The sequence below is a fragment of the Benincasa hispida genome, unplaced genomic scaffold, assembly GCF_009727055.1.
Source record: "Benincasa hispida cultivar B227 unplaced genomic scaffold, ASM972705v1 Contig587, whole genome shotgun sequence".
Classification (NCBI taxonomy): domain Eukaryota; kingdom Viridiplantae; phylum Streptophyta; class Magnoliopsida; order Cucurbitales; family Cucurbitaceae; genus Benincasa; species Benincasa hispida.
Window position 1 is genome coordinate 273,961 of NW_024064949.1, and position 70,511 is coordinate 344,471.

At 37.3% G+C, this 70,511-nt stretch overlaps 2 protein-coding genes across 2 annotated transcripts; one reads left to right on the plus strand and one right to left on the minus strand.

Annotated features, from left to right (window-relative positions):
- Positions 1-16,215: 16,215 nt before the first annotated feature.
- LOC120069762 lies at positions 16,216-20,118 on the plus strand. Its single transcript, XM_039021557.1, has 3 exons — positions 16,216-16,439; positions 16,553-16,690; positions 19,797-20,118. Exons 1-3 carry the CDS (start codon positions 16,349-16,351, stop codon positions 19,811-19,813), a joined length of 246 nt encoding a protein of 81 aa, XP_038877485.1. The 5' UTR covers positions 16,216-16,348; the 3' UTR covers positions 19,814-20,118.
- A 12,926-nt stretch (positions 20,119-33,044) lies between these two features.
- On the minus strand, positions 33,045-59,449 carry LOC120069787. The gene is made up of 13 exons (XM_039021598.1): positions 59,236-59,449; positions 59,012-59,145; positions 53,426-53,569; positions 48,979-49,109; positions 45,855-46,085; positions 45,532-45,710; positions 36,470-36,570; positions 35,519-35,674; positions 34,796-34,851; positions 34,658-34,715; positions 33,767-33,887; positions 33,560-33,670; positions 33,045-33,484 (listed from the first exon to the last, which is right to left on the minus strand). The coding sequence occupies exons 1-13, from the start codon at positions 59,243-59,245 to the stop codon at positions 33,378-33,380; spliced, it is 1,539 nt and encodes a 512-aa protein (XP_038877526.1). The 5' UTR covers positions 59,246-59,449; the 3' UTR covers positions 33,045-33,377.
- Positions 59,450-70,511: the final 11,062 nt, after the last annotated feature.

Genomic DNA, 70,511 nt, shown 5'->3' on the forward strand with positions numbered 1-70,511 from the left:
GCTGGGCGTTGTGCAGTAGGCAGGGTGGGCGTGTTGTGCCACACAGGGGGCTGACGCGTTGGACGTGTGTTGCGCTGGATGTGCGTTGTGTTGGGCGTGATGCGTCGCACGGGGGGGCAGCTGCGCTGGGCTAGCGCGTGGGATGCGTCGAGCGAGGCGCGCAAACGGACGCAGCGCTGCAAGGCGTGCGCGCAGGGTGGGGCTGGCTATGTGTCTGGTTGACTCAATGCCTCACCAACGCAACCTTTTGCTTCTTTTGATCTCAATTAACTTGGCAGCCTAATAACTCAAACGTAACCCTCTAAATATGCTCTCAACACAAGATTTAAGTGATGGTATGAATAAATTACTTTGCCCAACCCCTCTATTTATAGCCATTCTAAACTCACCCCCTTGTGACAACTCACTCCCATTTGTCTCACTTTGAGGCTACCAACACTTAGTCTACCCAGCCTAGCCTTGAATCGTTCTCATCTCAGCTTGCCAGCCAAAATCTCCTTTTTTGCATGAAATCTCCTTCATCCACCTCCTACTTGGGTGATAACACTTCCATTGCATGAAATCTCCTTTGTCCACCTCCTGCTAGAACTTTGTGTGATCTTCTTTTGCCACCTAAATCACTTAAATACTTAACATATTTCTCTACTTAAATTGTTTAAGACTTATGCTCGTATACCATTGGCATCTTCCCTTGAAGTTTTCCATCAATTAGCCTTATTTTTTTTATCCTTAACGCATAACAACTCACCTTTCCTTCATCAAAGTCCCACTTAGCCATCGTATGAGTCGGCCATCACCAACGCATAGGGTGGCCGCTCACCCTCGACACATGGCTTGCTAAGTGTGCTTGCTCAGCCTACTAAGCATGGATCTTGAGAATGCTTCTCAATGACTCTTCTCAATGGGCGTGCTGCCTAGGCGCTTGCGCGCTTGGCCGCATAGGCACACTCGGTCGCATAGACACGCTCGGCCACGTGGGCATGCCTTGCCGCATGGGCGTGCACTTGGCATAGCGCATCGACGCATGGCTGCTCGGCAGACTCGACAGCGCTTGACGCATAGGATGGCTTGCCCGCTCGACGCATAGGCATACCTGTTCAATGCATGGGCTGCGAGCTTGACACATGGCCTATATGCTTGGCCTCGACGCATAGGCTGCGCGCCTAGCATGCTTACTCGACGCATGCTTCCTGCCCGTGTCCGCATGGCTCATGTATGCCCTTGCATTGGTTGTATGCAAACCCTTAACCATTTTTCAAGTCTTCTTGCTTCCATCCTCCATACACTCTTGTGTTCAACATGTTTAAGCCCTTCATAGATGTTTGAACTTTTGGTCACCTTTTTGGATAATTTTAATGTTTTTCTCCCTTTCCCCCACTATCCTTACTTAGGATTTTTCTTCTCTACATTTAACCTCCCACTTTAGATTTAGTGTTAGGGTCTTACACTATGCTGCAGAGATGTGCCCATTAAACCCACAGCCAATGTTTGCTATCCAAAACAACCCTTACAGCAACACTTACAATCCAGGTTGGCGGAATCACCCTAACGTCGATTAGGGAGGGAATCACAACCAGGGGGGCCAAAGTAATCATCAGAACAACAATTCAAGGAATCGAGGAAATCCACCATCTTTTCACCAAAATCAGAATCAGATTCATCAAAGGAAACCGTATAACCAACCATCCTCATCAAACATCTCTGTAAATTTGTCATCATTGGAGTCACTGCTAAAACAATACATTGAGAAAAATGACGCAGTCATGCAATCCCAGGCGTCTTCAATAAGGAACTTAGAGATTCGAGTCGGGCAATTGGCAGTCGAGCTTCGCAACAGAACACCGAGAACACTGCCAAGTAACTCAGAAGCCTCGGGATCTCACGGGAAAAAACAATGTCCTTGATGACATTGCGCAGGCAAGCTTGACCGCGCAGAGGTGTGGATTGCGGTAATCATGAGAAATTTTTCTTTCAATCAGCATCCCCAAAATCTATGTTTAATCGCTTTCTTTACAACTTTCTTTTATTGTTTTCTACATTGCGTTATTTACTACTTTTTTAAATTAGCCTTTACTGCTTTATGAATTTACTTTCAATTTAATTCAGTTGCGTTATTTCCATGCCTTGTCCAATTTATTTACTTTTTTGCATTAGTTGCGTTGTTCTTAAATTCTCTGTGAATGAGTAACCTAAAATAAAATGAACACCGCAAAGTTGTATCGACTTGCGTTGTTGATAAAACAAAAAATAATAATAATAATAATAATAATAAACTTTAATGAACATCTGGTATGCATTGCGATGACGGGTGCATCTTGCGCTGATAAGATACACTTTGTGTCCATCTTACACATTCATTGCGCTGAGGGGTGTGTTGCGCGCGTATGTATTCTATGCCCGTCCTTAACGAAAACACACTATGTCGAGGTAGTGTTACGCCAGTAGAAATACCGTGCGCTCGTCCTCCAGAAATGTGCTGAGTTGAGGGTTTTGTTGCGCTAATGCATGCGTTGTTGCCCGTCCTCTGCAATTATGCATTTGCGGTAACGGATGCATTGCATTAATCTTTAACCTTGCACCCGTCCAAATAAGACACAAAAGATAAATTCTTTTTTCAAAGAGAGTAGTCCAATCGTTTAGGCTTCCAAGGAAATGATGACTTAGCAGATGAAAGGATGCCCTTTTCTGCTAATTCATAAATGCGAAGAGCGCGACGGACAGGCTTTTTGAGTATCTCGAAGCCTGCCACGTAGAATTTGCATTGGGCCCATCAAGGCCCAACCTATAAATTCCCTCCTTCTTCATCTAAGAAGTCTATTTGAATCTTTTGTGAAAAAGAAAACCCTAAGTGAATCCTCTGCATACGCAACCTTTGAACTTTCTTCCTAAGTCCCAAAGAATTTTTCAAACTCTATCACTCACCAAAGCCATGGCCGAGAAATCCTCACATTCATCTTCCCTACCTTCATCACCTTCCCCAGCCCAAGTCACCGCAAAGGAGGCGACATTCCATGCAGCAAGTCGCCGCCTCGCCGCCCAGCTGAAGCCTATCCAAAGAATCGCCGGAAAACCTCAGCGAAAACCTATTATAGCCAAACCACTCCAAATCTGAAAGGGGCCAAGCACGGAGAGTGCCCCACTTCCAGCACTTTCATCGGAAAGTGAGAAGAAGCGAAGAGATGACAAAGAAGTGTTTGGGAGCATCCTGAGCAACATGAAGAAGAAAGGAGGGCTACCCGAAGCCGGAGTTGTTAATCAGCCCTTAGCTTCGAAGGAGGAGATGGCAGAAGCTTCGCGAAGAAGCGCCTTGGCCGTTTCAGATCCTAAGGAAACTGTTCACATAGAATCCTATGAGGGACCCAACAGGGTTGTTTTGGGGGAGGTGGAAGCAGAGAAGCAACCTAAAACGACTGAAGAGAAGAAGAAAAGAAAAAACAAGGAGAAGCGAGTAAGAGAAGATGAAGAGGCCCGGCCAAAGAAGGAAAAGAAGGACAAGAAGTCGACTGAGAAGAGGGAGCGCAGGTGAGAAGAGAAACACCTGAAAAAGGAAGAAAAGAGGAAGAGGCCTGAAAGCCCGGATGTCGATGGAGAATTCACCACCGCAAGGGTGGAAAAGAGGGTGTCAACGCAAGAAAAAGAATAAGGCAACCTCAAGAGGCATCAACGCATATCAGGACGATTGCGACTGAAGACCGAGAGGATCCAGACATTACCCCTCTAATGCGTCGTCGCAAGGAGAATGCGCCGCAAGGGTCAACAAACGACCCATAATTTTGGCAAAGTCTAGCAAAAGAGAAGGAAAGAAGAAAAAGAGAAGAAGAGGAAAAACAAGAAAAGATGTTACGAGCACAACAAATCATCGCAGAAGGCAATTTGAAAAGAAAACTCCACGATGAGAAGGTGCGCCTTAACAATGCAATTTTAGCAGAAGAAGAAAGAAAAAGGCTCGAGGATGAACAACGAATATTTCTGGCCTCGGAGAAATTTGAAAAAGAAATGAGAGAAGAAGAAGAGGAAGAAAAGAAGAAGAAGTAAGAGAAGGAGAAACAGCGCAAGGCAAATGTGCAACGCATTAGAGAGAAGAAAAGAAAAGAAATTACGGAGTGGGAAAGGGAAGAAGAAGAACAGCGCAAGGAACGGGAACGCAAACAAAGACAAAGGTCCCGCCTTGCGTTGGCACAAGATAAGGGCAAAGAAAAAGTTGAAAGCAGTGAGCCTGCATTGACCAAAGGGCACNGGGAATGAAAACAAAGACAAAGGTCCCGCCTTGCGTTGGCACAAGATAAGGGCAAAGAAAAAGTTGAAAGCAGTGAGCCTGCATTGACCAAAGGGCACCCATCAAAGAAGAAGGAAAATGATGACATGATGATGGAGATGGGGTTCTTTCCTGCGTCAACGCCACTACCGGATTTAATTACAAATGTTGTGCTGGAGCATGGGTAGGAGACATTCTACCAGTGCCTATCTATCATAATTCCAATGGTAGTGAGAGCTTTTTACAATGGACGGCTTCATGGCACCAAAGATGCGATGATCATGAAAGGGTGGACAGTGCCATTCAGCGCAAGGGACATCAATGAATTATATAAGATGAAAGATATCCTGGATGCGCCGGGTAACAAAATTATTGATGATCCCAAAGAAGATCAAATGAAGGATGTGCTAAGAACATTAACGCAACCGGGCACTCAGTGGTTGGTATCTTTGAAAGGCATTAAAACCCTTGTATCCAACAAATTGCTTCCGGAAGCGCGTCTTTGGGTTTACTTGGTGAAAAGGCGACTCATCCCTACATCTCATGACAAAACAATTTCAAAGGATCGAATAATGGTCGCATATTGCATAGCGTGTGGTATTCCGATTGAAGTGGGCCAATTGATCGCATAGCAAATTTGAGGTCTTGTGGGTGTGTGAGAAGCCAGTATTTCTTCCCTTGGATGGTTTCGAGCTTATGCCTCTCAGTGGGTGTAGGTATTGAAGAGGAGCCAATGCCAGAAGTCCATGGTCTCATCAACACAAAGATCTTGAGAATGCTTCTCAAGAAATCTCTTCATTGCCCCGAGCTTCCACTTAAACGGCCCCTTATCAATCCGAATGCGTCGCAGCAGCCAAAGCCAAAGAAGCAGCGCAAAGAGGACAAAAGCAAGGAAAAAGTCCAAGAGCAATCAACGCAAGACCAAATACCCTTGGACCCCTTACCTTTAGTTATTCACCCTCTAAGCCCACCTACAGAACCCTTTTCCTCACTCCCAGAACATTTTACAAATCTCCTCCTTGCTCCCGATTCACCCAACGCACTCCCAGCAGCATCTTCCTCCCCTCCATCTCCACCGCATTTTTCCCTTCCATCGCCACATGTTGACGACCCACACGGTTTGGGTGAAGGCACTTCTGCTCAACCTCAAACCGTTGATGGTGAAACATCGCAGCGCATCCCACCACCGCAAACCTAGCTGCTGACCTTGCAGAGATGCATTTTCTTCTCTCTCACACAATAAGAATTCTTCTGTCAAAGAATAACGGAGTTACAAGAGGTGCAAAGCAGTGTTGCGATGATGCGGTAGGTGCTGATCAACATTCAACGTAATATCTTCACGATCCACCTGAACCAGAGACAAATGGCGGAGTGCAACCATGAGTACTTTAACTTTTTGACAGCCTATTTACATGGTCCCATGGTGCCTCCGCATTTACAGCAACCTCTGCATTTTGAAGAAAGCTCCTCGAGTTCCTCCGCAAAATCCTCCTCCAGAGCCCCTACCGCAACTCTAAATTTGGGGTGTGCCACCTTCTCAATAAATCTGCAATTTTCGTTGCAGCCATTATTTTATTTCATTCATTATTTTTATGTATAGAAGCTATACCTTGATTTTTTGTACATGCTTAAATTTGTTTGTTGCGATAATTGTAATTCTTTGTTATACTTAGTTAATTTTAATACAACTGAGTAACTATTCTTTCCATATGCGTTAGCCTCTTTACTTATCATCCTTGTCAATTATTGCACTATTCCTTGTCTTTTATTTTGGGTTATTAATTGCACGACCATGATGAGTAGTATGCATACCCTTAGCAACATTTCTTACACTTTGCACTTTCTGACTAACACTTAGATAATTCATAGCAATAGCACTGCTTTACTTTTTCTATTTCAAGACTCTGCTCAAACCTTCTTTTCAAAATTTTGACTAAGTGTTTTGTCTTTTCTGTCCAAAACAAAGCAATGAGGACCTTGCGCATCTCTAAATTTGGGGATGGGGAAGGTCTGAGCAGATGTGATCAAGCGGATGCAGTTATCATCAGGAAAATGCGTTCATTATAAAAAAAATCATAAAAACTCCAATGTCAGTGCAAGGATCCCAACCTGATAAGAGTTAAGTCATGAAAGGAACCTGCTCTTAGTTGGATGTTCGCATGTCACCCATAGGAGCAAGTCAAAACGAAGGTAGGTTTCCAAGTTCGACGCAATATGAAAAGCAAAAAAAAAAATATAAGAATATAAGAGACAACTCCTCTGATCAGCAAAAATAAAACTTAGCTGAAAAATCAAAAGTTGAAGTTGAGATTGGAACACAACCGTAGTTGGATGCTCGCATGACACCCGTGGGAGCAAGCCAAAACGAAGGGTGTAACCATGATCAGCAGTCTTTAATAAAATGACGCAAACCAGACCACCGCATAAAGACGCACCTAGTTGTTTTTGTAAGAAGAGGTAAACATTCTTTTCAAAACAAGAAGAGAATTTTTGGGTAGAGATTTGTTGAATAAAAGAATAAAGTAGAGCATGTTGATGAAATATTAAATGATAGAAGGAAATTGCATTGTTAAGTAATGTTGTAGAGGTGGAGCATTCGGAGCAGCCAATCGACGCAAAGTTAGGATAGGAATTGAACGAAATTGCCTTAGTTGAAGACAAGCATATATATAAATTTGGGGGTGTGATAACTCGTAGAAATACAAGTTATTTATGCTGTTTTATTTAGATATTGCGGCAAAAAGAGAGGAAAGTTGCGTCGATAGTATAAGAATTGGCTGAGAAATACGAAAATTATGAAATGTCGTAAACGCATCCACTAACACCATTGTGATGTCGAAATAGAATGTTTCAGTCTCTGTTTTGTAGGAAATAGGCCACCGTATGCGTTAATGGCTCGAAGACAAAATGTACAACACATCTACATCACATGCGCCCATCGATCAAGAACGAAGAGATGATCAACGCAATGACGGCGCATGTGACAATCGATCATGAGCTTTAGCGATCAACGCATTTCAATCGAAGATTTGAATAGTAAACATTCGCAGACGATTCTGACAAGTGTACAGCTTTTTGTTGTGCAATTCTAACGGATTGATCGTGGAGCAAAAATGAATTTTTCATTACGCCATGGCAGGAATTACCATAATTATACAGTGGGGACCACAAATTCAAAGAGCCAAGATCTTGTCTATAAATGGCTTCCTCAAATTCGCTGAAAGATATATGGGGAGAAGGGCTGGTCTGAAGAGACTTTACAGAGTAAATCTGGGAGAACTACAAGACAAGGCTAAAAAGAGAGTCTCCGAGCAAGGAATTCTTCCGATTCTCGAAGCTGAAGCTCTGTGCAAAAGACCAATTCTATCGAGAAAGCAAGCCTGGGAGGGAAGCTTTCCTCTCCACCACATCCATACGCCGACAAGCACAAGTCTCCGATCAGGATCTGTGTTAAGACGTTGACACTCTTTCCGTATTTTTTTCTATTCTCTAATTCATCTTCTGTGTTCATCTTCTTTAATCCCTCATTCACAAACATGTATCAAACGCTTTATTTTAGAATTAAATGTTATCATCGTCATCATTATCATCTCTCTGTCTCTTTCCATATATTTATCATCCATTTTCTCCATGATGTGTTCTTAATTCTTGAGGTAAAAAGCGAGAATTAAGCGAGTGAGTTAATCTGTGTTAAGGAATCAATTAAGTTTAGCTAAAGCATACTCGACGGCATCTTCACCTGTGAGAGCAGAAGTGAAGATATTGTTTCGCCTATCGAGAGAAGGTTGGAAGAATGCGTTAACTAAAGCGAGAAGTATTTCTAGAGATGGAAACAACCTTGGTTCATTACGTTCATCTCTGTTTCACCATGGACGTATTAGAACATGGTCGATCACTGAAAGGTATACACCAAGGGAAAGCGGAACCTTAGTTGCGTCCTTAACGCGATTGACGAACTTGCGATGTTTTACTCTTTACTCTTTCTCTTTCTGCTTCATTCATAAGACTTGCCATTGCATTCATCGATTCTTTTGTACAACTTCACAGCCAGTCCTCGACCCCTATATCATGTATCATAGTAGTTTAGGAATTTACTTTATCAACGCATTTTTACTTTCAGCACAATTTATATTTTTGTACAGACCAAAATTCTCTATTCATTATTATAATCGGTCGCATATATCACATAAGTATCACATTTAACGACAACAATCCCCGTGTTCGACCTCAGATCATTCTGAGAAACTTGCATTGGAATTGTACTTGGTTTCAGCGCAAGGAAACTTGTGACACGCACTACTTCATCGCATACTACGAGCATATCACTATCAACGCATACACTTAGAACGTAGTATCGCATAAAATGTCTTTATCGCAAAGCACTTGAGCGCATATAGAGCATCATTCATTCATTCATCAGCGTAATAGATAGATAACATTCCATTTTTTTCTTCACAAGTTTATGGCGACATGAGCTTGTAGCATAATATCTATCATCACAGTGCATTATAATCAATAGATAAAGATAATCATTTAATCCGTTACAGTGCATCTTCGTCTGCTCTATAATCCAATAAGGAAATCTGCCGGCAAGATGAATTTATCAATTGAGATTGTGGCATTTTTCAACTCTCCTTCAGGGTGTATTCGAGATCTGTCCGCTAGCAGGAGAGTTTCCTTTGTGGGCGTGGGTATGCCAGCATTTAATTGTTTGAAGATTGATAGCAGCATTATGTTTATACTTGCCCCAAGATTACATAGTGCTTGGCCACTGTAGACCCCTCCAATGGAGCATGGTATTGTGAAGATTCCTAGATCGTACATTTTTAGTGGGATCATGGCATTTTGCTCTGTAGCCACTATTGCGATCTTGTCTTCATCATTTTGTTTCTCTTTCAATCCTTGCAGAGTTGCTGGTGGTTGGACTTCTTCTGTTTCAAGATCAAGAGGCTTCAAGGTGGACGTAACTTCAGGGTTCATTTTCTCGGGCTTCTTTGAAATGTAGATCAATGGGTCCTCGGTTGTTACCGCATTCAAGTTGGTCGTGAGGGGTTCCTCCCCTACTTCTGCAGTCATTTTTTCGTTTAGCACGAAAATTGTTAAGCATTGTTCCTTCCCGGTGCCCCCAGCATTGCGAGGAAGCTCAATTGAGCTCGGCAACGCTCCTTGTGGTCTATTCTTTAGCTCGCCTGCAATTTTTCCTAGTTGAATTTCGAGATTTCGAATGGATGTTGCTTGATTAAGAAGCATTGATTCGTTTTTCTCAATATACTGCTTCAACAAGCTCTCTAAGGATGACAATTGCGGTGTTTGTGAGCTGCTAGCTTGACTATGCGTTGGACCGTTGTTTTGCAGGAAAAATCCGGGTGGCCCTCCTTTTTGCGTCACAGGTTGGAAGTTTTGTTGTTGGTTTTTCCATGCAAAATTTGGGTGGTTTCTCCACCCGGGGTTATATGTGTCGGAATAGGGATTGTTCTTTATGAAGCACACTGACTGTGGGTTTTCTGGGCATTCCTCCATCGAATGAGCGTCTCCACAAATGACATAACTTGCGGTCATTTAAGCAATTGCATTGACCTTCCCTTGCTTCGTTCTCGTGTTATTAATTGTGATGCCTTGAATTAAACTCATCATCGCAGTCATCTAGTTTTGTAGGGCTGCGATGACCTCGTTGTTTGCGTCATTATCTTTAATTCTTAATCTTTGATTGCTTTCCCGCCAATCCTCGTGATTTTTGGAAATTCGATCAAGTATACTCTTTGCCTTCTCATATGTTTTGTCTAGCAGACCATCAGCGGCTGCCGCGTTGGCAGCAGTCTGCGAAGAGGGATTCAGTTCTTGATAGAAGATCTCCATCTGCAGGCAGTCTGGTAAGCCATTATGTGAACAGTCTCTTACCAGCCGCTTAAACCTCACCCAAGCATCGCTGAGCGATTCGTCATCTTCTTATTTAGAATTTGTTATTAATTTCCTTCTTCTGGCATTCTCGGTTGGTGGGAAATACTTCTTCATAAACTTTTCCACCACTTGTATCTCTCCCGGTTCGAGAGAATATGCCCATTTTCTTGCCTGATCACACAAAGAAAATGGAAACAGAGTTAGTCGAACTTCCTCGATAGAGATATTCGGGAACACAAAAGTGTTGCAGATTTCTATAAAGCTTCAGAAGTGGACGTGCGGGTCTTCATCACGTCTTCCTCCAAACTGTCTAGCAACCTGGATCATCTGCAACATTACCGGCTTCATTTCAAACCTTGATCCATCTAATGTTGGCCTCATGATTCCTGGAGAGAAATCATAGAGGTTGGGTGACGTGTAGTCCCGAATGGGTCTATTGCGGTCATTCGCCAGAAGGATGGGGTTGGCCATTACGATAAATGAGTTTGAGTACAAAATAACAATGGAAGATAAAGGTAGAGAGCCTGGTAGCAATTCCTTGCTGACCGAGGCTTTTACATTGTCAATCTCTATTCAATTCAAAAGATATTCCTGCTTTCACAAGAGTCAGCCCTCTCTCTGATTTTGAAGCTTCTGGTGCTCTCCCAAGCTTACCAAAATGATCTATCGGCACAACCTCCTTCCCTCCCATCCGTCTTAAAGTAAAAGAAAATCTAAGAACAAGGCTAAACTATGAACAGAATTTGTGAACTCGTAAGCAGCTGAACCCCTTTTCTGAAGGATGCCTTTGGTATTTATAGAATTTCTAGTGTGCGCGCGTGTTAAACGACAGCCGAGCATTCGATACTCAGCGATTGTCTACCTCATTGTCTACATGACTTGACCAATGCTTGGTCGTCTTCTTCCTCGAAGAACAATAACCCTTGCTCCGAACTTCTTCACGAACGACTCAAAACTTAAACTAACTTTGAAATTACAGACTCGATAGCAATTAATTATGCCCAAAAACGCAGGGGCCATTACAATTAACTGAAAATGTAAAAGAATTTAACAAACCGAAGTTTCATCCCAAAAAACTCCATTAATCCTCACATCCACAATTGAATTAAAAATTAAAACAAAGAGTAGACATGTTGCACCCATCGAGAATGTAAATGTAATTCTTTGCAACAATGAATTTGGAATATCAAAAACCTGGCTCTGATACCAATTAAAGGAACTCTTATACAAGAGTATCTATGAGCGGAAGTGGATCTTTCCAATTCATTGTGACAGAATTTTCGTATATACATTCAAACATACAGATGTGCATTGAAAACGCTAAATTACTGGCATGCTTAAAGGATAAAAATAAGAGACCGAGAGAACATACCAGTTGAAGACTTTTCTTCACTTAAAATCTCGCTCTCTCCATGAACGAACTCCTTTCGCTCTCGCTAGTCCAGCAACACCTCGATCGTCTACACGAACAGCTTCACAAGAACAACAGGCAACGGGGACGACACCACCACTCGGAGCCCTCAGTATTCTCAGAGTGAGAATCCAAAGGGTGGGCTTTGATGGAATTGGTAGAGGTGAGGAGGAAAGGCTATCGTGTAGTAAAAGATCAAGTAAGTGGGAAAACAGAAAGACTATCGCATAGTCGGGTGCTTGATCATTTAGTGCGCGGTACACGATCATGTAGTAAAAGCTAAGCGATCATCTATACGATTTTTTAGTTATGCTCAGGCGTTAAGCAATTGTTTAGTAAATGGTAAGCGGTCGTTTAGGAAAGCGCGGGCGCGGGTGTGCGATCATTTAGTGAACGGTAGGCTATCGTATAGGCTCTCAAACACTATGCGATCAAATGCTTATCACACCGTGAGAAATTATGCGTGTCTTTTGCAAAAATGAAAACAATTTTCATTTTATTCTTCAGTTACTAGAATTGAATTGAACTTCTCACTAATGCACGAATTCGAAGAAAATGCCGGCTAATTATCTCATAACCATCCAATTAATAAAATAATAAATATAATCCTATTATATTCATAACCTAAGTTTGATATCATATATCAACTATAGTGTTTTCTCCCCTACTTGATATAAATCATATTTATATCAAATTTCTTCCAAAATAATGTATCTCATACATTTAGTCAATCATATCATATATAATTAACCAGTTCAATTATATCATTGAACACCCCCTATATAATTGAACTTCCTCTTGTCAATTTGAACATTTCAAATTGACCCAAAAATTGATTCTCAACTTTTATCCAAACTACCAAGGGGACCTTATGGACCTATGACTCAAAACTCCAACGGTACGTGAATAGCTGACTAAACTCTTTAGCCACGAGATCCACCATCTGTTAACTGCCAGACATTCCACTAAAGACCGACAGTTGAACTCTTCTTACCACAGATATATTTCTGTGTCCATCGGATATAACCAATCATGAGTACGATAACCCTTCATAGATGCTTGTAAGTACAATTGGACCAATTTACCATTTTGTCCCTGTAGTTACATCTCACTCCTTAAGTACCACTAATCCCTCAAATGAACAATACAACATAGCCCAACTATGTGTGAACACCTCTCAGGCCATGAGAAGGTATGTGGCGCCACATCGTTCAAGTCCTAGAATCAGCCTTTAAAAGAGCTATTTATCTACTTGCCTCTGCTTCAGGGAAGAAGTGAATTCCATCTTGTGTAGCTGAGTTCCCAGCTCCCAAATCAAATGAATCCTCGAAGTGGTAGGTTTGAGTCGGCGGTCTGACCACTCGCACCCATGCAAATCAAAGGACCGCCTCAATGGCAGAAGTTCCCAACTCATCAGGATTGAGGTCATGTTACCTATGGTCATCCTAATGACGTGAAGTCTCTGTCATGAACCGTGTTATATAATGAAACGTTAACACTTCGTGGTCAGGTCTTATACAAACTCTTTGTATAGGACGCCCCTTCTCGCATGTCCCCTACACAAATTATCAGGATCAAACCATCTGTGATAAGTCACAACACTTGTAACTATTCCACAAAGTAGGCCGCATTCATAGCGTTATCAGGATAAAGTTTCCCTCCTATATCCATATACTACATACCATTTTGGTTATCACTTAAGACATGATCCATTTGTATGTCACCATATACATGTTTAAGTTACATAAAGACAACCAGGGATTTTAGTTTATTGGTTTGTGGTAAAGCAAATAAACCATCCAAATGAGCAAAATCAAGAAGTGAAATAAATATCATATATTATACATCACAAGCGTTCGTACAAACTGTTTACAGACTACATGACACGAGACTTTAAGGCATCAATCCCAACAACAGTAGCTGATGAACTTGCTGAAGTTTTGTTGAAAACTTGTAAGGTTGAAGAAGTGTTCTTCAAGTTGCATCAGTGAGCTTTTTCTCCAAATTCCCTTTATTCAAGCTTACTTTGAGTCCCACAACTTAATCTAAAGCTCCAAAAGAATAGTAGGGAAGATCTTGAGGTGGTTCATGATAACTTGTAGAAATACAAGTTATTTATACTGTTTTATTTAGATATTGAGGCTAAAAGAAAGAAAAGTTGCGTCGATAGTATGGAAATTGGTTAAGAAATGCGAGAATTGTAAAATGTCGTCAATACACCCACTAACACCATTGCGATGGTAGAATAGAATGTTTCGATTCTGTTTTGTAGAAAATTAGTAACCGCATGCGTTCATGGCTCAAAGATAAAATGAAAAAACACATCTACTTCGCATTGCGCCCATCAATCGAGAATGAAAAGATGATCAACGCAATGACGACGCAAGCGACAATCGATCAAGAGCTTAGCGATCAATGCAATTTCAACCGCATGCGGTAATCAAAAACAACATCGCATGCGGCGATAGATCGAAGATGTAAAGAGCAACACGTTTACGGAGGGTTCTGATGAGTGTACAGTTGTCAGTTGTGCATTTCTGACGGGTTGATTGCATAACAAAAGGAATATTCACTCTGCCATTTCAGGAATTACCATAACCATAAAGTGGGGACCACAATGCAAAGAGTCAAGCTTTGCCTATAAATAGCTTCTGCAAATTCACTGAAAGATATACTTGTATACATAGAGACGTGTATATACTGATCTAAGAGAGAGACTGGTCTGAGGCGACTTCCAGAGTAGATTCGGGAAGAACCACGAGACAAGGTCGAGAAGTGAGTCTCTGGGCAAAGAATCCTTCCAATTCCTGTAGCTGAAGCTCTGTGCGAAGGAAAGCAAGCCTGAGAGGGAAGCTTTCCTCTCCACCACTTCCACACGCCGGCAAGCACTATCTCCGTTCAGGATCTGTGTCAAGACATTGACACTCTTTCTGTATTTGTTTCTAATCTCTATTTCATCACTTGTATTCATCTTCTTTACTCTTTCATTCACACCATGTATCAAACGCTTAACCTTAGTATTAAATGTTATGATAATTGCCATTGTCATCTCTCTATCTACTTCCGTTCATCCATAAACCATTTTCTCCATGATGTTTTCCTAATTCCCTAGGTAATTAGCAAGAATTAAGCAAGTGAGGTAAATTAGGTTAAGGAAATGATTAAGTTTAGCTAAAGCATGTTCGACGACATCTTCACCTGTGAGAGCAGAAGTGAAGATGTTATTCCACCTATCGAGAGAATGTTGGAAGAATGCGTTAACTAAAGCGAGAAATACTTCTAGAGATGGAAGCAACCTTGCATTCATCACGTTCATCTCTGTTTCACCATAGAGATTTGGGAACACGGCCAATCACCGAGAGGTGTACGCCAAGGGAAAGCGGAACCTTAGTTGCATCTTTAACGCAATTAACAAACTTGCGATGTTTTTACTGTGTACTCTTTCTCTTTCTAATTCATCCATAAAGACTTGTCATCGCATACCAAGAATCTTCGTACAACTTCACAGTCAGTCTCGACCTCAGTATCATGTATCATGTAACTTGTATCTTGGATCATCTTAGTTTAGGATTTTACTTATTAACGCAATTTTATTTCATCACAATTTATATTCTTGTATAAACCCAATTCTTTATTCATTGATAAAAACCGGTCGCATGTATTACAAAAGTAACGCATTAACGAAAATAATCCATGTGTTCGACCTCGGATTATTCTGAGAAACTTGCGTTGGAATTATACTTGATTTCAGCGCAAGGAAACTTGTGACATGCATTACTCCATCGCATACTACGAGCATATGATTAACAGTGCATATATTTAGACGTAGTATCGCATAAAAATTGTCTTTGACATGGACTTGTTCATTCATTCATATTCATCATTATCCATATGCTTAAAGATATAAAAACAACGTGTCAGTTCACAAGAAGATTTGGAGAAGACTTGCAGCTGAATTCGAGATTAAATAGGTTCTACAAAGGTATGACTTAAAACCCTCTTATTATTGTATGAGCATGCTTTATTTACAGTTGAAATTAATGAATTAGAATGCTTATTGATCCTTGTTACTTCTATTGCATGCTGATATACTCTTTCAAGGGGTTGCTAGAGGTTGGTTGATGGTAGTTGGAGTTGGCCAGCGGCGACCAGAGGTTGGCCGACAACAGTCATCGAGGTGGCGACCGGAGGTTGGTCGACGACGATCACCGAGGTGGCGGCCAGAGTTGGCCGACGACGTTTATCGAAGGGTGGCGACTAGAGTTTGCCAACAACGATCACTAGAGGGTGGCGACCGGAGTTAGTTGACAATGGTTGTCGAAGGTGGTGTCCAAAGGTTGACTGATGTACTTCCTAGATTAAATTAGAAAAAAAAAAGTAACCCATGTTTTTTAATAGTGTTTACTATTCAAAAACATGAGAAAAGATGTAAAAAGTTAAAACTTCCTAGATCTTTGCTTCAAAAGTGTTAGGCTTAGGATGCCTAATCCATTTAATTCCAAGAAATAAATACCCCTAAATGTCATGTTTTAAAAAAGTGGCCCAAGTCTGGGTCATATTTTTGACAAATTCCCAATTTTCCCACGTTCTCCGCTGTAAAAAAAGAAAAAGAAGAAAACGGAAGAAAAAAAACATCTTGAGCTGATAAATTTGATAATTTGGGCGTACAAAAATAGTGAAGGGTTGAAGGTGTCACCAAATTACGAAGTGGTGAAGTAAGAGTGAAGGGAGGGAGATCGCGGTTCCGGCTAAACACCAGATTATCGATTCGCTGACATTAAAACATGGCATGGAGTGCGACGATGATCGGAGCCCTTCTGGGCCTCGGCACACAGATGTACTCCAATGCTCTCCGTAAACTCCCTTACATGCGCCGTACGTTCCTCTCTAACAACAAAACCCTAATCTTTTCATTTCCCGATCAGACTTCTCATAACACTTCCCTTGTTTCTTATTTCTATCATCGATTCCATCTCCTAATTTTGCAGATCCTTGGGAGCACTTGGTTGGAATGGGACTGGGAGTCGTGTTCGTCAATCAGCTGGTCAAATGGGACGCTAAGCTCCAGGAGGACCTTGACAAGATGCTCGATAAGGCCAAAGCGGCCAACGAGCGACGCTACTTTGGTATTTGTCTTCTTCTCTGATCTTATTTCCTCTATGTTCCTCTTATACCATTGGCATTATTTTTTTACCATTGCAAATTTTGATTCCCGCTCTTACTCTTTTATCAAGTCCATCGAGTCGCGATCGGTACTTATACCTAACAAATGTCGTCTCCTTTCTTTCTTTTTTTTTTTTTTTTTTTTTTGTGTGACTTCACACCTTATGTCGTGCGAGGTTGTACGGTTTGGCCAATGTTCTATAACTTTTGAAGGATCAGAAGAAGATAATCGTCTGCACTTGTATTGGAATATGTTGGACCAATGGCTTGTTAATTCCGTGTTAGACCACATTTACATGGAAAATATTGAGTTATTAGGTTATGTAATGTTAAGAGAGGAAAGAGTGGCATTTTTAAATGAAGAAATTACAAGAAGTGAAATCAGAAAAGAAGAGATTAGGGAGATCTGATATTTCCCCAGTCAAGGTGCATGTAGGAGACACCCCCCACTGCAATTAATGAGATAGAGTGATTAGTTTAGGTACACTGTACACAAGTCCCTATGTAGAGCATTTCAATTAGAGATCATATTAAGTTATCACGTCATGTCGTTCCTTTCTTGCCAAAGAGACCGCAGGGAGGGAATTTTATGATATTTTGGATTCTTTCCTAACGTAGACTAGTTGGAAGACAAACAGTTTTGAAAAAAATGATTCCATTAATGCATTATGCTCTTTTCAACCATCTTATATACGCTGCCTTAAGAAACAATGTAAAGGCTAAAACACTAAACGATTAAATGGTTAGTGCTTGGTAACTTACAAATCACAGTTGGACCAAATTTAGATGGTTAACAAAGAAAAAGAGCTAAAGGCCAATGACAGTGTGCGCTGTATCAAACTCCCTCATGTAGGAAGATGAAACTCACCCTCGAGTTAAGCAAATGGGGTGAAGGAATTAAAGAAAAATATTCAGAAATGTTAGCGACCTCTTGATGTAATGCTGCCACCCTCTCGGCTATAGTCTCCGCTTCTTGGCTGAAATCAACAAAATTTGCCTATAACCATATGAAGAACTAGAATATTGGGAAGTCACTGCTCAAACATTGAATGAGATTCCCTGAAATCCAACTGGTCACTTAGTTTGATTGTCTATCTGAGGATGATTGGTTGTACTAAATCAAGCTTGTATGCAACATCTTCCCCTGTGTCTTCCAAAAATAGCTAAGGAACTTAACATCCCTATTAGAGACAATAGACTATGGAATCCCATCTAATCGAACAATTTCCTTTAAAAAGTGGAAATTTGATTTGTAGAAACTCCTATTCCAAGTGGCAAAGTGGGCTTGGCTCAGTGGTATTGGCATGACCTCAATGGCTAGAGGTGGGAGGTTCAATCCCCCATTCTGCAATTGTTGTACTCAAAAAAAAAAAAAAAAGAAAGAAACTCCTATTCCAAGTCCAGAAGCATCCACGACCACTTCACAGGGCAGGAGAGAGAGAAGTTTGGTAAGGCCAGGATGGGCTTTGTATTAACTTCTCCTTTAGTACCGGAAAGCTGTTTGTTTGTGCTCGTTGCCAATTGAACTTTTCCTTCTTTGAACATTATGTCATTGTAGCTGCAAGAGAATTGAAATTTTGGATGAAATTCCTATAAAAAGAAGAGGTCAAGGAACAACGGACTAAGCTAAATCTTTCATGGAGGATATTCCAGCTTTTGATTGCCAAGGCACAATAAATAAACATGATGAGGGGGCAGTAGACCAGAGAAAGAATGCAGTAGACCAGAGAGATGTGACCTGTCATTAGTGTTTAGCCTTTGCCAAGCAGTAGAACAGAGAAAGAAGGCGATCTCTCTGTGATGTTTCTTCACTTCTGGCCTGATTACCGAGATGGTTTTCTAACTTATAGCAATTACCAACTCTTGATGATATATTCCATTCTAATTAATGGGCTGATTTGGTGTTGGAAGTGAGGTTGGGTAGTTATTTAAGCCAAATTAGATGTTGACTAAAATTGTTAGTTAGCTTTTCAGTTAGTACTCTAGTATGAACTTTAGCTTTCAACTTGTGTTTGACAGATTCGTATTCAATAAAATTATCTTGTTTGGTTTTACCCTAATTGAAGCAGAAAGCGAAAATTTTATGGGAGGACCATAGATTCTCCATATTCTGAAATCTGAACTGAATAGTTTTCTTTCTGCTTAAAGAAAACTCGCTTCAGCTCATGGTAAAAACAACCGTTTTCTCCAAATCTGTCAGAACAAATGAATTCTTGCAAGATGAAAGTCACACAAACAATGGTATAAAGTTACAAAATAGAGGCAGAGAGCCAAGCTCCAAAGCTAGGAAGATTATAAAAGATTCTTCCAGTTGGTATGAAGATGACAAAAGTTGCAACTGTTGATGTACGTACATAATTTCCACAGTGAAAGGGTGACATTAATTGCATTGTGAAGAAAGTTATTCATGGACCTTTCTAAACCGTTGAAGGTCCTATTATTTCTATCTAGACAGATTCTAGAATTAGATCTCATCAATTTTAGCCAAAGAGTCTTATTTTCCTTTTTGAAAGGATAACAAAGCAAAAAAGACTTAAAAAGGGGCCTTTGACACTCATTGGGAAGAAAAACCCGTTTGTAAAGGGGGCAATTGAGAAAAAACATGGCCCAGTTCACAAGAGGTTCATTTTCAAATAGTAGTGGGAAGGTGAAAGGGCCTTGTATGGCTCCTTGACGTAAGCGTAACCTCCCGATTGTTAGCACTTCCATAGTTGAGTTCCCAAAGAGTTTTACCTTTCTTAGGTGTCTACCATGCCACATTTCTTTTTATAAGGTGGGTGTAATGGTCCATGGATGTGCCTTGTCTCACCACAGGGCTTATGATAGTGAAGAGTTTTACCTTTCATAGGTGTTTATAGTCTTCAAACTATGTTCGAGTCATGGTCATATTTTCTGACCCTTTCTTACCCGTCTCAGGGTTGCAATGTGGTTATCTTATTTTATCATTTGCTGCTGAGGATAGGATGCCAGTTTATCTGCCCTTTTTTTTGTGCACATTCTATCGTTCGAATTTGGCAATTTTATGAGCATTTTCTGTATGCTTATGAGGTAAAATTGTTTCCATTGCAGATGATGACGATGATTGATTGGAAATCCCCCTAATGCATTGTGGCTTTTTTATATGAGGTCATCTGTGTTCTTTGTTTTTTTTTTTTAATTTTTTTTTTTTAAAAAATAGAAGTCACCCATGTTTAAAGAGACTGAGGTCTTGTTGAGCCTATCTGTCAATTATTGACACACTGTTCTGAAATATTTTGACATTCCAAGTTTTTGTTGGCTGTTCCTTTGTTTCTGCTGCGCAGCAACTTAATACGAAGGGTAATGTTTGAGATCTGTAATAATAAGGGATTGCCATTTGTGTAATAACATGCGCCGCTACTCTCTCATCAAATTTTAACTTTATGCCTCTGACAATCAGGTAAGCCTATATCCATGGCAAATGAAAGTTTTAGATTTTCTTTTTTTCTTTTTGCTTTATGCATTTATCGGTTGGGGGATGTAATTCTAAGTAGAAAATGTGTATCAGTCCACTGGGAATGCAACCTCTGCCATGGTTTGTCTAGTTTCTTTTCCACCTAAAATTTCAGGTGGAGTAATCTTCATAACTTTAGCTAGAAAAAAACGACTTTATAGATGCAGAATATTGAGAATTTAATGTTTTTGAGTGCATTTCAAATAGGAAGGATAATGAAATGGAAACATATGGATCCATGTAATTAGGGGTCGAGGGCCAAGGGGAATAGAGCCATTCCAATAAATTTTGGGGCTCACCGTCCTCTTCAGAACCACTTTCCTACCTACCTCACTACAATTTTAGAGGAGTTTTGCATCAATATTCCATGGAAAGATTTATTTTGGCAATGCTAATTGTTTCATCTTCCTCCACATAAGTGCCAACTGCCAAGTGTTTTAACATTACATAAGACATTTATTGACTTCGCCCCCCTTCTTAAAAAGAAGGTAGAATTTATCCACCATGGCACAATTACAAATTGACCATGTCAATGAGAAATGGTTTAATCAAAAAATAAAAATATTAAATTAAAAAATGGAAGAGAGTTTTCTCCTAAAGCTCTCTCCTTTTCAAGTGTCAGCATAACTATGGCTCCATGAAAAGAATTTCAATTACTGGTAAAGAAACAAGAATAATGCGTATTGTTTGACCTCCGCTATTTTAAGTGTAAAAGATACTTAAAAAGAATGACTAGAGTCTAGAGAATAAAATTGTTGTTCTTTTTTTAAAAGAAAAAAAGAAAAAAACAAAAAAAAATCATTTTATTTTCTCTCTTTTGATAAAGACAATGTAAAATATACATTTCTTTGAGGGTTTGAACAATTCAATTTTTTTCAAAATGGTTTATTTTAAAACTAAACACTTGAAGAGTCAAATTAAACGTACAATCATATCTAAGGGGGATATTTGGCTCTCCAACTTGAAGTTGATTAATAGGTCACTCCATGTTTGGGGTTTTAAATAAATAGCGGTATTTACAACTATTTATAATATATAATTATCTACAGTATTTATTATTTCAAATCTCCCTTTGTTATAGTATTTATTATTTTCTACCTAAGTTAAAATAGTTTGCATTCCAGATAGAAACTATTATAATCTAGACTAAAATAGTCTGCACTCCAAGCACAAATTATTATAACTAGTAACTATAATAACTAGCTCAATGCTCGAATGTCTCGTGAAAGTATCTTCATCTATAAATTTTATGTTTTGTAATCTATTGTCTAGTTTAAAAAAATCAAGTAAAATTTTAGAAACTAGAAAAATTGTTTTAAAAAAATTGTTTTTGTTTCTAGGATGAGATTGGGAATTCAAGCATTTTCTTTTTAAGAAAGATAAAAACTGTAATTAAAAATTTGAAAAGAAACTAGCATAAATAATAAAAACAGAAAACTAGAAAAATCAATAGTTTATGTTTGATATAATCGGCTGTGCAAATGAATTATATAAAAAGGGATAAGGGACAACATAAATGGATGATGATCCTTGCCTCCTTGCAGCCCATACACTGAACAGAAAAATTTGGTGCAGCCCATATTGACATGTGATAATTTGTTTTAATTTTTAAAAAGTTGGCTAATTTTTTGTTTGTATAAATATTTGGACTGTGGGATTAAGCTACACCTAATCATTGTTTTATATTAAAATGTTGCGTAAACAAGATCCAGTGCAATACTTTTTGGAGGTTATCATTGTTATCATGTTTTTTGCAAACACGAGTACAACCTTGCTTCTTGATGGATTGTGGTAAATTTAAAGTTAAAAACTCAAAATATCACAAATTAAAATTCTATGTTAAATTACTGTTTGACCAAAAAATTTAAGATAATGGATAGTGTTACATTTAATTATATTAACACACTCTAACTCACTTCAATTACGTGGAATAATGAATATAGGCTATGTAAAGGTGGGGGATTGGTTCGAATGTCAAAAGTTTAATATTTAAAAACATGGCTGATGAATCCATGCTACCCTTATTTCTGGTTTTGGTTTGTCTCATGTGTGAGACCACTAGTCCAGCTGCCCCCAAAATTAGGACAAACAAGTCCTCATTTCCAACGCCTTCCACTTTGGTGCATCGCCATTTGCCATCAACATAACTTAAATGCCTGCAAACGTCAAGGTACCAAGTGGCCCAAACCCCATTTCAAATAATAGATAACATTATCTGCAATCACCTTAATTCAAATTAATCCTTGTTTTCTGATATAAGAATCTGAAATGTAACAATGAAAAGGAAAAAACCAAAAAGGAAGCCTCAAGCCATGTCGATAAACGATCAATCCACAGACCACTGACCACAACACAAGCCAAGACCCAATTCCCATTTACCAAAATACCCCCACTTCTTGAGAAGCCAAGGTTGAGAAAAAGAACTGTGAACGAATAGAGTAAGATCGCAACTAAAATTGATTGAGAATAATAATAATGAAGAAAAAGAAGGGAGAGAATAACACAGTAATTTTATGTGAAAAATCTCTAAACAAATTAGGGTAAAAACCACGGACAAGGATAGAAGAATTCCACAATATAAAATAGGAGTTGTAAACTTTCTTGCTTATAGAGGAACACCAAACTCTCCTACAAGAAAAAACTCTCTATTTTATCTCACTCACTTGTTTGAGATTTTGGGATGGTTTGACAATCATAGGTCCTCGCTTATTTATAGTCCAAAGTTATTTTGCCATCAAACAAATCCAATGGCTCCAATTTGTTCTTGATAGATGTAAAGGATCCAATCTCTCCAATTGTCTTAGAGGGATGTGAAAGATCTACGAGCCACAAATTTGTCTTGGACAAAGTGTAAGATCTAATGACCCAAAATCATCTTCTGAGAAACTTCTTGAATAATAAGGATTTTTCTTGATAATTATCCAATAATCTCCCACTGGGAGATTTGGTTAAGAATCAATCACATCTCCACATAATTCTTTCTACCTTGCCATCTTCATGTTGCTTATATTTTTGCTAGGCCATTCGAGGATCGACACCAATTGAACTTGTCAGCATTGACGACCTTTGTCAAGTAATCTGCTAGGTTTTCTTTTGTATGAATTTTATGCATATCCACTATTCCTTCATTTTCTCACGAACAAAGTGGTACTGCACTTGAATGTGTTTGGACTTGGCATGGAAAATTAGATTCCTTACAAGATACAAGATGCATTGACTGTCACAAAACAGAGAAATTTTCTCATGTTCATGCTTGAGCACCTCCAATAGCATTTTTAACCATACCGCTTCATTAGTTTGTGTAGCTGCAACATATTCTACCTCTGTTGTTGACGTAGCCACAACTAGTTGTAGTTTGGAAACCCAACTTACAACTCCGCTCAAGAATGAAAACATATCTGGTGGTGGATTTGCTTATCAAAATCACCTACAAAATTTGAGTCAACATATCCTCTAGCAGTAAATCTTGATCCTCCATAACACAAAGTAATATCTATGGACCCTTTAATGTATCTAAGGGTCCCTTTAACAGCAATCCAATGCTCTCGACTAGGATTCGCAATATACCGACTAACAACTTCCACTGCATGTGCAATGTTTGATATGGTACCAATCATGGCGAACATTAAACTTTCCACTGCTGATGGATACGGTGTTCAAGAAATTTCCATCTGCTCTGCTTCATTGCTAGAGCTCATACTAGAGGATATCTTGAAATCATTAGGAAGAGGGGTAGAAATTGGCTTACAATCTTGCATGTTGAAGCGTCGCAAGACCTTCTTCAAATAATTTTTCTGAGATAGTCAAATCTTCCTATTATTTCTGTCTCGATGAATTTGCATCCTCGAAATCTTGTTTGCTGGTCCCAAGTCATTCATTTCAAAATCTCTAACCAAATGAGCTTCAATTCTTTGATACTGATTTTTGTTGGGGCTTGATACCAACATGTCATCAACATATAATGGCAAGACAATGAAGATTTTTTTCCCAAACCTTTTCAAATATGCACAAGGGTCTGCGTTAAGTCTATTGTATCCAAGGCTCACAATGAAGGAACTAAATCTCTTGTACCAACACCTCGGTGCCTTTTTGAGACTATATAGAAATTTGTTTAACCTGCAAACCAAGTTATCTTTTCCTTTTACTTCAAAACCTTCTAGTTAGAACATATAGATTTCTTCTTCAAGATCTCCATAAAGACATGCACACTTAACATTTAACTGCTCCAAGTGTAAATGAAATATAGCACATATTGCCAGGATTATTTTAACAGTAGTAAGTCGAACTACTGGAGAAAAGATCTCATTGAAGTCAATACCTTCTTTCCGAGCATATCCCTTTACCACCAATCTTGCATGATACCGCTCCACTTGGTTGTCATTGCCGCGCTTGATCTTATACACCCATTTGTTGCCAATGGGCTTTCTCCTTTGTGGTAACGTTACAAATTCCCAAGTCTTGTTCTTATGAAAAGCTTCTATTTCTTCTTGTATTGCTATCATCCACTGAGCAACATCTAAACTAATCATTGCCTCTTGAAGAGTTACTGGCTCTCCATCCTTGGTTAGATGACAATAGCAACATTGCTCTCTATAATATACTCAGATTACCAACCTGGTGGCTTTGTTATCCACCGGATCAACAAATTTCTGGTACTTGTGACTCAACTGGTTCTTGGATCCAGTGCAATGATTCAGCTTCAGAAGAGTACTCTACATATTCTTTCTCCACATGTACTGTTGCAATCTCTAAGCTTTCATTTACAGTATTATCATCTGCTACTTGTTTCTTATTTTCCATAAATATCACATCCCTACTGATGATAATCTTGTGGGCAGTGGATCCCACAGGCGATACCCCTTCAAACCATCAGCATACCTCAAGAATAAGCATCTCCTAGTTTTTGGATCCAGCTTTCTAGTTTCTTAGGCATTGTACATTATGTACATCAGACTTACGAATGTACGGAAGTTCGAATAATCGGTCAACTTGCCAGTCCAAATCTACATTGGTGTCTTCAACTCGATTGAAATTGATGGAGCACGGTTCACTACATAACAGATAGTATCCACTACTTATGCCCATAAAGTTTTCTCTAAGCCTACAGTTCCCAACATTACTCTTGTTCTTTCTAACAAGGTTCTGTTCATCCGCTCAGCCACTCCACTTTGCTGAGAAGTGTAAGCAGTAGTGAGCCGCCTTTTAATGCCTTCTTGATTGCAAAGTTCCGCAAACTCGTTGCTTGTATATTTTCCTCCATTATCTATCTGCAAACACTTAATCTTCTTACCAGATTGAAGTTCCACTTGCGCTTTGAATACTTTGAAGATCAAACACACAATTTCCTTCTTCTTGATGGGATACACCTAACACCTTCTGGAGTAATCATCTATAAAGGACATAAAGTACCTTTCTCCTCCTAGAGATGTAAATGTTGCTTGCTATACATTAGAATGAACCAATTCAAGAATCAATTTACTTCTAGAATTTGTTGTGTTAAACTTTAATTTGTGTTGCTTACTTGTAACACAATGCTCACAAAAAGGCAGAGACACCTTAGTGAACCCTACGAGTAGATTCTACTCTACAAGAACTTTTAATCCTAGTCAAACATATGTCTAAGTTTATGATGTCACATCTTCATGAGCTTTTCACTTGAACTACTTGAAGCAACTAATGCTTCTCCTTCCTAAAAATTTTCTCCCTCTAGCATGTACGAATTTGCATCTACCTTTCTTCCCTTCATAAGTATTAACGCACCTTGAATCGCCTTCATGATTTCCTTCTCAACTACAACTTTGCAATCAAGGTCATCAAGTTGACCTAATGAGAGCAAGTTCTTTTTCATTTGCATGTCGCACTTGTTGAATTGTTCGAACTGTATTATACTTCAACTTGATAGTTCAAATATCAACAAGGTTCAAGGCATGATCATTACAGCTGAACACAGATCCTTTAAAGGCAGGTTCATAATGATAGAACCGTTCTAGACGAGAGGTCGTGTGAGAGAGCCTTATTTCTCAACACTTAGAATCTTTTTCTTCTCTTTTATCATCCTCAAGCTTTTCCCTACAAACATTACGTTAACTTATGCTCAATTTTACTTAACATATTATGAACATACTTAAGTAGGGAAAATAGGATTCAGGGTTGACATAAAACATACAAGTAGTTATAGTGGAAGTAAGAGGTTGATCCATAAGGAACCTACATTAATTGGCGAGTTTTGACTTTTGAATTCCAAGATTTGATAGGAAAATTTAGTAATGAGAGAAAAGAGAGAGATTATGTGATAAAATTCAATGGAAAACGATTCTTGGGAAATTATGTAGATTGAACCAATTCTATCATAGACTTAATAAAATTCATGCAACTAATTGTTCCATAGTTCATTAAGCATTACTCCTAATGCTCTAATTAGCCAATTAAACAATTAGCTCTAATTTAGTTCTTAATTTCTTCCTAAAAACATTCCATAATTAATACCTAATTTACATTAATCTCTTGGGTTTTCTTAACTATTACATTCTTGAAACTCAAAAGACTGAAATTCAAGCATGATTATATGAATGTTCTAAATTAGTGGGTTCTTTCAAGAAAATAGGAAAAGAAGTCCAAACTTTAAATCAAGATTACTAATTCTTACAACCTAATTACAATCTTGCTATAGAACCATGTAATTTTCCATTAAAAAAAATCAATTAAATCTGATTTGTCAGTTGAATTTTAATTGATTTCATTAAAAATTTCAGTAAGAACATTCAAGAACAACAAATTGCATAAAAGAAATTGAAAAAAAGTCTCAAGAATTTGCTAATCTACATAATCCCCAAGAAAGAATTACCTATGCATGAAGAGGAAAATTTTTCAAGAAATCCATTGAGTCTTGCATAATTGGTGCAAAGAATGAATAAAATTTGACAAAATCTCTAGATAAATTACAAAGAAAAGCTCTCTAGTTCGTAGAATTGGTATCTCCCTATTGCTAAAATCTAGAAAACCTGAAGATTATATCTGTTGAGGGTCACAGCGTTGCGACCCTAGGTTAACGTTGATCCGACGCTAGCTTGCGCGAGGCACATGCGCGCTTTTTTTTCTGTCAATGTCTGGAGCGTTGCAACGCTACCCTGTTATGCAGCATTTTGAAGCATTATGTCTTACAACATTGAGCTAGTGTGGACCTAGTATTGGGGAGAACGTTGCGACACTCTAAGTGGTGCTGAAGTGTGTAAATTAGTTCCTTTTGAGGTGTAGAATGGTAATTTGTATTTGTTCTTCTTCTAAGTGTTGGATTTTATGTCCTAAAAACTCGCAGTTTGTAAAATAATAAACATTTTCTATTATCAATATACTTGTTATTGATCTCATAAATTGTATGAAAGTCTAAATCCAATAAACTAAGACCCATAACTATTGTATGAGTACTTGAACTTTATGTGGAGACATAAGAGTGGATCATGTTCGAGTAAATAGTCAAAATGATCTATGGTACATGAATGAGGTTGGGTACTCTATTCTGGTAACACCATTGGATGCGGCCTACTTTGTAGCTGTTACAAAGAGTTGTAAAGTGCTACATATGATGTGATCCTAATTCGTACATGTTATGACATGAGGAGTGGGGGCGCCCTATGCAATGAGTTTGCATAAGATTAGGACCAAGAAATAAGTCACTCTTACACGTTGTTTACTGTTTAAGACTGACTATTTCACCTAGATGACCTACGTAACTCAATCTTAATCCTAAGCTAACTATGAACTCCTGTTTATTCTGGATTACCCTTAGATTTACATAGTTGAGGGTTGGCTCAACAATGCCGACTCAATAAGACTCCCATTTCAGGGGTAAGACCAGATAAATAGTTGGAGACATAGGGTACAAGAATTTGCTCTTCGAATTCTTCTTCTCTTCCTCTTGTTCGTTCCTTTTGAAGTCACATTTCCTCCCGATCGATGTCTACAATCAAATCACAAAGTACACTTTGAGAGGAGCGGGTCATGACAAAAGAAAAATTAATCACACAAACTATTTTTGAGTTTATTATTTATTTTATATTTTTTTAAAAAAAAAAGAATTCAAAATTCAAAATAGCTAATTTCTCAATTCCCCGGCAACGGTGTCATTTTTTCGATGCTTAAACGTTAATTCAAATTAACCCAAAACAAATGAGATTTATAATGCTCAAACTACAACTAAAACCAACAAGTAGTTATAGTAGATGTAAGAGGTCGATACATAGGGAACCTATATTAATTGACAAGTTTTGACTTTTGAATTTTAAATTGTAACGAAGGAAGGGGGGAGGGAGGGTTTAAAGAAACTAAATAGAAGTAGAACAATATTTGATGGAAATTTTTAGTAATGAGAGAAAAGAGAGATTATGTGATAAAATTCAATGGAAAAAGACTCTTGGGAAGTATGTAGATTAAACTAATTCTATCATATACTTAATAAAATTTATGCAATTAATTATTCCATAGTTCATTGAGGATTACCCCTAATGCCCTAATTAGCCAGTTAAACAATTAGCCTTAATTTAGTTCTTAATTGCTTCCTAAAGACATTCTACAATTAATCCCTAAGTTGCATTAACCTCTTGGATTTTCTTAACTATGACATTCTTGAAACTCAAAAGACTAAGAATTCAAGCATGATTATATGAATGTTCTAAATTAGTGGATCTTTCAAAAAAATAGGAAAAGAAGTCCAAACTTTCAATCATGATCACTCATTCTTGCAACCTAATTATAATTTTGCTATAGAGCCATGTAATTTTGCATACAAAAATCAATTAAATTTGATTTGTCAGTTCAATTTTAATTGATTTCATTAAAAACCAGCAAGAACATTCAAGAACAACAAATTACATAAAAGAAATTGAAGAAAAGTCTCAAGAATTTGCTAATCTACATAATCCCCAAGAAAGAAATTACTTACTCGTGGAGAGGGAAATTCTTCAAGAAATACATCGAGTCTTGCATAATTTTTACAAAGAATGAATAAAATTTGACAGAATCTCTCAAAAAATTACAAAGAAAAGCTCTCTAATTCATAGAATTGGTATCTCCCTATTGCTAAAATATAGAAAATCTGAAGATTATATCTATTGAGGGTCGCAGCGCGACCCTAGGTTAACGTTGGTCTGACGCTGACTTACACGAGGCACGCGTGCTTTTTATTTTTTCCGTCAATGTCCAGAGTGTTGCAATGCTGGGTAAAGCATTGCGACACTGCCCTAATTTGGAGCATTTTGAAGCATTCTGTCTTACAACATTGAGCTAGCGTTGGACCTAGTGTTGGGGAGAGCGTTGAGATGTCTGAGTGGTGCTCAAGTGTGTAAATTTGTTCCTTTTGGAGGATAGAATGGTAATTTGAATTTGTTCTTCTTCTAAGTTGATTCTTTTAACTCCATTAAGCTCGAAACTTCCCATAACGAATCCAAAGGTGTCGGGTTTGGATTTTACCTATCAAATAGACATTTTAAGTAAATAAATGAAGTAGAATTAAGGAATTTGTTACTAAGAAAATAGCTATTTTTTAGACCTATCACTGGTCTTATACAAATTCTTTGCATAGAATGTCCCCACTCGCATGTCTTCACATGAACGATTAAAGATCACATCGTTTGTACTAAATACAAAGTGGGTCGAATCGAATAATGTTACCAGAATAAAGTACCCAACCTTATTCATATACTATAGACCGTTTTGGCTATTTACTCAAATTTGATTCATTTTTATGTCTCCATATAAAGTCCAAATACTCATATAATAACTATGGATCTTATTTTATTGGATTTAATCTTTACAAGTGCAATTTACATATTCAACAACCGTTTTATTGAATAAACGTCAATAACATCTTTTTTGTAAATAGAATATGTTTAATCTTACAAACTGCGAGTTTTAAGACATACAACCCAACACCAACACCTCACTAGAGCTCCCAGCTGCCTGCTTATTCTTCGTAAGCAGCTGCCTGCTTGTTCAACAACCAATTTCCAGACCTCAACTTTCTCACTTGATTTACTTAAATTCCAGATATCAATTCAAGAAATTTTCTTTCACGAACTTAAGCATGAATATCTAAACTTTCTTACCTTAAAATCTAAGCTTTTGATTCCATCTAGAAATCCCAAAATTCTTCAAACTTCTCACCTTGCTCAATCACGTCTACACGCTCTGGAACACTTAGAGAATTCTTCACTTCCTTCAAGCCTCCAAGTCAATTGCAACTCTCATCTCGTAGCACAATAAGTTGGCCAAACAGAGCTTCTTTTTAAGCCTTTCTTATATACTTGAGAGTGCATGGTGATTATTCATGCTTAGCATGACAGCTAGCCCACTAATCACGTTTAGGGCATCTAAACTTGACATTGTCCCTCTTAGCACTGTGATTAAGCTAAAGTCTTCCATCTCCTTACCAATGCCTTGACCATCGCATCGACAAAATTTTCAATGTATTCCCTTTCCTCAGCTAATGCATCTCAGCCTTTGCCGCCTTCATAGCTTAAGCCTATGCGTTAACACATACTGCTCATCAACTCTTCTATCTCTAATGCATTGTTCAACATATTCTTAAGCTTACGTGTACATCTTTATCTGCATGAGCCTTAACCTCTTGGCCATCGCCTCACAAGCTCAACGCCTAACGTGGCCCTTAGTCAACATACGCCTTATGTCTCATAGCTCAGCCGGCCTTTAATTCAGTGTAGTGTCTTTCCTACCCTTCCTTACACAAGGTAGACGTGTTGCATCCTCTATGTGATATTCTTATCAAAGCTCATTATGGCTCTCAACGCCTATCTCACACAACCATTTTTTCGTCATACCACTAGGCGCCATTGTATCCTTTCTTACCCAAGAGCTTGAGCTTCTGTACTTAAACATATTCTCTTGCTCTTCTCCCGATTTCCCCACGTGTCGACCAGGTTCACCATCTAGATGCATATTCACGCAACACTTAGAAAAATTTTCTTCTCCTAACATTTCAAATGAAATCTTTATTAAACATACTTGATTCATTCTTGTCTATTATACACATCTTAACACATAATTAAGAGGACTTAAGATTAATTAACTAGTAAAACTAGTTTAGGGGTTTACAGTGTATATATATATATATATATATATATATCATAATTCTCATCATATTCTTTATTATTTGATTAGATTATGTGTCTTCCTAAATTCGTAAATGATATGTATTGCCATATTAGGTAGAGAAGATTGTGGAACCACGATGATATAATCTTCTCCCTTCCCACTTGCTATTGATTGAGAAAGTAATTTTTTTGTAATTAAGTTTATAAAAACTAATTATTTATCATATCTTACATAGTTAGCGTTATTCTAACAAATTCAAGCATCGAGTTCTCTAGTGACTTCAAGGTGATCAGTCTTTGTTCAAGAGGTATTGTTTTCCTAATTCTCAAAAAACTCATAAATAAATATAATATTTCAAAAAAATAAATAAACAAGATTTGAATATGAAATTATATATGGTGGAAAACTTTGTGACATTTTCTGATTCAATAATTGAGTTGATGTTGTTCAGGTAAAACAATGCGCTATAGGTGGTGCGACAGAGAATCTAGATTCCTATTTCTCCCTTTATCCATTACATATGTTTTATGAGTAGTGGTTCCATTTGAAGAGAGTATGATTCTTCCATGAACAATCTAAACGCCCAAAGGGAAGCTTCCGATACCAGGCCTAAGCCGGCCAGTTAGGTACATATGGAAGGCATGACATTGGATGACTTTTGGCACATTGCATGTTAGATTGATTTAAGGTCACGTTTTCGGATTTCATTGATTTTATTGTCTATCTGCGATACTACTATCCATATCTATTTGAATCATAATAGATACAGATAATAATCTATCGTGGTCTATTACGGACTATCGCAGATAGACTGTAATATTTTATTATTATTTGTAAATATTTTCAGAAGTTTTATTTAGAATTTTCCTTGTCATTTACTTTCATACAGAAACATAACAAAAATGCAGAAAATAGTAAAAAATAAGGTATAAGTGCCACATAATAATTACGATGATAAAAAACAAACATAATCAAATAGGATCTACTTTTCAAATTATCATTGATGGATTATATTTACGAGATAAACATGATCTAAATATTATTTTAACTGAAGTAACTTCTATATTTAGAATTTTAATTAGGTTAACGATATTAAATAATTTTAAAAGCCACAAGTATCAAGGCATGTATTTTCGTTTTCATTTCTCCTCTTTCTTCGTGCATCTTCATCTTCATCTTGTTTTGTCCATTATATTGACTGTAAATCCATTTTCCCCCTTCTCGTAATGGCCAGCAACAATAATGTCTTTCGTCTTGAGCCGCAATCGTCTACAAGGTATTTTACAATCTTAGTTTTTTCCCCTACATTTCTTACTTTCCGTGAATCGGACAATTTGATTAGTGGACAATTTGCACAATTCAAAATCAAAAATCATACAGTAATACGATTTACAATCCAAACAAACTATATCGATTTCTCCCTGTTACAATTTGAATCAAACAATACAACTCTTGTATCTATGATTTTAATATTGATTTTAGATCCTCAAATTTGTAGCATGTCGGTCCACCCTCAACTCATTTATTTATTGATTGTTAATATTCACCGACTTGGCTAGTCAACCCAAACTTCAAGTCACTGAGATTTTATGTTCCCTATGCCTATTCCCAATATTCTTTTGGGCTTAAACCCACCCATGGACTTTTGACCTTACCTTGAACAACCCTCAACCGAAAACATCTCACCAATTTATTATTTTTTCCCTGACTATATTTTTTTTAAGGAAACAGAGAAGACATTTCACTGAAATGAATAAATATACAAATAGAATTCTTCCCAACCAAAATAGACCCCTAAATATAGATTCTTGAACCTGGTACTATTTTACATCAACAAATGTCTGGTTCTTGTATTAAATACTACAAAAGAAGAATATTAAACAATTGAATCGCTGACGACTTTACAATATATATATATATAATTTTTTTAAAAAGGCTACCGGTGAACTTTCTCGCTGAGTGGCTTCATTCCTATCTGAATCATATCTACGTAAAAGCAAAACTTCTTTGAAGGTTAAAGTATCATAATTTTGGAAAGTTGGCCAGAAATCCTCGTGCAAGTTCATGTTCACTTATGTCCTTGGCCAGCTCACATAATGAAGTCCTCCGTGTGACCCAAGCCATGCTCCCGAACTATGATCTTCACAGCCTAGGTATCCATCCTGCCCTCTTGGAAATCCTAGGAGTTCAGTAGAAAAAATTATAGCAGAAGAAGCCCATGAATAAGAAAGAAACAATAAAGAACGATAATTACTTCTAGTCCTTCGCCAGCATATGGTTGAGGGGACAGCGTCAACAAACTTATCCTCAAAGATCAGTTTTCCAGACTTGATATTCCATAGACGAAAGTTTTGGTCTTCTCCACCTAAAACCAGAATATATATTTAGTACAAGCTCAAGTAACCAGGAACTCCAAGACTTCTGAATATAAAGAAATTGAGCATGCACTAAAATGAAGTACCGGACGCGACAAACGTCTCAGTGGGATCAACTCCAAGCTGTATACGAGTATGTGAATTTGCATGCCCATCATAGGTTTGTACGGCACCTCTCTGGATCAGGCGATGATCATAAAGTCTTACCTGTAGAAATATGAATCCGGCAGGCAAAGAATTTAAAATGTGTAAATGACAACTACACAATACACATAAATGCGTCAGGAAAAACAAGCCCCCAATGTATTTTATCAATGCTAGAAGCCTAGGAGGACAGATAAGCCAATGAGTAGGGAGGTTATGCAACTGACGGAAACTTCACGTGAAGGACACAAGGAGTATCTTGTTTAATTATGGGAAGAGGACATACGAGATTGGCGGTCGAAAATATGTGCTTCAACATCACTCTTTCACTACTCTTGTGGATGAATGGAGACAATAAGTCCTATTCAAGCTGGCATGGCCATAGCTTTCATCTTTTCGACATAAAACAAGAAGATTAAAGCTACTGATTAAAACATGGAACAAAGAGACTTTTGGGGAGAGCAATTTCTATTCTCGTTACTGTCAAAGGAGAAACTTTATAATAAAAAAACGATTTGCTGAAGAGGCCGAGAATACTACCTCTATCCATCGAATCAAGACCACAAAGAGTATTGACAACTTTCAAAAAGACAAGGAGCGATGGTAGAATGTGGGCTAGTATTAAGGGAAGAGACCCAAACCCCTCGCATTGTCTATAGTTTATAATTTCCCTTCCTCGAGTATTATCATCCGTCATATTTTAACTCACAGCTCTATCAAAATAAACCTTCAACGATATTCTATGTACTATTTCGATGAGACAGTATTCAGTTGCACAAGCGTATTTTTCTTTACCACTTCTAATCACACAATTAAAGGAAGAAAGTACTAACCGATCCATCCATGGAGCTTGCCAAAAAGTATCGGTCGTCAAACTGGAGCGACACCAAGCTAGCAGATGGGAAGAATTGTTAAACATTTAAAATTATACAAAAGAAACACTAGAATTATTATGAATTGAAATAACCAACCTCGATATGGATGAAGGCATCTTAACCGTACAAGAAGGAAAAATGTTCCCAGTGAGCTGCATGGCAAAAGTAATCAAAACTTAAAAGCACACCTCCAAGAAGGTTGCATAGATCATGTGTGCAATGACTTGCTAAATATGAATAAAACGGAAATTTTGGGGGAGGGGTTAGCCACCTAACATCAGCAATCCACTGAAATTACTGATAGAATTTTCGAACTGAGATTCACGCTAGACAGAAAACTGCTAGTATATATAGGAATTAAATTGATTTTCAGCATGTTAAACTTTTAAACAATCTCAAACTATTGCCTAAATTCTTGTTCCATAAAGTTCAGGTACTTTGTTAATGGTTTTAGTTGTAAAGAAGTTAACAGAGTCGACAACATTCATCATTCCAAGATTCTTTTGAGAAACTTTCTCAAATTTTAGGTAGTCTTTAGTAGATAACATATTATACAATATATCTAATACCTTTACCGGGGTGTGGGTAAGGTTTGGTACACCTCCAGTAATCTTGAGGGCTATCTATCTAATTGTACTGTTAGATATTTGAAATCTAACTTAGGTAGTTACCATAAATTAAATTGCATAACTAAACTGACGAGTGACACTATAAAGACTGGATTAAAACAACCGAGACAACATACAGTATTCAAAATCATTAGACAAAACCTCATAAGTTTTATTATTTATTTCACCAATAAAAAAACATCGCATTTACCTTATACCATTGCTGAGAGGACGTTCCAGAGTTTCTTCGATCTACAGGCAAGTAAGGAATTCGATGCCTTAAAAGTCTGTTGACTACTTCCTGTCTTTCACGAGTATCAATTGTTACAATCATGCCATTTCTAAGTCCACACAGGACAACATTTTCCTGCAACAGGTTGTCCAGTAGATTAATATAAAATACAGTTCAACATCAGACAAGCAAAGGTATAGAATGCTAGTTCCCAGCCTTTTTACTGTAAAAAACTCTATGGAACCAAAAAGAAGTGATTATTTTTCTTCAACGTCGACACTTGGAAAAACTCCTGTATAAAACAGCTGACTTTCTGCAAGTCTCTAAAGACTTGTGAAATTTATGAAGCTTAACAATAAGTTGAATAACAGTGCAAATGACAGGCAAAAACAAGACTCCCAATAAAGTGGACGGAGAAGGTTTAAGTCTTGAAATAAGGTTTAAGGTTTAAGGCAAAAATAAGACCCGATAACAGTGCAAATGACAGGCAAAAGCTTAATAATAAGTTGGATAATAGTTTGAGGCTCCACAAAAGTGCACAAATTCCAGTATGCCACAGGAACCTCCCCTCTCCCAATAAAACAGATGGAGAAGATTTCATCAATTCAAGACTTAAAGCTCAAAATATCTACCTTAACTATCAAAGTAATATAGCAGTAGTTAACTATTGTAGCAGACAACTGATACAAAGCACATAGTCCAGTCACACAAATTGTACATTTGAGCCAAAGCCTCAATGTTATAGTAGGTGAAAATTATTCACACCATTGCGCAGAAAGATACAAAATTGTTTCACATAGTAACAAGAGCTATGCAGTTATAATAAGTCACTCAAATATGAGATATAAGTTACATATGCAAATAGTAATCAGAGATGAAACAAGCTTAAAACATATGCATACGCACACACACCAAAACAAAGTGAATTACCGAATGAATGAGTTGTAGCGCAAAAATGTCACTTTTACCATGTAAGATCCATGATATCCTGCCAGTTCCCATATCAACTGAAGCAGCTCCCATGTCCGTTCCTGCAGAAACCAAAGAGATGCATGATGTTAAGTACTTAACAAAACATGGGCTAGAGACTAGACAGCTAGAGAGAGAGAGAGAGAGAGAGAGAGATCCAGACTCTCCCATATCTCCTCAATCAAGTTCATGATCCTGTACAAAAATTCAAGATTAATATTGTGAATCATGATTGAGGACTATAAGTTGGTCATTGGCAACAAAATCTAGTTCCAATTAAAAAGTCACATTATGGCAAAGAAAAATTTAGTTGGAGATGAAGTATAAGGCCTCATTCACACCCTCCACTGTGCTTTTAAAACCTTAATGACAATGGTTGGGTATGCTAAAATTCACTAAGCTTCAAACCATGCCCCTACCTTTTTAAAAATATTTTGGAACCTGGCCTGTACTACATGGAAATTGATAGATGATTGTTTTTACTCACCAAAGTCTTCTTTCCTTAAAAGAACAAATGTATGCATCAGCTCTTTGTTTATACAGGCATTTACAATATCCAATTTCGTCCTATGGGGATAAAAATGTTTCTTAATTTAATCCACGTGCATGCATACAAACACATTGTCCCAGCTGAATATACACACATTTGGTGAAGCAATTTCATGGATGGATTGGATAAAACTAAGAAAAAGCCCACAAAACCAAAGGAGCATCAGAAAAGAAAAGTTCCTTGAATCGGTATGAATCAAAGAGAGATCACAGTTAAGGAAAAGGCTTGTGTAACAGTCTAAGAAGGGGTAAAAAAAATTTTTCATCAATCTGCTAAACTCTCCAGGGGTTGTCCAAGAACCAGCGTCCATGGAGAGGAGACATAGATATATTCTTCCAAGAAACGTTATTATCAACATAATCAACATCTTCGGACGTTCAATTCCTCTCCAACCACATTCATTTCACACAGAATGCACCTCAGCTCATTGAGCCAAATGATTTTAGCTTTTGACTTCAGCAAGTGGCCAATAAGAATAATCATATACAGTGAGGAGATAAAGAAGGTGATGTTTTTATGTAAGGCTCCCAAAAGACTTGCCATATATGCACAAGGAAAGACATCCTAGAAATACACGATTCAAAACATAAGCAACAAGACATGGGGACAGGTCTGAAGGCCTAGGAATCCAACTGGCACCTCGTTCTAGGTATTTAAACCAGGTAACAAAGAGCTACACAAGAAAATTTTCACCTGTTTTTGGTTAATACTTCCAGAAGATGGAAGCTATGGTTCCAGTCACACACTCAAAAATTCACTTGATCTATTTAGGACTGAACCTTTTTTTCCCAATCACTGCAACAAAAAATCTCAATCCACCGTATAACAACCACCCTTACCTATTTGCCATTCTTCAGTCGTTGAAAAACTTCAAATTAGCTATTAGAATAGAATCAATTATTTGATGACTTCCAGAATTTATGCTTAGTTTGAAATGTCTCTTTGCTTTTACAGCATAGTTCTTTTGTATTTGCATTTACAGTTTTTGTTTTTTTTTTTTTTTATTTTGAACATTAGCCTTTTTTCATTACTTTAATGAAAAGTTTTGTATCCTTTTCAAAAAAGAAAAAAGAAACAATTATTTGGTGTTCTCTCTCTTTGTTCTTATGGCTATCCAGAATTTATGCTTAGTTTGGAATGTTTTTGCCTTTACGGCCTAGTTCTTTTGTATTTGTATTTACTATTTTCATTGTTTTATTAGTAAAAAGAATAGAATCAATTATTCTTTTGCTAGCAACACAATCCATTTGATTACTAGCAATTGTTATAATATATATTTAAATTAATATGTATAGTCATCCTTTATCATAATTTCGTATATCCTAGATTAGGATTTCTCACTCACCTATATGTATGTATCTTTTGTCTAATGAAATAATAAGAAATTCATTCTCCAAAAGAACAGAGTACATGGTATCAGAGACATATTCGTTTAGGGTTTAGAACATTCGTTTGACGGCTTCGTTCTCACAAGGTTAGGGTTTGAGTTTGGGTCATCAACTTCGAGTGGCCGTTTGTCGACACCGCCCACCTCAGGAGCGTTACCGCCGTCCGCCTCACGTCTTCGTCATTCGTAAGAAACATCCGCGTGTGAGGTATACATGTCGCCAGATTGGTTCTGCTCCACCACCACGCGCCAGCGCGTGTAGTCTTATTTTCCGATTCTGTTGGTTGGGTTTGTCTCAGGTTGTCTTTTCCAGTCCAACCATGCCTTTGGTTCTATCAACATCCACTCGAGTGCGAGGCTGTTTAGAAAATACCCTTTCGTTCCTAGGGTTTGTGACAGTTCTAATTTGGAGTTGTTTTGCTCTTTGATTTACCTTGCTTTCGATTCTGATTTGTTCCGTTCTGCCAGTGGGATCGTGTGTTAGTTCTTAATGGATGAGATGAAGCATATGATCGTATCTAATGTAATTCCCTTAGCATCAAAGATAACAAAACATAAGTTAAATGGAGCTAATTACTATGATTGACGTGGCACGATTCAGTTTTATTTACTTAACACTGATATGAATGATCATGTGACTGAGACTCCACCACAAGATGATAAGAAAAAGGGTTGGACTTCGTGATGACGATCGACTTTATCTTCAGATTAAGAATTCCATTGAGAGTGAGGTTGTTGGTTTAGTAGATCATTGTAATTCTGTGAAGGAACTCCTAGAGTTCTTAGAATTTTTGTACTCGGGAAAAGAATACGCTCATTGAATGTTTGAAGTTTGTATGCAATTCTTTCGAGCCGAACAAAAAGCAAAATCTTTTACAAGCTACTTTAAGAGGCTTAAGAAGACAACTGCCGAACTTGCCTTATTATTACTTTTTAGCCCAGATGTTAAAGTTCAACAAGCTTAACAAGAAAATATGGTTGTTATGATATTTTTTAATAGATTTTCATCTAAATTTGGGATGGCTAAAATACAGATTCTTTCTGATTTTGAAATTTCATCATTAGAGGAGGTCTTCAATCGTATTCTTTGTACTGAGAGTTCTCAATCTGGTTCGTCTGTTTCTGAACCTAGTAGTGCTCTTATAAGCAAGAATAATAACTCTCGAGTTACTCCAGGGATGACCAACAATTTTCATAAGCCTAGTTATGATAATTGAAAATCATATTCTCAAAGCTAGTACATCTAAAACATGATTGTCGAAAATTGTTGTATAAGGCCAATGATCTCAGCATGCTCAGATAGCTTCCACCAATGGTATGGCTGAAATATCTATTACCATCTCTGCTGACGACTTTGCTAAATTTCAAGTATATCAAGAATCCTTGCTAGCATCTTCTTCATCGAACCCTATTACCACCATTGCTGAGATAGGCAATTCAAAATGTCTTCTTGCATTATCTACCAAGTGGGTCATAGACTCAGGTACCGCTCATATGACAAGTCATTCTAATTTATTTTCTACACCTTTGTCCCCTGCCCCATCCCCATCTGTCACTTTGGTAGATGGATCCACCTCCTCTGTTCTTGGATCCGACACCATTCCTCTCACCCCATCTTTTTCTTTATCCTTTGTATTACATTTTCCTCAATTGTCTTTCAATTTAATTTTTATTAGCCGACTTACACGACCTTAACTGTTGTGTCTCGTTTTTTCTGGTTATTACTTGTTTCAAGATCATATGACGAAGAAGATTATGGGTAGAGGACATGAGTCGGGAGGCCTTTACATTTTTTACCACAAAATACCAAAAATTGTAGCATGCTCTAGAGTTACATCCCCGGTTGCAATTCATTGTCGTCTGGGTCATCCTTCTTTATCCGTGTTGAAGAAACTTTATCCAGAATTTCGTTTTTTGTCGTCTTTGAATTGTGATTCGTGTCAGTTTGTTAAATTCCATTGTCTTAGTTTTAGTCCTAGAGTTCATAAACGAGCCAATGCTCTATTTGAGTTAGTTCATTCTGATATTTGGGGTCCTTGTCCAATCGTGTTCCAAATAGGTTTTCATTACATTGTCACTTTTGTTGACGATTATTCTCCTATGACTAGGTTATATTTAATGAAAACCCGTTCTAAGTTATTGTCTCATTTTTGCGCTTTGCATGCTGAAATTTGAAGACAATTTAATGTCTATCAAAACCTTGCGCACTGATAATGCCAGTGAATATTTCTCTCATGTACTTGGATCTTACTTATGTGATCATGGCATCATTCATCAATCCTCTTGCACAGACACTCCATCTCAAAATGGAGTTGCTGAAAAGAGAAAGTATACACCTCCTTCAAACAGCCTGCGCCTTATCCTTTCAAATGCATGTTCCAAAGCAATTTTGGGTTTATGCAATGTTCACTGCTTGCTTCTTGATTAATAGAATGTCTTCCTCTGTCTTCAATGGAGAGATTCCCCATCGTACTCTTTTTCCTACGAAATCTTTGTTTCCTATTGCCCCTAAAATCTTGGTTGTTTTGTTTTGCTCAGGATATTCATCCACATACCAAATTAGATCCGAAATCTTTGAAATGCATTTTCTTAGGCTATTTGCATGTTCAAAAGGATTATCGTTGTTATTGTCCAATGCTTAATAGGTATCTTGTCTCTCTTGTTGTTACGTTCTTTGAAGATATGCCTTTTTAGTCCCTCACCGTCAAGTCATTGTAAAAGGGAGGAGGATGATCCTTTTATCTGTGAGATTACCTCTTCCACATCATCTCCGACTCCACCTTTTGCATTCTTCCTTCTTGCCCACTTGCCAATCGAGTTTACTCTAAGCAAGTGTTGTTGAGGCGACCCTGGGCGCACACCTAAAGCAAGAGGCGAGGCGCCCAAGGGCATTTGCGCCTCTTGGGATGCTTACGTGAGCCTCTTCAAAGAGGCAATCGCCTTTTGGCGCCTCGGTGTGCTTTTGGCTTTGTCAAAGGCACGCACCTAAATATATTGTCTTAATATTTATATTTAAAAAAAAAAAAAAAACTCGATCTCTTCTAATTCATCGAACATCCACTCCTCACATTTCTACTTCTCCTTCACGATTTCGTTTCTCCTTCAAGGCTTCTCTATAGGCGTCACCTTTTGTGAATAGCTTCATCAAATCATCAATTTTGTTCTCTTGCTTTTTGCGGCTGCTTCGAGTTCAAGAGTTGTGTGGCTGTCTGGGTTTCGTTTTTCCTTTTGATACTGATTTTTTGGGTTGTGTAAAGGTATTATAATTTTCATGTTGATTTCTTGAACCTTGTAGCAAGTTTTGAAAGAAAAAAATTCAGTCGGTTAGTGGAGTCATACTTAGTGGGTCTGAGTGGATCAAGATGTTTATTTTGAGTTGTTTTCTAATAACTTATAACCATCTTAGTTTTGGCATGTTATATATTCGGTGAGTGGGATGAGGGATATTATATATTTTTCCTCTCAATTCATCTTATAATTTATATATTATTAATTATAATTATATTTTAATTTTCCTTCCGATAAAATTAATCTGATAGTTTGTTTCTTATTATTATTATATTCATATTCTACATATATTATTTATTTATTCATTCATTCATTCATTGCGCCAAGCTTTGCTCACGCGTCGCCTCTCGCCTTGAGGCAATCAAGGGACTTTTCGCCTTGAGGTGCACCTTGCGCTTTGAAAACACTGCTCCAAGCATCCTCCACAGTGACCTTCAGACACGTCCTACACATATGGCTTCTTCAACATCTAATCCGGAAGAGTAATGATATATCCATTGCCTTTTGAAAAGGTAAACGCATTTTGTACTTATCCTATTTCTTTGTTTGTTTCGTATAACCGGTTGTCTTCGCCCACCTATTCCTTTATTACATCTCTTGATTCCATCCCTATTCCTCACTCTAGGTTCATGAAGCTTTATCTCATTCTGGGTGGCATAGTGCAATGATTGAGGAGATGATTGTTTTGGATGATAATGGTACTTGGGATTTAGTCTCGCATCCAACAGAAAAGAAGACTATTGGATGTAAATTGGTGTTTGCTATAAAGGCCAATCCTAACGGAACTGTGGCTCGGTTGAAAGCTCATCTTGTTGTCAAAGGTTATGCCCAAATCTTTGGAACTGATTATTCTAATACTTTTTCTCCCGTTGCTAAATTAATTTCCATTCGATTATTTCTGTCCATGACTGCTACTCATAATTGGCCTTCGCATCAACTCGACATTAAGAATGCTTTTCTGTATAGTGATCTTCAGGAAGAAGTTTATATGGAGCAACCACCTGGGTTTGTTGCTCAGGGGAGAGTGATAAGGTGTGTCACCTTCGAAAATCTTTGTATGGATTCAAACAAAATCCTCGTGCATGGTTTGGTAAGTTTAGTCAAGCACTTGAATGTTTTGGTATGAAGAAGAGTACTTCTGATCATGTTGTATTCTATCAACGATCTGACAATGGTATTACTTTGCTTGTTGTGTATGTTGATGATATTGTTATCACTAGAAATGATATATCAAGTACTTCTCTCAAGATTTTCTTTCAGGGTCAATTTCATACTAAAGATTTGGGACAATTGAAGTATTTCTTGGGTATTGAAGTAATGAGAAGCAAGAAAGGTATTTATTTGTCACAATGGAAATATGTAATTGATTTGTTGTCTGAGACTGGAAAACTAGGAGTCATACCATCTAGTACTCCAATGAGACCAAATTTGCAACTTGCTAGAGGAGAATTATTTAAAGACCGTAAGAGATATCAAGATTAGTTGGAAAGTTGAACTATTTAACAGTGACACGACCATTTATTGCCTATTCTGTGAGTATTATGAGTCAGTTTATGTCTTCTCCTACAATGGATTATTGGGCTACAGTAGAACAAATTCTATGTTATCTAAAAGTTGCACCTGGACGTGGGATCTTAAATAAAGATCATGGTCATACAAGGGTTGAATGTTTTTCAGATGCTGATTGGGTTGGATCTCGAGAGGATAGAAGATCGACCTTTAGATATTATGTTATTGTAGGAGGATACTTAGTGTCGTGGAAAAGTAAGAAACAGAATGTAGTTTCACATTCCAGTACTGAGTCAAAATATAGAGCTATGGCACAATCTATGTGTGAAATAGTGTGGATACCAACTTTTATCTGAAATGGGCTTCAGCATTACCATGCTAGCTAAATTATGGTGTGATAATCAAGCTGACTTCACATTGCATCCAACCCAGTGTTTCATGAATGAACTAACCATATTGAAGCGGATTGTTACTTAGTTCGCGAGAAAAATACAAGAAGGGTTAATATCTACAGGATATGTGAAGACTGGAGAACAATTGGGAGATATCTTTATCAAAGCTGTAAACAGAGTAAGAATAAGCTATCTATGCAACAAGTTGGCATGATTGACATATTTGCTCCAGCTTAAGGGGGAGTGCTATAATATATATTTAAACTAATATGTACAGTCGTCCTTCATCGTAATTTTGTATATCCTATATTAGGATTTCTCACTCACCTATATATATGTATCATTTGCCTAATTAAATAATAAGAAATCCATTCTCCAAAAATACAGAGTACACAATTATGGAGGGTACAACATTATGTAATATCTCAAGACTCCAATCAATATTGTCCCATGAGAATAGTTGAAATGAAATATGTGCTAGCTCGCCTTTGTACTCTTAGAATGTCATTTTAGAGAAGAAAAAAAAAGTTGGAAAAGGAAAAATATCTTTTTTGGGAAAAAAAAAGTATCCGTAACCAAAGTTGAGGATGATCAAGTGGGAACCAAAGGGAACCAAAGTATCTGTAACAGAGTAGCCCATAAAAGCACCACCCCCTTCAGAAAGGGGTTCTAACTATGCAAAATCACACCTATAGAATAGTTACAAAAGGTCTTTGAAACCGAAGCCCACAAAGAAACATGAAAGTAGACAAGGGATCAAACTTCACTAGGGTCTTTGTTCACCCCTCGAAAAATCCTACCATTCCTCTCACTCCACAAAACCCACAAAATTGCATACACCCCAGCTACACACAAAAAGCGCTCCTTCTCCCCACAAGGCGGATTGAGGAGGAACTCCTCGATCATAGTACTAACATCCCTCCAACAAACCAACAAAAAGCCAAATGTCTAGAAAAAGCGTTCTGAAACCGAACTTGCAAAATCGCACTGTCAAAGAATATGATCCAGATCTTCCTCCATCTTCAGACAAAGAATACAATAGAACGACCCAACAAGAGAGGGGAGCTTCCTGACAACTCACCTAAGAGAGAGGGATCCACAAGGCAATGAAGAAAGGACTAACAAGAGAGCTCCACCAAAGGATTGGGCCTCCAAACCCTCACATCTCGTCTCCCACGCCTAAAAGTATGGCCCTCAAGCAACACAAGAAGAGAGGCCACATCGGTCGCCTCCCTATTGGAAACCAAAGGGATATTAGCACGTCAGCACTCTACAAAAGAATTTGAAACCAAAGGCCAACAGAAGCTCATATATCTAAGAATCCTGCAAACAGCTTTAATGTAAGGAGAAATAGTGGTTAACTAGGTTAATTTCATATTTACTATCTTTTGAGTAATATTCCCCCTAAATAGGTCCTTTTTTTTAAATATTTCCTCTAAATAGACATCTCTCCACATATTTGGGAAATTGGATCATTAATAAAGATTTGAGTTTAGACTTCTTGGAGATTTCCCTCCTTAGCCACCTAGGCTACAGCAGGCTTGGAAAATGAACACTATGAAGAAGCCTTCAAACAATCTGATTGGAATTGATCGATCCAAGGGAGGTTCTTTTCATGGAAGATTATTTGATTTCTTTCCAGCCAAACTCCACAAATGGAAATAAATGACCAGTAGCATGCATCTCCATAGTGTAGAAGTGTTACTTAAACATTATAACGTCAACAAACAGAACAAACAAATATCACATGTAACATGGAACATACAAGGGATCTGTTGGACCTCATGGTAAAAAATATGGGAAGCAAGCACAGGAGAACTCTCAAATACTAGAACATGGTACATTTGTTAAGGATTCAACGTGAGAAATAAGAATCCAGAGAACAAAAGAAACATACCGATCACAGCTCTACCTCCACAAGATTGACAATCAGCTGTCCAGATGGAACAATTGAAAGAAGCAACCTCATGTATCCTTCGTCTAATGACAGGAATGGTTCGATTAAAATCCAACGGTTCAACAAGATTAAGAATATAAACTGATCCACCAGATGTGTCGGATCCCAATGTACTTATTCTGGTTCCTCAAGTCAAGGCATCAAAAGAGAAAATAAAGACATTCAATTCATCACCCCCCCCCCCCCCCAAAAAAAAAAAAAAAAAAGGATGGGGCCAAGGGAAGCAGAATAGCGGAAAAGAATTCTAGAAAATGAAAGGATACAGTGCATGTTGAATATCTGAAACATCATCATGCACCAAAGGAAAGCGCTTCTTAAACAACTTTATACAAGATATGTTTGACGACATTTGCAATGAAGCACCAGAAAGTTGCCAAACATCTCCAGGAACTTCTCCAACCATTTGATTTTCTCCAGCCGATGGCCAAACAAGTTCTGGACAACAGTTTACTCCACGCCCAATATGTTGATTACCCTCTCCAACTTCAAAAAAACTGCACGAGTAAAAAATTCAAAGCATTGAATACCAAAAAAACATTTCATTGATAAAAGAAATCAAGGGAAAACCCCAAACAACTAAAGGTGATTATAGAAAGCTGACGAAGAAAAGATAAACTACAGTGATTGAAAGGATGCTTTGTTTTGTACCAAGAAAAAACAATAAACAAAACCAACTCCATAAATCTATTAAAAGTGGAAAAAGTGTCGTGAAAAAGTCTTCCATTTCTTTCACCCCACAAAGTGCAAAAGAAAGCACGCAGCAGGGCCAACCAAATCTTCTTCTTAGTACCACCAAAAAGATGAACCACCAATAAGGAACCCAAAATATCAAAAATAGCATTTGGACACAATATAGACCATCCAAAGCATTGAATGGTAATGTGGTGCTAATTAATTCATAAGACATAAAGGTCTCTTGTAAATTATTAACTTAAGGTGGTTTTGCAATTATTTAATTTAGGAAATTATCTCCTTAATCTTTTAGGTCTTTTAAGTTTGTATTACGATACAGCATTTCTTTTTCATTTTCCTTTAGGATAGTGACTAATTAATTGTTTTTTCTTTTCTTTTTAGGATAATGACTAGTTAATTGTATCTATACGCATAACATATAGAAATTTAGAAATTTTATTGTATCAAGGCCATCAAAATAAAAAAAAAAAACTCTAATTTTTCAAAACCCCTGCCGCCGCCATCGTCATTGTAGCTGCTTTCACTATTGGACCCTAACTACCGCTATCAATGGTGCTCTCCTCCAACGGTCTCCTACACATAAACTTCTTATGACGACGATTTCTTCGCAACGATGAAGCGAGCTCTTCAATATTTGCAAAGGAGTTTTAGAAAGTTGTTCAAGCAAAGCCAACGAAGCATTAGTGGCCTTTCACAATCATCTTTAATAGGCACACCAATCAGCTTAACTTTCGCTCTCTTTCTTCTTTAAAGCTTCATCCAAAGGAACCAAGTTTGTGCTCAGACTTGATCAACTTGATGGAGAACTAGGCAAATGGCAATCGACACATTTCTTGTTTGTTCAAAACTCCTTTAGCTATATTTTTTACAGTCTTGCAAGCCCTGTTTTTCCAACTTAGAAAGCTACTTCCATGAGGAAATACCATCAACAGAATCCTCCATGATCTAAAAGCCTTGAATACAAGGATCAATACCTTCATCTCCTATCATCTGTCTCAACCAAAGTAAATCTAATGAGTTGGAAAATCACTTACAATTAATCACCGTGAACAATAATGGGAGAATCCATGACTTCAATGTCTCCAAGATGTAAGAAAATGTTCCCTTTAATCTGATCTTTAACTAATATAGTTGAACGCATAAATTGATTCATAAAAAGTGATCTTAGAGCTTTGTATACAAGGATCAATACCTTCATCTTCCATCACCTAAACCGAAGTAGTTCTAATGAGTTGGAAAAATCACTTACAAATAAATCACCGTCAACAATGCTGGGAGGATCCAAGATTATCTCCAATATGTAAAATAATGTTCCTTTAATCTGCTTTAATTTCTGTAGATTTTTTTTTTTTTTTGAGACATTTAATTTCTAAAGTTGTAGGCACAAAACTTCCTGGGAACTTAGATTTTAGCCCCTAAAAATCGATCGAGTTAAGAGTTTCAAATGCAATACTGCTAACCCCTCAATCGAGGTAAGCTCCAATGACTTCAAAAGAACTTCAATATCAATTTAAAGGGAGATTCTTAACGGAAATCCAACCCCCCCGAAGCCTTGCATAGATATTGGCCAATGGTGAATTTCCAATTCCACGTCTTCCATTTCCCAAGGGATTTAATAAATTGATCTAAATTACCATAATCCAATTTGATCAACACTTTATCAGCGAAAAGGGGGTTAATGAAAACTTTTGTCTTGAATTGAGACTCCAATACAGTAGAAATCGCCTTTCAATCATTGTACAAACAAACGAAAAATCACCCATGGGTTAGTAAAATCTTCCGACAGAACTTCATAAGTTTCGCAAACCAAATAAGAACAGTGAGAATTTGAAATATCAAAAACTTTTCCCAGCGATGTAGAGGATTGCAAACTCTATTTTCATTTCCCAAAGCAAAGGACTAGTGACCCTGTTTTGCCTTTACGTCTATATAGCTCTTTTAATTTGCATTATGCTTCGAAGAAACTAATTATAGAGAATTGGAAAGCAAATTAGTCCTAATCCTAATTAATCGAAGAAATTAATCCTAATCTTAATAAACCAAGGAAACTAATCATGGTCCTAATCAATTAAGGATTTGACCAAGATACCATAATTTACTTTAATCCTATTACACTAACGAAGGCAGCGTTCTTGAAAGTTGATCCGAGGTGTTCACCTCCCCAAGTAAAGCTTGCCAGGAGAAGAACTTCACTTTTATTGGAATCTTAATCCTCCAGAAACATCAAAGACTGACTCACTAGCGAGAGAGGGATCCAACGAGTGCCTAAAGAAGAACTTACAAGAGAAACTCTCTAAAGGGATGAGACTCCAAACATGGACATCCTTTTTCCAAAGCTTAAAATCAAACTCTCTTGTCAAAGACAATATAGATATAACCTTGATCAACGAACGACGGAAACCAAACGAGAAAGAGATTGAGCTCCCCGATTGCACTAAAAGTCAAGAATGAAACAATGTTTAAGAGAAGACAAGTGATAACGGTGACCAATCAAAGGGGTGAGGGCCATGCTTGCTAACAATAATTCTATGCCAAAGGGAAACAAGCTCAAGAGAGAAATGCAACAGCCATTTAGCCAAGATTGAACTCTATTGCATTCCTACCCATTTAATAAAAATCGACCTTTCAGGTTTCTACCCTATTGCATTGTCTAAGCACAAATGCATTCAAACAGTTGAGAAACTCCATAAATACCTCAAGGAGCCACTTATATTGCCCGTCAATAGAACAGAAGATTCCCTTTTACCCTCTAGGGTGTCCACGTTAATGGATGTTTCTTGCAAAGCACTATCCCCCATTGTATCCGTTCCCCGGTATTTCCAAACCTGCATGGAGAAGTAAGACCACAATTAGCATCAAAGGATCTAAAATAATGTCCAACTTGTTAGAATAAAGAAACAGAAACATCTTCTACGTAGGATATATGTTACAAAAAAATTATGAAGGATCAATGGTTTAGCAAAAGAATTAAAAAATGACATGATGAATTATCTTACAAGATACCTAGAAGAAGGCAAAAGGGGTCTTATAACTTCTGAAGGGTCTCAATTGGAACAAACAATAATTATCTTACAAAACTTACCTAGCAAGATTTAATTATTTAACATAGCCCAAGCCTACCAGTTTATCCAAAAGGTAAGTAGCATCGATGAATTTTCTTCCCTAAATATTTTTCTACAAATGATTCCAATAATGAGTCAGATTCAAGTCTGAGTAGCGTGGAATTGGATGTTCATAACCCATTGGATGATGTTTAAATCAAAGATTCATATCCAGAAGATTAAATTTTTTTTTATTTTGGTCCCCAGTTCAGGAAGATCTTTCCAAGTTATAAAGTGCTAAAAAAACATTATTTTTTTTTCTTATTAATCTTAGGAAGAAAGGGTTTCTTAGAAGAAGCAATTTTTGCCGGCCAATTATGAAAGACTTCTCTACAACGAATTCCAACATTGCAAGCAAGGTACACGAAATGTTGAACAATACACTGAAGAATTCCATTGACTTAATGCTCGCAACACCCTAGTCGAAAGTGAGGACCAACAGATTGCTCGCTATATAAATGGGTTGTGGTATGATATCAAAGAAAAGTTGCATCTTCAACCATTGGCTAGTGCGGCAGAGGCTGTTTCTTATGCCACAACAGTGGAAGAAGATGAAACTCTCCGGCAAAAGCGTTGGCCTGGAAAGACACCCACTTGGGATAAGTCCTCATCATCACAACCAAGGAAGGTTCAACAAGATGCAATCAAGGCTTCCAACCAAAATGTCTCGGCTCAAGGCAAACAAAACAATGGCTAGGGCAGAAATGGAACAAAAAGGGAGTAATCCTTCTTCTAACTCAAAAAATAATCCTTATAATTAGCCAAACTTGAGAAAATGTTTTAGGTGTGGCCAAATCGGACATCTCTCCAATAATTGCCCACAAAGGCGAACTCTTACAATCCAAGAAGATCAAGAAGACCAAGAAGAAGATGATTATGACGAAGAAGAGGTTGCTGACAATATTACTTATGCGGGGGCCAATGAGGGAGAAGCACTATCATGTGTCATCCAAAAAATTTTGCTAACACCATCCACGGCAACAAATCCCCAAAGACATGAGTTATTTCGAACTCGATGCACAATCAAAAGAGATTTGTAACATCATCATGGATAGTGGGAGCACCGACAATATGGTGTCCAAGAAACTAGTGCAAACCCTTAAACTAAAAACGGACATCACCCTAGCCCCTACAAGGTTGGATGGATCAAAAAGGAGGTGAAATGCTAGTAAGTGAAATATGCACAATGCTTCTTTCCAGAGGCAATCACTATGGCAATCATTGTTAAAAACAGCCCTGAGGAACTGCTGGATAACACTGTGGACAGCTAGAGGCTTATCCTTCACTCACCCGAACTCCTAATGACCTACCCCCCCTTCAAGCAATACAACACCATATCGACCTAATACCTGGCTCGGTCTTGCCTCACTTACCTCACTATAAAATGAGCCCAAATGAATACAAAGCTCTCCAAAACATAATCGAGGAACTTCTTCAGAAAAAACACATTCAACCGAGTCTTAGCCCATGTGCAGTACCTGCTCTTTTAGCTCCTAAAAAAGATGGTTCATGGAGACTTTGTGTTGATAGTCATGCCATTAATAGATTTACAGTCAAGTACCGATTTCCAATACCTAGAATTTCAGATTTGTCAGACCAATTGGCCAGTTCAACAGTCTTTTCTAAGATAGACCTAATCAGCGGCTATCACCAAATTCGAATACGGCCTGGTGATGAATGGAAAACAGCATTTAAAATCAATGAAGGATTATTTGAATGGTTGGTAATGCCGTTTGGGCTATTCAATGCACCAGCACATTCATGCAGCTTATGAATCAAATCTTTCATCCTTTATTGAATAAGTTTGTGGTTGTCTACTTTGACGACATCCTCATGGATAGCAAGACCGTAGATGATCACCTCTCACATTTAATGGAAGTATTCTCTATTCTTGCCACCATTACATAGTATATAAACCTTAAAAAGTGTGCTTTTCTATGTTACAGCATCTCTTTTCTAGGTTTTATCATCAATGATCGAGGCATTCAAGCTGACTCCTCAAAAGTTAAAGCTATTACCGATTGGCCAATTCCCTCAATGGTTAAACAGGTTCAATCTTTCCTTGGTCTTGCATCTTTCAATAGAAAATTCATAAAAAAAACTTCAGCACTATTGCAGCCCCATTAACGAACTGCCTCAAAAAAGGTAAATTTGTTTGGGATAAAAATACCCTAGATAGTTTTAGGACACTTTAAAATAAACTAGCTCATCCGTCTGTGCTAACCTTACCGGATTTTAATAAAATCTTTGAAGTCTCTGTTGATGCTAGTGGTATAGGTATAGGTGCAGTCCTCTCACAAGAATCCCATCCACAGAGTTCTTTAGTGAAAAACTAAGCTTAGCTAGACAAAAATGGATCACCTATGAACAAGAATTATATGCCTTAGTGAGAGCTTTGCACCAATTGGAACACTATTTAGTAGGAAAGGAATTTGTTCTCCTCACTGATCACTACTCTTTAAAATTCATTCACTTCCAAAAACACATCAACATTAGAATGCATGCTAGGTGGATATCCTTCATATAAAAATTTGAATTTGTCATAAACACACCTCAGGCAAGACTAATAAAGTAGTTGATGCCTTAAGCAGAAAATCCAACCTTCTAACTCTATTGGAAGGTTCCATAATAGCTTTTGATCACCTACCTGAATGCTATGAGCAAGATAATGACTGGAACTATTTGGACAGCATGTTCCTCCATTAATCCCCCTAGAGTTTTCCATATATTAGATGGATTCTTCTTTCATGGTAATCAATTATGCATACCACAAGGCTCCCTAAGAGAGGCAATCATTAAGGAAGCTCATTCTCATGGCCTCTCAGGTCATGTAGGAAGAGATAAAACTTACATATCTTTATCCGGATGTTTCTGTTGGCCCAAATGAAGAAAATATGTCTACAATTTTGTCAAACACTGTTATACATGTCGAATTTCCAAACACTCAAAATTCTGGACTCCACATTCCCCTTCCAATTCCTACTAATATTTGGCAACATTTGTCCATGGACTTCATCCTAGGACTACCTCGAACCTAAAGAGGTTCTGACTCTATCTTTGTTGTAGTAGATAGATTTAGCAAAATGGCCCATCTCATACCATGCAAAAAAACAGCCAATGCCCTAAATATTGCAAACCTCTTCTTTAAAGAAATTGTTAGACTTCATGGGATCCCTAAATCCATCGGAAACATTTGTATCATCAAGGCTCAAGACAAGATTTCGTAGGTACTGACTTAGAATTGTCCTGAAAGGAGTCCTGGGGAGGAATTCAGAATCTAGGACCTTTCTTTTCAATACTGTAGCATTTGAGCCTTAGTGCAAGGGGGGTATTAAAGGAGCATTAACTGAAGGAAATTAAGTTTTTTATCCCAAAAAAAAAAAAAGCAAGCAAGACGCAAAGGTTAGTTTGTGCTTCAATCAAAGAACACAAACAGGGGTTGAGACCACTAGCTTGTTCCATTGATTCTTGAGAGTAGAGAGGAGAAAGACCTTTCACTTTGAGCTTCAATCAGTAATTGTCTTAAGCCAACGATTTTGGACAATCCATTGTTCGGTATAAGTTTATTGTTTCTTGGTTGGTCTTCATTTGCTTGCATTTGTTTCTAAGCTCCTGATTTTCTATTTTGTTTATTTTATTATCGCTCCTTAGTCCTTCGGTAGTTTGTAACCCTTGAACATTTCTTCCTTTTCATTATATCAACGAGAAGTAGTTTCTTCTTAAAAATAATAATAATGTAAAAAGAGTAACGAAATGTGAGAAAATCTGAATGCATATGCATCAGGAAGGAAGCAAATGCCAGAATCTCATCTCCCAAAAATCATTTTCAGCAATTCTTAAAAGGAATATAATGTCCAAAATTAACAGCTTTCTTTCTCTTAACGCTTTAACTAACCTTCTTTCTTATATGGCTTCCACCACAAAACAAACATTAATAAAATAATTCAACTAATATATTAAACCCAAATTCAACATTTTATTTAAAGTGAAATTAGAACAAATGCTTCCAACTTTAGGATTGTCTCTGATAAATAACATACCACTGGTTTAGATGCCAGTAAATTTTGGAATTTCTCCTTGAAGTTACACTTTCCTTTACCGGAAGCAATGACATCACCATATAACTCCCTGGCTTGAATCAGCTTCACGGTTCTTAAGTCAGCCTTCGAACAGGAATTGACTGTCTGTATAGAAAAAAGATTTTCCTTCAAGTATCAATATCAAGTACCTAAATATGACAAAAATAATTTCTATAGTGAGGGCAACACTGTCACATGACAGCACCGCAGACTCTCATGAAATGTCAGGTTACCAACCATGTAAAATGCAATAGTCCTCAGAGCGTATATGATATATCCCAAGGAAGTGAAAACAATAGCATAGTAATTAGAGTCCATAAAAAATTTATAATCCATACGTATCAAAAAAAATGACTGAAGGATAAGGAAACTTTTAATTTCCTGTTTTGCCCTTACTTTAATATTTTATTCTAATTTTACTATCTAATACATATTTTAACATTTTTTTTTACTAATTACACAATGAATTGTATTACCTATTTTCTTTTATGATATTATCTCAACTTTAAAATCTAACACACACATGCTCTAATGAAAGAAGCCAACCAACTAACTATACAAAGGGGGCTTCAATCTACAAAAAGATAATACCTAACGTGTAACTACAAAAGTCCTTGGAAACTAACACAATGGAGGCTTTCAATCCGTGAAATTAAGACCTAGCATATAGTTACAAAAATCCTTGAAAACCAACACCCACAAAGAAGTGTTAACCTAGCCAACGCCAAAGCTCCTCCAAAATCTCTCTAAATCTCTAAAGTGAAAACAATAGCATAGTAATTAGAGTCCATAAAAAATTTATAATCCATACGTATCAAAAAAAATGACTGAAGGATAAGAAACTTTTAATTTCCTGTTTTGCCCTTACTTTAATATTTTATTCTAATTTTACTATCTAATACATATTTTAACATTTTTTTACTAATTACACAATGAATTGTATTAACTATTTTCTTTAATGATATTATCTCAACTTTTAAAATCTAACACACACAAGCTCTAATGAAAGGAACCAACCAACTAACTATAAAAAGGGGGCTTCAATCTACAAAAAGGTAATACCTAACGTGTAATTACAAAAGTCCTTGGAAACTAACACAAAGGAGGCTTTCAATCCGTGAAATTAAGACCTAGCATATAGTTACAAAAATCCTTAAAAACCAACACCCACAAAGAAGTGTTAACCTAGCCAACGCCAAAGCTCCTCCAAAATCTCTCTAAATCTCTAAAGAATCTATTTATTTTATTATTTTTCTAAAACAAGAAACAACTTCACATTGATATAGTGAAAAGGAAAATGTTCAATGGATACAAACTTCCAAAGAGATTGAAAGAAAAAATAAAACCAGAAAACGGACAAGATCTTAAAGCAAATTCAAATAAAAGAAACAGCCAAGAAACAAAAAGGACCCATCAAACCAAAGCTTAGTTCCAAAGCAAACTCGAATAGCAACCACAACAACTGAAGATAAGAATCAATCAGAACCAGATTGCCAAGAACCAAACCCCCAAGGTCCAAAGGTTTTGACACAACTTCCCAACTCACTAAGTGGTGAGGCCCCACCATCCTCAACCCCTCCCCACCAGAAAAAGAGGGTAAGCTTAAACATAGAGAGGAAACGAGTACTCAAAAGTCTAAACGGCTTAGATGAGGGTTGACTTTCCCCCCTTAAAGAAAAAGCTCTCTTCCATGAGGAAAGAGAATTTTTAATCTTTTCCAAGACAAGGTTACACAACTCCAAACATCTAGAACTAGGCCGAAGAGGAAGCCCCAAATGATAGGAGGGAGACTAACCCACCGCATAACCCAGCAAGGAAGTACAATGAGACACCTTCACCAAGTCACGGTTAATACCAATAATCGAACGTGTCTCAAAGTTAAAAATAATAATAATAATAATAACAACAACAACAACAACATGCTTCCATTAGAAAAAAATTGAAAGAATACAAGAGCATTGAAAAAAAAGCTTGAACAAAAGAAGCTCATAACTAATTGTAGAAAAAGACTCCAATGCAAAAGAACTGGACCAAGATAATAGTTACAGCTCATAAAAAGACTCGATGACTGAAGTCCAAAAGAGGCATTAAACCTAGTCACCTCCCCCGATATGTAAATCAATCCCAAAGAAACTAAGGAAACTGGCAATTCCACAACAAATGTTCAAGGTCCTCCTCATGCCTCCAGTAGAGAAGAGACACCATTACAAAACAAAACAAAGGAAGAATTCCTTAGACATAATCCAAGGTATTCACTCCTTCATGTGAAACCTATCACACAAACACCTTAACCTTCTTAGAACCTACCAGAGAGAAGAGAACATAGAGACAATCAGAGTGGGAAAAGGGAGTTGAGGAACAAACAAAATATGGAAAAATGAATAGAATGGGATCCTAACCTTCCCTCGTTTATTCTTCAACCACCAAAACAAACTTAAAACAGAAAAAATTCAATTTAGATTAATAAAGGAGTCCTCTTTGTCAAAGCAAAAAAAGATAGTCTCATTTGTGAATTGCAAGTAGGAGATGTGGAAACTATCCTTGCCTATTCGATAACCCTCAACCACACCTTTACCCATCCCCCACAAAATCATTATGTTAAGGATATCCACAACCAACCATAAGGAAAATGGAGAAAAGGGTCTTCTATCTAAGCCCACTAGAAGTCAGACTCCTACCTCTCGATCTACCATTAATAAGAATGAAGAAGTTAATAGTCTTGATGCAATAAAAATTCAAAATCTCCACTTAAGACCAAAACCCTTATTCTAGAGCACACTATCATGGAAGTCCCAATCTACATCCATAAACCTTTTCAAAATAGATTTTGAAGATAAACCCTTTCTATGCTCCTCAACAACAACATTAGTGATAAGAACAAGATCCATTAATTGCTTGCTAGTAATAAAGGTCTAAACTCCTTCACTTTTCTCCCTCTCTACTTTTTAGGAATGATACTAACAATGATTTTCCTCAAAGAATCATCAAGGATCTCTCTCTCATAAAACTGTTTTTTGTTACAAATGTCTCACAGAACTCCTTAAAGACATTCCAACGGTCCTCTTCAAGCCATCCCAATTATCCTAGAGAAAGCCCGTAAGACCATTTGGACCAAGCATTGTTTCTCTCAAAACCAAAGACCACCCTCTAATCTCCTCAAAAGAGAAAGAAGCTTCCAACTCCCTCGTGTTTCAATTTGAAATGGGATACCGCTCCAAACCTCCAGAAAAGGCCTCACAATGAGAAAAAGAGGCAATCGCTTCCCAATTGTCACCTTGCCCTCATTCTTCAAGATTCAGAGGTTGTTACTCATTAGTTTTGTTTGGAAGAGGCCTTCTCATCTACCTGTCCTTAGGTGGTTGTAAAATTATATTATTCATACAATTTTAAAACCAGGTTTTCTTCTTGTTTTTTGTATTGGTTGGGTTTGATAATTTTTATACTTTTACCGGTTTTAATTATTTTCAAACTTTTACAACACGTGGAATGCATATAAGTGTTAATTGATAATCCAACCAAGCATCGCAGGAAAAAACTTCCAAGAATCATCAAAGAATAATTATTATAGATCAAAAAGGAAGCTAATAACATAGGGCTCCCTTTTTGTGAACTTGGTTTTTTGGATGCTCTTGTATTCTTTCATTTTTTTCCTCAACGAAAGTAGTTATTATTAAAAAAAAAAAAAAAAACCCTACGGAAGCACCATACTCCCTTTGTTCACACTTATTAGTTTTCATAAATATTAGTGGGTTTCACACTTAATGTTAGTGGACCCAAACTAATGTCATTAGACTCCACTTTATTTTTAAAAACATGATGGCAAACAATAAATGGAGAATTTTCCATACTACCATAGTACTCGAAATCCTCCCCACAAGGAATTAATGGAGTAACCTACATCCTAATAACTAGGATTTGATACAACCAAGCACCGAAGGAATAATCTCCAAGGTTCCTCAAAAGAATGTTTATTATTATTCAAAAAGAGAGAGAGAGAGAGAGAGAACAACAGAACAAAAGATTAACCCCCTATTTACATCATACATGGGACTAATGGATGAACCTCTTGTAAACCAAAAAAAAATGAACCATTCAATTGAAAATTACAAAACAACTACTGATTATGTTACATCAACTAGTTACGTGAAAAATCATATTTCTTCTTCCAATTTTAAAAAAATTTAAAGCTGAATGTGATGAATCCTATTACTTTTTTATCACAAAGAAAAATAAAAGAGGGCAAAAGTTGATTTGGAATATTTGAGTTCAAGTTTCCTTCAAAGCTTTCTCAGCCTCTTCCACTTCCTTCAGGTTCATACACTTATCCAAAATTCACGCCTCCAAGATGAAATGTTGTGCTTTACAAAGGAATTTTGTCATCTTCCACTAATAAGGCATCTACCTCCACTCAACCAAAATGGGCTTTCCGATTTTGCATTTGAGGTAAGTATGAGCAGGGAGGAGGTTGAAGGGAGGAGGTTGAAGGGCAGTTAGTTGATATTCAGTTAGATGATCTTGCTGTCGAAGACTCTCTCGCATAAGCTTTTGATAATCTCTTCTCAATTGATGATAGTAAGGTTTCAGATAAGGCATTACTTTCAGTTGCATCAGCGTTAAGTATCCCTTAATTCCTTCCTCAATTCTTTCTAAATTTCATTCCTTAATTGAGGTGTGTGGTTTACAGATGAAAGAAATCAGGCCTCTGTCACCACAAATTAAGTTTTAACTGAAGATTTGGGGTTTGAATTTAAGTTGATTTGTTATTCTTCTTCAGCTTTGTGTCATCAAAAGTTTCTCGATTGAAGTTTCCTTTGAAACCTTTACTGGGTGCTACAGTTTTGGGCATTACTTCTCCATTCTTCATTTTCAGTGGGTTTTTGATAGCTCGTTTAAGATCAGCAGTTTCCAGTTTGGTTGGGCTTTTTAGAAGCTTTTCCTCAATTGTTTTGTCTTCTTGCGGTGTCTGTTTACTTTGATGGGTTTCACTCCGGAAGAATACTTCGAGCCTTTCAAGATTTGTTGCTTTTTTGGTTTCTAGCTTGAGATTGATTAGAGTTGTCTTCTCTTATTGGTTGTATTTGGCCGTAATAGTTGTAATGCTTTATTTTGTTTAACTTTATTTCATTGTATTTTGAGTGCTAGTCACTTGAGAACGTGTTTGACAATTCAGATGGGGAAAAATCGCAATTGCTAAATAATGAGCTTTTTGAAAATATTAATTTCAAAGCCCAAGACTGCCTCCAGAAGCAATATAGTTTTTTCCCCCAAAAAGCTCTCCAAGAGGAAACTGACTCTAACCGGATTTGAGGCAGCACAACGAAACCTAATCATCGAGGGAACATTCACGACTATTAAGAAACCGCAAAATTTAGGTACTTCGTGTGATAGAGAAGTCAGATAGCGTCTTTGCTTGAATCAGATTTAGCCCCTTTTAATAAAACAACTAAGTTCGGAAACTTCGTGGGAAGCAGATTGCGGATAGAAAAGCATCAACCCTAACCCGAAAAAATTGAAATTGGTAAAATCCGGACGTAGAGTAATACTTACCGGAGTGGACTTGGAAACTCGTTTATGATGAGGGGCTGAAGAGGAGGAGGAAGAAGTACGAGAAGAACCAGGTAATGGGCCTTTGAGAGCGAAATACCTGTTCTTCTGGGCATCATAGTAATAGCCAGGTAGATCTGCAATGGAAGTATAGAGAGCAAAAATTGGCATCGATGAGAGAGTGGAATGAATGAAATAGAATAACAGCTGAAAGCAAAAAATAGAACCTGGTGGCATGACTTTACAGAAGGTGGTGGTGGAAGCAGCGATTCCAAGTATATATTACAGCGGAAGAGTTTTGAAGCGGTGGACTTTCGAGGCGGAAGTTCAGACGAGCAGGGAATTTGAAGTGCCGATGTCGACTACCGACTCGCCGTGCCTGCAATAAACCGCCGGTCGAAGTTCGATCAATTCTAGTATTACCAATCATAATTAATTATGGAATGGATTATTTTCTCCTATTAGGAAAAGAAATCGTATATTTCCTATTTTCTATTTAATCAAACCTTTTTTTTCTCAATTTAAAAGGTTCAACGTGGGGTTTTTTTAAAAATAATATTATTTTAATAATTATTGACAAAAATAGGATTTGGCTGAAAGTATTGACAAAAATGGAGGGAGTTTTTTTTTTTTAATATTGTGATTAGGAAAACAATTTAGGAAAATATAGTGGTTCTGAAACTATTTAGAAATCTATGGTTGTTTTTGGAGTTTTCGAGGGTGGGGATTTTGTGTAAAATATTTTGTCGTGGGTTCAACCCTCGACCTGTCGAAAATTAAAGAAGAAGTTGAGGGTTTGGCCCTCGACCTAAAGGAAATTGAAGAAGATAACAAAATTTGAAGAACAGGTCAAGGGTTGTCGAAAATTAAAGAAGAGGTCGAGGGTTAGCCTCGACCTCTCGAAAATTAAAGAAGAAACCCTCGACCTAAAGGAAATTAAAGAATTACACGATCACACACAATCGTTTAGTAAATTACAATGCGATCGTTTAGTAATTATACACGATCGCACACAATCGTTTAGTAAAATTACTGTGCGATCGTTTAGTAATTCTTATTAACGTAACAATAGGTGCAAACTTCCGGATAGAACAAGTGAATGATAAACAACTTCTTTATTAGATGATAGGAATCAAACAAGATTAATCGGTCGTTTACGAGACCCTAAACTATCGTTTACAATCTCTCCACGATCGCTCGGTATGACTAAACAATCGCTTACTAAATCCTCTGCAATCGACCACAAACTCCTACACGATCGCTTAACTATTATTATTACACGATTGCCTTCTCAGAACCTATACGATTGCATACCTTTTACTATATGATCGTCTATCAAGTGTTACACGATCGTTGAGTTTTACTATATGATCGCTGAGTTTTACTACACGATCGCCTAGTGGAAATAGACGATGAGCGGCACGTTGTGATGGCTTCTCCACGACAGCATCTGCTGAATTCCCACTCTCGAAAGCTCTCTTTCCTCACTACACGATCGCTTAACTATTACAATTAGACGATCGTCTTCTTAAAACCTATACGATCGTCTACCTTTTACTTTACGATCGTATACCAAGTGCTACACGATCGCTGAGCTTTACTACAAGATTGCCTAGTGGAAGTACACGATGAGTGGCACGCTGCAATGGCCTATCCACGACAGCGTCTTCCGAACTCCCACTCTTGAGAGCTCTCTTTCCTCACTACACGATCGCCTACAAGCTCCTACACGATCGCTTAGCTATTACAATTAGACGATCGCCTTCTCAAAACCTATACGATCGCCTATCTTTTACTATACGATCGTATACCAAATGCTACACGATTGCTGAATTTTACTATACGATCGCCTAGTGGAAGTACACGATGAGTGGCACACTGTGATGGCCTCTCCAGGACAGCGTTTTTCGAACTCCCACTCTCGAGAGCTCTCTTTCCTCACTACACGATCGCCCACAAACTCCTATTGAGCCATCTTTCCTTGTTGAGCTTTACTACACGATCGCTTAGTTGAATACACCATTTAGTCAGTTTGAAGATCCGGCTGAATGTATTGATCCTAATCCAGAGTCAGTTGCATCATCATGTGATAATGAAGATATGACGGCTAACAACCAATATAGAGATTTCAGAACTGAAACGGACGATGGATTTGAAGAGTTGGATTTCGATGGTCGTGAACATGAGTTACCTTCAAATACATTTAACGATTTGGATATGAATGTACTGGATATCAATCGAGAACATGACCTAATTGTAGCCCCTGTGGACGTTGACAATACTCAGTTGTATAAAGGGATGATTTGTCAAGACAAAGAAATGCTACAACATACGGTAAAATATTTTGCTATTAAATGTCACACACCATATGAGGTTGTGGAATCGACACCAACGATTTGGACAATTCGGTGTAAGAAGTGGGAGGAAGGTTGTAAGTGGAGACTTCGTGCAATAAAGAAAAAATCACATGGCTTGTTCGAGATCACCAAGTACAATGAGTAACATACATGTTTTTATTCAAAACTGAGTCAAAGTCATGTGTAATTGAACTCATCAATGATTGCACTAGAGTTTTGTGATGTCGTAAGAGAAAAACCATCTATCAGTGTGGCATAACTGCAGTCCGACATCAAATGAAAGTTTGGATATCATGTTCCTTATCATAGGGTATGGGAGGGCAAAAGAAAAGCGTTGGCTAAAGTGTTCGGTGATTGGGATGAGTCTTACAAATTTACCTAGGTGGTTGTATATGGTTAAGTAGACCAATCACGGAACACGTGTAGAGTGAAGAGTGAAAGAAATGCTTAATGAAGGTCATGTTATCCTAACTTCTGTATTTTGGGCATTTGGACCTTGTATAGAAGCTTTTAATAAATGTCGGCCGATAATTCAGATAGATGGTACACACTTGTATGGCAAATATCAAGGAAATTTGTTGATTGCTACATCAGTTGACTCGAACGGGCATCTTCTTCCACTTGCATTTATCTTTTAATAAATGTCTGCAGGCTCATGGAGATGGTTCTTGAAACACTTGAGATAAATTGTAACACACGAAGAGGTGTGTTTAATTTCATATCGACATGCTGGCATAATCGCAGCAGTGAACAATCCAACAAATGGTTGGACGGGACCAAAATGTCACCATCGATTCTGCTTAAGACATATCGTCAGCAACTTTAATAAAAAGTACAAATTTAATACATTGAAAAATTATGTTTATCTTGCCGGGTGTTGGTGACGAAAATTATGGAATGCATATTATGTGATGCATGTCTTAGGTTATGCGTTTGTTCTCATGCATTGGTGGTCATGCATTGAAATGGAATGTATGCGTTAATCTCTTATGCAATGACCATGTGTTCCTGTCACAACTTTTCTTACGCTCTCACCAAGTATAACGAGATCGCAAGTTTCTCGGGTGATCTGAGGTCGAACTCAGGGACTTGTAGCTAAATGTTATGCGGTAATGTGTTTGCGGCGAATAAAAAAGAATGTCGAAGGTTACGAACTATGCACTACTCCTACTCCTAGCTAACAGATTAAGTGGTGGAAATATGACTAAGAGGTAGAGACACGACAATTGTTAACGCGTAGTAAAATGCATGGAAAAATAGATAAAAAGGCGAGGATGTCTTCATTGCAACACTAAGCTTGATCGCAAGGGTAACCTCAACCAACGTAAGCTATGCGATCATGCTATACACACTTGACATGGACGCATGCGATGTATATGTGCTAATGTCGAGAAGCCTAATTCTAAGCCTCTATATTCCCGCTCACGTGCTCTCGCACATAAGCAAGATGACCGCATACCATCATATCCTACTTAAAGGGGGCATACGTATGTAATGGCAAACAGAGCTTATTCCTAAGTTCCCCATTCTTGCTTATGCGTTCCAATCTGCTCTCTCGAGTCTTAGATTTGGTTTTTAGACTACTCTCCTAAGTATGCCTAAATGATGAATGATGTGCTCATAAGACAAGGTAATAGCATAAACCTGGCTGACGTAAGATTATTCCTATCTCAAGTGAACACTTGCTTACATTGTTTAATGCGACCAATCATTTACCCTCTCGGGCAGTTAGTTGTTGTTGATTCTACTCATAGATAAGCATTGTGCCCACTTATAGACAAGCGTTACTACAGCTTCACACTAAGCAATAAGGTTTTCTCACAACACTCGTGCAACGCACACCACCCGGTGGTTTGTTACATGCTTCATATCTCTATGCCGCATGATTAAGTATGCGATACTCTAGCAATCTTACTCAGTGATGCAATGAAAGTAAAGGATACTAAGTAAATGAAGATGGAGATGTAATCGAAGGGAGAATATAGAAAATGCATTGATCACAAAATGTATAGAAATGCATTGATCACAAAATGTATTAATCTCTTAAGCCAAAATGCAATACAATACAAGGATAGAAGAGATATGGAGGGGCGGATGGAAGCATGGAGAGACGGATGGAAGCAATGTCTTGCTTCCATCAGATGTGTGTCGAGGCTACCGGTGGTGCCATGGATGGGCGGTGGAGTAGAATCTCTCGAGCTTTAACTCCGGCGAAGGCTTCGATCGTCACTCGGAATGGCTGAGGGGATGAAGAACTCTCAAGCTATCTTCTCACGGTTTGATCTGGATCACAGGGATCTGCCCTCGGGCAGAAAACCTTGGATGATTTGAAATTTTGCTATACGGCTTCTATTTATAGAGTTTGATCGCCGACAGCATTAATAGTCCTTCTCTGAAATTCTACAGCTAACGACGTGATGGACGTGATGGCCTACTCTAAATCTCTGCTGCAAACGCGGTGGTGGGTGAAACATCAAAATCACCTTTTGATACTCCCGAGGTATGCATTCATGCTTGGTCTGGAGTATTAACGCATTCCACCACCCTTGCGGTCATCCTTCATATATGGTTATTATTTTGTAGCCACAATCTCTCTGCGATGACCGCATTTGCTTAACAACCGCAACTTTTATGCGATGGACGCATGCGGTTGATGGCCGCAACATCCATGCATTGAACGTATGCGTTCGCCTCTACGATGGAGAGATTCTCCGCATGCGGTCGTCTTTGCAATATCCTGGCTTCCACGTATGCGACCACTTCTTGCATTAGCTACAAAGACAATTGAACGCATAACGCATAAAAGTGGGTTAGTCGAGATTCTTAATGTTGATCGGCGCAAGCTCGCTTTCTCATGAATTCTTAATATAATTGCCACATCTTCTACTTAAAAGCCCTCATAATTCTAAATAAAAGGCCTATAATGACGTGCATTTATGCCCGTCATCATGCGTTAGTTTCAAGTTTGGAAGTTCAATAAAGCAATTGAAGATATCAAAGGAATAAATTGGAGTTGTCTGAGTTTTTTTTTACAACATTGGTTTAGAGCAATGGACTCAAGCACATGATGGAGGGTTTAAATATGGGTGGATGACGACAAATCTATCAGAGTGCATAAATGATGTCCTCAAAGGAGCTCGAATGTTGCCTATAAATGCTCTTGCTCAAATAACATTCTTCAAGTGCGTGAATTATTTTGAGAAAAGAAAATAAGAAATAAGGGATGCATTGGAGCATCAAGATAAATACACCCGGTAATATTATATATATATGTTATTAACAATTTATTTCAAGCATATTTTATAATACTAAGTGGAGTAAAAATTCAGATACGCACACGAGAAAATAAATAAATGGACTGCAAGATCTAATAAACATGAAGTACAATCATAGATCGGTATGAAGGTGTGTTTCATGTGAAGACCGGACGTCATAGTCTCAATACCAAAGGAGGAAATGTTCAAATATTGAGGCTAAACAGGTCCGAGCGGTACTGTTCATGTAACAAGTGGCAAGCGTTCGACATTCCATGCTCGCATTTTATGGCCATTTGCTCACATTTTAACATGAACTACAAAGACTTTATTGAGGACTACTATAAATTGTCCACGTATGCTGAATGTTACTCTCCTCAATTTCAACCTGTACCGCATGAAGATTACTGGATCACGCACCCTAATATGCCCATCTTATATCTTAATCCATCGTTGTTGAGAAAACCTGGTAGACCAAAAAGTTCACGTTATCACAACGAGATGGATTGCATAGAATTAGTCACTCGACAACGATGTAGATTTTGTAATCAGTTAGGCCATAATCGAAGGAAGTGTTCTTCGTTACTAAGACGGGCTCTAGATAGTTAGGGATTGAGAAATAAATATTTTTTTATTATATATTCAATTTTTTTATTATAATTTATTGTATATTCAATTTTTTTATTGTAATCTATAAAGTTGTACATTATTATTTTAATTGATAAATAAATACTTTTTTATCATGTATATTTAATTAAGTATAGATAATTTTATTGTATAATCAATTTTTTTATTATAATTTATAAAGTTATACATTATTCTTTTAATTAAGTTGTACATTATTTAATTGAGAAATAAATAATTTTTATCATGTATATTTAATTTAGTTAATTAAGTTGTACATTATTCTTCTAATTGAGAAATAAATATTTTTTTCCTTTCAGATCATGGCTTTAAACCCATGACCTGTTGATCCCGATGTTTTGTATGACCAGTCCATTCATTGATCATATGTTGTATGACGAGATCGTACTATTGGAGAAATATCTTGCAGACGTCGAGAGGCAGTTTTCCAGCGCACTATCCCAAATCTACCATCGAATACTACCGCTACTCCGCACATCTGGATTCTATGGGGTTGCCAGATTGGGATTTATTCAATTGGACTGACATCTTATCACAACCTTGGTCGAGAGATGGATGCCTGAGACGCATATATTTCATATGTCTGTTGGAGAGTGCACTATCACTCTACAAGACATAGAAGTGTTGTTGGGGTTACCTATTGATGGTGAGCCGGTCACCGGAGTGATGTACGATGACTGGTCACAAGTTTGTCAACTGTACCTCAGTGTGACCCCACCTGCTAACAAAATTAAAGGATCGAGGTTAAGTTTGATATGATTAGGAACACAATTTTGGGAGTTTGCAGATGATGTAAACGAGGAAACCGTCATAAGATATGCGCTAGCATATATACTACAAATGATGGGTGGAAGTCTGTTTTCCGACAAATCAAGTCATTTTGTTTACTTGATATTCCTGCCACTATTAGCTAACCTCTATGATGCGGGGCGATATTCATGGGGTGGAGCATGTTTGGCATGGTTGTATAGACAACTATGCAAAGCAACAAGACCTAAGGTTCGTGAGATAGTTGGGTCTCTCATACTTTTGCAATTATGGGCTTGGGAGCGATTTCCAATAATGGCTCCACAGCTACAACATGTCAATGACGCTCAGTTAGCTTGACGAGCCTTCAGTTCTCGGTATGTTATTTTAATTCAATTTAATGTTTATATCACTGATCTAGCTAATTTAGAATCTAAATTATCAATTTAAAATTTTAGGTGGAGAGACAAATTTTATGTGACTAGGACAACCACACATGTAGTTAGCCAATACAGATACATGTTTGATCTGCTTCAACCTGATTAAGTACATTAACACTTAACCAAATTGATTATTTTATACACATTTTTATTGTATTTGTCTTTAATGTTCTCCAATATAATATTTTGTGTTTCAAGTTATTTGGGAGCAGTACAAAATTATTATGTATATTTTGCCCAATTTCTATACGAATGGTCAAAACATATGGTGGATGATGAGTCCTCTCATATGTTTTCACATTGGTGAGTGGCATCTTCCTGATAGGGTGATAAGACAATTCAGTTTTCAGCAGGATGTCCCATCGCCTTGTAATATTGAACCCCTACTGCATGATATCGACTCAAGGACTATAAATTGGTCCAAAAAAGTTGCACATTTGGTAGTGCGATGGCACTATCGTGCAAGGTTTATTGCAGTGGGGTTTCTATTGAACAGTTTGATAGGGATGTCACTCAATACTACATTCACTGGTATAATAATATCACAATGCGTCGTCCGGGAGCAACTGTGGGTCATCTGGTAAATGAATGAATATTATCTAATTATTTTTAATTTAAATTTATTTTAAATATTATCTAATTATTTTATAATTCATAGAGATCAAACAACAGTAGACTCCGTGGTGCTGTGAATGATCTGAACCAGGTTCTTGCTATATATAGTGACAACCAAAGCTATATGGAGGAGATACATTATATGTACGATATACCTATTGTTCCTCCACCAGCTTCTAGATGTAGAGAACCTGTTCAGGAAGAGGATGAGTTTGATGAGGTTGCCAATAATGTAGAAGAGTTGCTCCGTGATCCAGACGCAAAGTCAAATTGATTATGTTAGTCTGATGATGATAATGTCAGCATTTGGTTCAGGACATTATGACTCAGAGACTGATCCTTCGTCTTCATACGTGCATGGACATGGTCGGGGTCGTGGAGAGCATAATGAATATTTATATTATGAAGCACCTGCAGAGGTACTAGAGCAACATCAAGAAGAACCAGAGTAACCTCAAGTTCGAAGTTAACGGCGTCAACAAGCTCGAAATCGACGACGTCCGCCTTGTGGAACACATTGATTTTTGTAATTATTTTTATATAAATGAGATATTTTAATTTATAATTTTTTATTTTTATGAGATATTTTTTTAATTTGTTCTTTTTAGAGTAAAGTTAAATAAAATAATAAAATGTTTTTATAAAATAGATTTTTTTTTTTAAAAAAAAGGTAAAGGTCGAATGTTGAAAATTCGACCTAGGTAGGTCGAGTTTTCAACACTCGACATATTAAAAAAAATTTAAAAAAACAACCATATTTATAAAATGGAAAATTAAAGAAAAAAAACAAAAGGTAAAGGTCGAATGTTGAAAATTCGACCTAGGTTGGTCGAATTTTCAACACTCAACATATTGGAAAAAAAAAAAACCATATTTTTTTAAATAGTTTCAAAACAACAATATTTTTATAAATTGTTTTTAAAACTACAATATTATTTTAATTTTTCCAAAATGGAGCAATGGAATCGTGGACCCTGTACACGATTATTAAGTAAGCACCTAAATCGTGGACAGGGTCCACAACTTCCTTCGCATCACGTGAATCTGGCACATGCAGAAGGCCACATATACATACTTGCAATGTTGACCATGTAATGAACTCTTCTAAATCGTGTATCCGATACTTGACTTAGTGGTCCCCAAATCCACCCACGACCTTCTCCCTTCAGTTTCTTCCCCATCTCAAACCTTCTTCCTTTTTGTCTATTTCTCACAGTCGTCCACCGACTCCATCTATCGATGTCTACCTACATCCAACATCCGTCGTTCACAATCGTCCATCGTCTATCATCATGCGCCATTCTTCCTGTTGTCATCGACCATAGGTAACGATTTTTTTTTCAATATATGAGATTGTGCTCTATAGATCTAATATTTTATTTAAATGTATGCATAAAAAATATTTGATATTATAAGTTGGATTGAGGATTTGGGTTGTAGTTAGTTTTTTTTTAAAAGAAAATATTTGGATTGTTTGGACTGGTCATAAATAATATTTGGATTGTTTGGAGTTTTGATATATTTGGACTATTTGAACTGTTTGAAAGAAAAAAAAACTTTTTGGACTAGTCATAAAATAGAGTTTGGATTATCTTTTAGATTTATGTTAGATTGGGCTGTTAGTATTAACATATTAAGTTAGACTAATTTTTTGTCAACTTGTAAAGATTTGAGTAAATATGTGGATGTGTCCTAAAGATTTAGTCATTCTTGAATCTGTAAATGATAGGGACATTGACGTAGAATTTGATGAATTATTTGGAAATGATAGAAGTACGGAATATGATCTTGAGTTAGTACTATCAAAGATGTTCACCCAAATAAATTGGGATATTATTAATTCAACCTGCGAACGCGAGTAAAAAACATTGGAGGAAATGAGCATGTGTATAGATAATTCTAGTTTAATATAAAAAGCAATGTTATTTGACACCAAAGAAGATCTACAATTGGCTGTAAAAAAAATTGCATGACGGAACACTATGAGATTGTCATAGTAGAATCGAACCAAGATATTTAGTATGTGAGATGCAAACAATGGAAGGATGGTTGTGATTGGAAGTTACGAGCATGTCGGTGTAAAACTCATGAGATGTTTGAAATTACTAGACTTAAAGGGGAGCACTCATGTTTGTATTCAAAATTGACACAGGATCATTTACAACTTGATCTAAATTTTATGAGTATTGAAATTCAAAATATGGTTAGAGTTGATATTGGAGTTCTTGTGGCCTTACTCTAAGAAGCAATTGAAAAACAATATGGGTATAATGAAAATTATAGACGAGTGTGGCAAGCCAAGAGAAAAGCATTAATTGTTGTGTTTGGTGATTGGAAGAAATCATATTCAAAGCTTCCATATTAGTTGAGGGTTGTTGTGCATTACAATCTAGAACACGATCTGATTGATATTTTCTTCCATTTGATGTGTCATATATGATTATTTTTTGTTGAGTTTTATGGTTCTTCGATCCTGCAAGAGAAGGGTTTAAATATTGTAAAGCACTAATTCAGATCAATGGAACTCATCTCTACGTAAAGTATACGGGAAAATTATTGACTGCTTTATCTATTGATGCAAATGGGCATATATTTTCCCTTGCTTTTACTATTGTTAAAGGAGAAAACTCGTCCACTTGGTCATGGTTTCTGTGGGCGTTGCGTGAATATGTTACCCAACGAGATGATATTTACTTGCTTTCTAATAGACATAAGGGCATTTTTGCTGCAATTAACAATGAGAAAATGGGTTGGAGTGAACCTAGAGTGTACCATTGATATTGTTTTCATCATGTTGCTAGTAATTTCAATAGGAAATACAAATCGAAGCAACTGAAAAATTTGGTGTTTAAGGTAGGAAATCAACACCAAAGGCGCGAGTTCATTAGGTTCATGAAAGAGTTGAAGCTTGAACCCTAAGTGCCTTGAATATTTTTATGATATTGACTAAAAAAAATGGACACAATCACATGATGATGGTGTTGGGGTTGTTGTCTTTATCCTGATGACATTACGAGTATGACCCACTTTGCAAATGTTGCAATTATTGTGAAGTAATACAAATGATCTATTCTTGATTATTCATGTGAAGACATGTGAGCAGGGATATTCTATACAAAGGAGTTTTTATAAGACCGGATCATGAAATGACTAGTCTCATTATATAACGTCGTTCATAATAGAGACTTACATTTCACTAGGATGACCATAGGTAACATGACCTAAATCCTGAGTGAGTTGTAAACTCCTGCTTATGAAGGTGGTTATTTGATTTGTATAAGTGAGAATGGCCAGATCACTAACTCAACAAGCTTACCATTTTGGGGAATCGTCTAATTAGGGAACTGGGAACACAGTTACACAAGACGGAATTCATTCCTTCCCCAACGTCGGGAAAAGTAAATAAATTGCTCCCTTAAGGGCTGATTCTAGGGCTTGAACAATG

What these genes read in the sequence shown, in the direction of transcription:
- LOC120069762 (XM_039021557.1), top strand. Translation starts at nt 16,349, where the DNA reads ATGGCATGGAGTGCGACGATGATCGGAGCCCTTCTGGGCCTCGGCACA. An exon ending in TAAACTCCCTTACATGCGCC is followed by an intron (nt 16,440 to 16,552) that starts GTACGTTCCTCT and finishes CTAATTTTGCAG; the next exon opens with ATCCTTGGGAGCACTTGGTT.
- LOC120069787 (XM_039021598.1), bottom strand. An exon ending in ATGCCTTCATCCATATCGAG is followed by an intron (nt 34,716 to 34,795) that starts GTTGGTTATTTC and finishes CCCATCTGCTAG; the next exon opens with CTTGGTGTCGCTCCAGTTTG. An exon ending in TGAGACGTTTGTCGCGTCCG is followed by an intron (nt 33,671 to 33,766) that starts GTACTTCATTTT and finishes TTCTGGTTTTAG; the next exon opens with GTGGAGAAGACCAAAACTTT.